Raw genomic sequence first — 58,400 nt, forward strand, 5'->3', positions numbered from 1 at the left:
ACACAACTCTCCGCCGTCTGTCGCCGTATTGGTATTGCTTTAGGCAACTTGGCATTTCTGTCAATGATGGTGAAAAGGTATCTGTACCTCTTAAGGCGAGGTAAAGGTCACACTATGTCGATGTGGATGTAGGCGAGTTGGAGGTGTTTTGTGTGGAAATCATCTATTCCGCTCTCTGCATGCCGTTATTTTTGACGTCTGACACGGAAGGCATTCTCTCATCCAGTTTTTTATGTCCTTTTTCATTCCCCACCAGATGTACTGCTCTGCTAAAATTCAGGCGGTTGCCCAGCCTGATGGGTGGGATAGGTTGTGGGCAAGAGGGTTTTCAAAGGAATGCAGAAAGTCTATCCTTAACTCCAGAAGGGGTCAACTAATGCATTGTCCTTAACTCCAGAAGGGGGTCGACTAATGAATTGTATCAAAGACGGTGGGGAGTATATATGGCTTGGTGCTTCACTAGAAGGCGTATCTGCACCCATACCCCTGTGAATAACATCATTAAATTCGTACTTTACTCATGCTACAATAGACATTTTTCAGTCCCAGCCAGAAAAGAGTATTGATCCATGTTAGCTGCTGTATTGAGGCATACTGCCTAGATATTTTGCCCAACATGGATATTAAGGGGGGCCATTGGCTCCCTCTAATTGATATTCTTTAGTATCCAAGTTAACCCTTGGACTGGAATTTGGGTGTGGTGCTTAGGTATTTATGCATGCCCCATTTGACCCCTTGAGCACAACCTCCCATAAGGATTTGACAGTGAAGACTGTTTTTGTTAGCCTTGGCTTTACTACCCAAGGAGCAGTCCTTTCTTTTCTACCCCTTTTCAGGGCCAAGAATATCCTCTGCCTTGCCCTTGTGTGATCCCCATTCTGTCCTCTTTGATACCAGATGGGGAAGAAACTTCCCTATGTCCAGTAAGAGCTCTCTATATATATTTGCAAAGGACTGGGGAAATCAGGCAGAATGGCAACAACTTTTTTTCAGCTCTGGGAAACCTGACCTACCCTTGTCAAAGAATGGCATGTCTTGTCTGTTCAAGGCTCTGGTCAGAGAAGTGCATGCAATCTAGACTCAACTTTTACCATCAGGTGAAAGTAAGATTCCATGGTGTGCGAGTGGTAGCAACCACTGTCTGCAAGATGTGGAAATCCAATATGAATTGTGCAGAGCTCTTTCAACCCTCATTACAGCAGGGGAACTCAAATCCTGAACAATTAGGGTAGCTGTGCTCTGCTCTTTCCTATTTAGTTAGGAATTGTTGAATTTTGGGGAGTATGAAGGTACCCATGTTGTATTATGTGAGAGCCTTTATTCTTTTACCGTCGTTGCCCTGCTGGCCTAGGCACAAGACCTTGTGTCCCACTTGCATCGGAGTGTAAGTGGTATCTCTAGCAAATAACCTCCAGCATTGTTCAGAGGTCGTGCTACCTAATGAATTAGTCCTTGCTTGGCGATAGTACCAATAGAAGGATGCTAACATTAGGTAAGTAGCATCTTATTCCTGCTGGAATTTTAGGGTTTTCTTGGAGGTTATTAAATTTGTCCTCCCACCTTTCCCACCTCCTTTGCTCAGTGTAGGAATCAGCTATCATAATAGAGAGAGGTAAGATTCATTTTAAAAATATAAATTTATTTTTGAAATGAACCTTACCTCTCCATTATTAGCTTTTACTTTCGCTCCAGCAGTAGTTCAACAGATTGAAATTTAAAAAATTAGAACACTCAGTTTTCTGTACATATTTCTTTCTATCCATCTACTTCCCCCACCTGCTGCCAGGGGAACAATAAGTACAAACACTGGTAGCCTGTCAATCTAAGCACTCTCGTTTTATTAATCCAGTTATGGTCTAGAAGATTCCTGTGATGTCTGTTAAGCTCTCAGGGGAGTTTTTCTGTTTAACTTGAACCGGCAGTGATGTTTCTCAGTTTTTCGCCTTAAATTTTCCACTTGAGATCCTCCAGCTAATGATAGAATGAGGACCTCTTCCAATTGTAGTAGTTTTGACCAATAATCAAGGGATTACGGTTTTGGCTGTAGTTTCACTGAGGCTCAGGATTGCCTCAGTGTGTGAAATGTTTCTGATCAGAACTTAAGATTTGTTCATTGTAATCTGAAATGTTCGTTGTCAGGTATGTGAATGTTGGTCAAATGTTTTATGGTAAAAGCTGGTGAAAGATCTGTAAATGAAGAGAGGATGATCATTTGAATCAACCAAAACTGCAACTTGTTAAATCTTTGCCCAGGCTAGCATTACGGCCCCTGTTGCGAAAGATTTTGTCACAGACTTTTGGTCAAGCTCCTTCTTCTTCTTCTCAACTAGCTCTTGTCTTGCACTTAAAATGCCTGCTAGAGTTTCAATATGTGGTATATTCAGGACATGGTACTTTAACAGTAGTTGTCTCAAAGAATGTATACTTCTGGGTTGACCTCAAGGGTTCAATAAATTCAGTCCTAGCCAGTTTAACAATTTTATTTATTTTATCATTGAAACTTTGCCATCCCTGCAATTTCTAACCTTTGGTTTATGAGTTATTTGGATTTAACAAAAGAACAAACTCCATCTATTCACACTCCCGTCGTCCCCCCTCACATATTTGTTATTTTTAAAACTGCCATGTATTTTACTCCCCACAGAATAGAAGGGCATGACTGACTGTAGCATTCAAACATTTTTTGTGTGTGTGTCCCCAAAAATTTGCGCTAAAAATATACTGAAGCATTGCATTTGTATCCATTCAAGTTTTGTTTTTATATTCTGATCCACTGTCTTCATCTTGTAGAACATAAATATTTTCAGCAAAGATAATCTGATAGGGTCCCTTTTTCAATTTTGTCGAATTTTTTGGGCCAGACATTAACTGTTTCATGAGCAACTGGCAAAAAATTTTGTTATGTAATGCCTCTTTTTTCTTGTCTTTCATAAAAATTATAAAAAATGATTGAACTTTGATGTACCTTTTAATGATCAAAATGTTAAAGATATTTTAGTACTAAAGATGTGTATGCAGAAATAAACTTTTTTCTCTGCCCTGTGTTTCTCAGAGTTATTCATCATCATTCATAGAAGTAAAAACTACTGCCTAAACAAAGTAAGATGAATTTTTCAAAACTAGCAGTTTAGTGCTCATCAAATATAGCTCCACTCAGCCTTTCATTACATTTTCTCTTCTGTTGAATAGATATTCCAAAGCTTTCTAAAAGGACAGACAAAAATAACTGAAGAATAAATAAAACCTGATCTAAATAATTAGATTTATTGCAACTTTTCAGTCTCATGCATTAATCATAAAACATATACAAATTTTCACAATATACTTATACTTCACCTATTATGTGCATATAAAACTAAGTACAATAATTGCTTTATACAGTTGGTAACAAGAATATCTTAAGGATAAATTTTATATACAGTCTGCAGGTGATAATAACTGGATAATTCCTTAAAGTCCCTACTTTGCATTGTTCTTGTTCTTATAAAATTTTAAATCTCGGTTACCATTTTTTTAAATGGTTGAAATGTATTTATCAGCATTGTAGACAATCTGTTAATGAGCAAAGCTAAAACCATAAATTAAAATTTTAGGTTCTCAGACTTGAACCATTGCAGTGATGTTTTCTCAGTTTTATATCTTTAAAGATTTAGAACCCTAGAGATCTTCCAGCTATGTCTCCTTGGTCATTTCAGTTCTTTTCCAATAGCAGGAGTTTTGAGTTCCATTGGCAATGAAGAGGGATTATGTCAAGTTTTGGCTGAATTTCAGAAGCCTGAAAAGAGAAAAATGGTATGAAACATAAGTGTTGCTCAAAAATTGTTTCCTAATTTTCTAAAAACTGTTACTACTTTGTTCACTTGAAATTTTTACCAGTAAAAATGTTCAACAAAGAGAAATGCCCATTTTGCAGTTGAAAAGAATGCTGTTTAACTGCAAGTGTATGTTTGCTAAAATTGTGAATGCTGCCAAGGGATATACATTCTGTTGTTAGAAAGTTACAGTTTACATTAACCAACTGCTACTTTCTTCCCTCTACTTTGCCCAATCCAGTTTCACATAATGAACTGCCACCATGCCCTGTTCAAAAAGATTTTGTCAGCACAGACTTGGTGGTTCATACAAAACAAAACTGAATACATCACCCCATCTTCTTACTCCAATGCTCAACTAGCTGCTTGTCACACAACACTGTATCCATTAAATGCCTTCTCGAAAAATAATACTATTAAGATCAATATGTGGTATAATCACTCTTTAGCCATGGTACTGGGGAGAAACAGTAAAGTTGTCTCAAAAACTTTGTATACTTCTGTTCAACTTGACCTCAGGTAGAAAAATTCAAATTTTGAACTTCAGTCCTTTTCACAATAACAAATTTTATTTATCAAGTAAAAATTCTCTAGCGCCAGCTAGTCCAGTGAAACTGTTGGTGGCATCCATGGCAGATGGAGGGACAGTAACCTTTCAAATATTTTCAAATATGAGTTATTTGGATTTAAAATAAGGTGAACAAACTCCATCTATTCACACTGCACAGAACGTTTGCACTATGTACAAATGATTTGTTTGTTTTGTTAAAACTGCCATGTATTTTCTTAACCCACAGAATAGAACTCTTGGAGTGACTGACTGTAGCATTCAAACATTTTTCTATACGTGTTATTCAAAAATTTGCACTAAAAATATACTGAAGGATTAGGATATTTGTATCCATTCAAGTTTTGTTTTTATATTCTGATCCACTGTCTTCTTCATCTTCTAGAACATAAATATTTTCAGCAAAGTCCCTTTTTCAATTTTGTCTGAATTTAAAAAGAGAGGCCAGACATTCCAAAAAAGTATTCCAAAATAGATATGAGCAACTGGCTAATGGAAAAAAATTTCTGTCTCTGACCAGTTCCAACTGTCTCTTCCTCTCATTTGTTGCATCATGTAATTAGGCATAAAATACTATAAAATATACATTGTGAACTTTGATGTACCTTTTAATGATCAAAATATATAATGAAATATTTTAGTACTGAATGATTAGGTGAAACCTATGCAGAAATAAACTTTTGATCATAACTGTCCTACATGACCGAGGAGTTACTGTATCATTCATATTTTCTAAAAACTACAGGTTCTTTTTAAACAATGTAAGATAACATCATTACTCTTGCAAACACTTAGTGCTCATCAAATTTGAAACAGTAGAATAAGCCGTTTTTTCATTACATTTTTCTCTTCTATGAATAGATATTCCAAAGCTATAGAAATATAAAAAGACAAAAGACAAAAATAACTGAACAATAAATAAAACCTGATCTAAATAATTAGATTTATTGCAACTTTTCAGTCCCTTACATGCATTAATCATAAAACATGCATACAAATTTGTTATAATATACTTATACTTAATACTATTATGTGCATATAAAACTTGAGAGGTGACATTACTTTATATACAGTTGGTAACTGAGAGTATCTTAAGGATAGTGTTTTTTATAGGAGGTTTAAGTCTGGGGAACAGGTGATAACTTAAAGGATAATTCCGAAGAAAAGGGTATTTGCATTGTTAAGTTGTACTTTCTTATAAAAATTTTAAATCAAATTACCATTTTTTTTAAATGGTTGAAAATGCTATTTATCAGCATTGTAAACATGACAATCTGTTAATGAGCAAAGCTAAAACCATAAATTAAAATTTTATTATTCACCCATGGTAAAATTGAGGAGTATGGGTTAACTATAAGATTCTTCTATCTTTAAAAGATTTAGAACCCTAGAGCTCTTTCAGTTACTATGTCTCCTTGGTCACACAGTTCTTTGGCAATAGCAGACAAATTCTTGAAGTTCTGATTGGCAACTGAAGACTTGATAGCTGGTCAGGATTTAGCTTTGTTTTCGATCAGAAGCCTGAAACAAGAAAAAATACTCCTGAAACATAATCTCTAGCTCAAAAATTTTACCTAATTTTCTAAAAACTGCTTACTACTGCTTGCCGTTCACTAGGAAATTTCTAGTTATCCAGTAAAAATGCTCTAAAGAGAATCGTAAAGAGAATACTAAGCCCATTTTGCATGAAAAGAACGAGTCATTCTCTCGTACCTTCAAGTGTATGTTTGTAAAATTGTGAATCTGTACTTGAAATTACAGAAACATTCTGTTCCTTACTATTTCATGAAATTATCAGTTTACATAAAGTGCCATTTGCCCATTATGGTCCTATCAACAGTGATACATACTTATTCCCTCTACAATTGCACAATCCAGTTTCACATAGGGAACCACTCACCATGGCCCTTTTCAAAGAAGTATAGATTAATCCATGTACCCATCCTCTTAGTTCCCATACATGAAAAAAACAATACTGAATATGTAGTTTTTCTTTCCCAATCTTCCATCATACATCCATTATTGAAGATAATTCTATGTAAGAGCTCCTTCACACAACATCCCTAGTATCCATTACAGTATTGTGAATAACCACATGAAAAATACTATTAAGGCCATGAAATATCTGGGCTGTCCAGCACTATTTCCAGCCATGCAATACAGATGGTGAGAATACTATAAATTAGCCTTCAGTTCCTGTGATTTAAAACTTTGTACCCTTTGAAAATTCAACTGGATGAAGACAAAATGCACAGTTAGAAAAATGACAAATTTTTAAATCAATTTGTATTTTTCATAACTAACAAATCTGTTCAAATCTCTTGAGAATTAGTAGCTTTCATCCAGTGAAATCTCTTGGGAAGAAGAGCATTTTTAATGTCTGATTTTCTAAAGAAAGGTTAATGTCTTTCATACATAGATCCAAGCCTAGGGCAGCCCTGTATCCCTTGATTACTTATACTAAAAGAAGTTTCTCCCTATGGAGGAAAATGAGGAAGTCTACTACTTGTTGAATAGTAGTTCCAAATGGAGAGAGACCTCGCTGACAACAGCAACCACAGTAGGCGGCCCACTCTCCCTGGTACATGGCTGTAGATGACGTCCTGAGGTAACTGACATTTCTGTTGCTGATCTGCGTGAAAAGCCTCTTGCTCGCAGGAGATACTGGGTTGACTCCAACCATGAAAAGATAGGGACCCTACTGTCTGGCAAAATTTCTCTGTGTGTGTGGTTGACACAGAAGGTTGTGCCAAGGAGGGATCTCTCTCAAGTGCTTTTGTCAGTAAGGCTAGAACACTGGGGTACCATTCTGTGTTCAGGGAGTGTACTGCAATATCTTTATTAGTTGTACTACTAATACATCTCAGATGGAGGTGAACAGGATAAATCTCACCTTTGTTTTCAGAAGTCACAGCCTTTGAATACAACCTAACTTATCCCTTAAATACTCCTGCAAAAGAATCCCACCTGGTCTGTCTGACAGTGTTCCCTTTTTTCTTCTGTGTGACAAGAAAAAATTACATTCCTTTTCAAGAAAACATGTTACAGTTACAATAAAGAATCTTATTTCTGTACTTGGTTAAATTGGACATATCCATACTATCTGTTCCACGAAAATTCTCTTGAGGGTGTACTTATTAATCTCATATAAAAAGCAAATGTACTGTACTGGCACCCATTCTTGTAGATTCAGCAGTAAGTTTAAGGTAAATGTGTGAAGTAAGACCCAGTGGCCATTTCACAACTGTTTATTCTTTTGAGGCTGTGAAATCTTTAGTCTGTTTGATAGGCATAGAACCTTGGAAATTATTTAGAAGAGGAAGAAAATTAAATTCCTATATCCTATTTCTTCATGATGGATTATCTGGTTCAATTGTGGTAGTATTTTCACTTCATGTATTATTATGTTCACCTACTTCTTGAAGGATGTTGTCTAATACTGATCATTTTTTTCTTCACACATTATTCAAAGAACATATAGGCTGATCCATGTACCCATACATATTTCATACATGAAAATTTTAATAAAATATTTCTTACTGATTTTTATGCAGTTTTTCTTTCCCAATAGCACAGGAATGTACACAACTTGTTACAAACCATTAGGTACCTGAGTTAAAATCTGAAATGAGAGAGAGAGAGAGAGCCTTGTTTTTGATTTGATGATACTCAAAATCTATACATACTCAAAAATAAACAAATTACAAAATTAAAATAACATGCAGAATGATAAAACCTTAGTATGTGTGTGTTGTGTGTGTGTACTTATATGATTGTGTGTGTGTGTGTGTCCAGAGCTGGGATGTCCCAAATGCACCATTTACCCTTATACCAAGATGGGACAAACACATATGCATTCATTGTACCACATCATACCTGCATCAAGTCTTAATTATGAGTACCTATAAAATGTAATAAACATTTCTTCAAGTTTGTTTCTTTAACATCTTGGTACCTTTTAACATCCTGGTAATGTGTATAACTTGTTATAAATGTTTAACTGGACTGATGCATAAGACCATAAAGATTACTCAGAAAACGATTTTGATAATAATCACTGTTTCTCTAATTAAGAGAGTTAAAATGCCATTCAGTTTCATTAAAACAAAATCAGATGGCTGTTTACATGCCAATTTGTTTTGTGTTCTAAAGCTTCTGACAAGACTTATCAAGCTGTGAGAATTAGTAGCTTTCATCCAGTGACAGGTCTTACTCTAGTGCTTGGGAAGACTGAGCATTTAATAGGAGCTTACAACTGATTATTCTAAAGAAAGCTGTGTAAATAATGCTTTTTTCACAAAAATTCATACACAACTATGATTTACATTTACGAACCATTCTGTACCTTCTCGTTTGTGTAAATTACTTTATTTACAGATTTCCTTCTCATAACATGAGCATTTTAAACTTTCACACCCATTCAACAAGTATTTGCTAATAATGTTAAAATAGAACAGCAATGCAGGTTAATTTGGTTAAAAATTCACTTCCACCCACTCTTATTAATCTCACAGCAAGTATGTAGCAGCTGACAACTTGCTGCAAATCTGTTTAGTTTTTACAATATTGGTTGTACCTTCTCCAACATGTATACTCTTTCTCAGTGTCATTAAGCTGCAAACGATTTGAGCCATCCCTTCATCTTAAACTTGGCTTCAAAACAAGGAAATACAAATGAACTGCAATACTTGTACAATACAAAAATCATTACTGTAATTAGTGACTGCTGAAATTTAAAGCAGTGAAACTCTACTCCAGCATGAAATAAATTTGATTCTATTCATAAAATAGTATAAAAATTTACTAAAATAAAAAATATTTTACTATTAATACTAAGCGTCATTAGTATAGCTATATTATGTGCTGTGGCCACTAACCTCACTTATCCAGACTTTTGTCATCTTTTCTTCGTGGGAAGCAGATGAATGACCCAAAGTCAAGGAACGAGATGCACGAGAGAGTATAACAGCGCTAGCATACAAATCAATAGCAGAATTTGCCAGTCTGTTCAAAAGGAATTGTTCCTCCACAACAGTCTTTCCATACTTCATCAACATCCCTTCAGCAGTATACCCGAAAGCTTTTATTGCCTGAAAATGAAAAATAAATGATCATAAAGAAGCAACTAAGAACAGTAGAAAAGAGCTTTACTAAAGAACAATTCTATTTTGCTATATAAATGACAACATATCATTAAGCACAAAAGCCACTCAGGAAGTTCTCTAGCTTATTCTTCTTCTGTGCAACTCGGTAACATCGTCAGTGTCTTTGTGTCACTCTCCCAGGGTTTAGCCACTTTGTCATTTAGGACATACAGTATGCTGATTTCATGCATTTTTGTCTTATTTATAATGTTTATTTTTGTGTTGTGTGTACATTTTAATGTGGAGACCAATTCAGAAATAAGTATCTCTAGTTTCTTTGTGTTATTGAGACTGTGGATTCTGTACAGAGGATGATTAAAAAGGGAGACATCCCAGTCCATTCACTGAATTTGTGAGGATAAGTGTTTCAGAGTGTTGTCTCTGTACAGGTACAAGGACTGGTTCAAGTCTCCTTCTCTAACATTACTGTTCTGAGACAACCTTAAGAAAAAATATGCTTTGAGGCATGTACATATCCATATCTTCTCGATGAGTGTTTGTTACTTTCCTCAACAAAACAGTTTTGTGCACCTTCCATCAACAGCCCAATTTTCCTATTTTACAGGTTTGCATCTCCATGTGTGGAGGTTTCTCAGGGGGCAGCCAGTTAGCAATTGCAATCCCCTACATAGTTTCTACTAATTACCTTTACCAAAGCATGTGGCGGCAGTTTGTTGCCAAGGGTGACAAAAGTTCACACGAAACCTCTATTTCTGTCTTAGAACTATTAACTAATTGTCTCTGCCATCTTTTACATGCCATAGGGCTGACAACTCAATGGTCTTCCTTCAGCATGGTGTTGACTGGAGTAATGACCAAGCTACTTCTAACTACTACTGCCATTTTAGTCAAGTCTATCCTTAGGGGTCCTGTTTGACCTAATTGGGATTTGGCTCTACAGTTGCAGATTGTCCAGGCCTCCTTAGGATTTGTTGTCCAAAGCCTATCTGTTCAACCTAACTCTTGTTTTTGTTGGATCTGGCCTCCTCAAAGTGGTGGAGAGGTGTCACATTCCATTCCAATAATGATCCACACTTAGTCTTTCTTTGGCCCCACAGTTTACTGCTCAGAGTCATTGCTCTGGGAGGAGTGAGTCATCTATCTTCCCTACCTTTTCCTGCTCTACTGCAAAGATGTGATCGGTAAGGAGGGTTGGGGTCAAAGCATACCTACATTGGCCTTGGGAAGTTAAGTCTTTGCTACTGCACCTCTTCCTTCAAACTGCAGGTCATCATTTTTTTGTGATTAGTCAGGTTATGTCTAGGTCTTACTATCACATCTCTCAAGACCATCTTTTGCAACCCAAGATCAAAGCACATGAAGTGTTTTCAGTTTGATTTAAATCCAATTTGGAGTTTATTGTATTCTTCATGGCAGCAGTTGCCAATGCAAAGAAAATCTCAGTTTTAACTATGTTATGTTACTCACAAATCCTTTGATAAATAATCATTGAGGCCTATTGATCATTTTTCAAGTTGGCAGACCATTTTTCTGTGTTAAGATTCTCATCAGTCATTTATTTGGTACTACCCAAAAGTGTGGCTATCCAGCATATCAAGCATTGCACCCTAAGTACCTGGGGAGTGGTGTACCTTCCGTTTGTCTTGAATTGTTTACTGCATCCTCCCTCCTAAATTTTGCTTAAGTAATATCATGAGCCTACCTAGCAGAGATTGAGCATTTTTTTCCATCCAATTCAATTTAGCATTTTAGATCAATGCTTCGCATGAACAAGAAATAATTTCACAAAATAAAACATTTTTATAAAACATAAAACTTAGTTTTAAGAGCCTTCCTCCATTCCTCACCCTAAATACCTTTTGGAGGGCACAGTAGAATGAGGCATAGCTAGACTCCTTGGAGGATGTCTGATCATGTACAGTTGGGTTCCATTCCTTGATCAGGACAAGTTGGTACAACTGGAATCCATTGTATGGATATAAGAAATTATATGAATAGCAAGTCTGTATGAAAAATAAGTTTGATGTAAAAATATTTCTTTTCATAAATGCAAAACTAAAGTAAAAGATTCTGAACAGCTGGAAGCAATTCTGTTCAGTACCATAGTCATAAACCTCATATGAATAATTTTTATATTCATATGACCACCTACCTTCATTACCAAAAATTTTCAAAACTACCATGTCCAGGTCAGTTTACTAAAACTGGATAGCTTTAATGCTGGAATTTATATCCTGGATAAGGCAGTGATTAATCGCAGGAATCTTATCCATTCAAAAGGTCCCAGTGACTAAGTATATCTTAGTTTAACCACACCACTGAGCTGATTAACAGCTCTCTCTAAGAATCTGACAAAATCTTAATTGCTTTTGCAGAAGAAACTGGACAGTCAAGTGGTGAAAGAACAATTGGAATACTGTATATGAAAAGTTTCAGATAAAACATAATGTAACTGAATGTCAAAAGAACACTCCAATAACATTACAATACTAGTGCAAATACCACTCATGGTAAACTACAGGCAGTGCCAACTATATTATCACTACTGTACAATGTTGTTTTCCCAGGCCACTAAATGATAGAATACTCTTAAGTTTGGCTTGAAGGACTATGACCCCAGAGAATAAACATACAAAAAAAAAAAAAAAAACAAGAGAGATTCAAACATACTCTTGACAGAATGCCAGCAGATTCGGAGAGATTTGGATGGATGCCTTCAATCTGGACTGCATCAACAAAACCTATGGCTCTCTTCGCTCTTTTAGCACCTTCATCAAAGATAAGCCCCATATTGGCAGCTGGGTTTTTCAAAGCCTGTTGAAGCTCACGCAAATGTGCTCCCGCAAACTGAAGTCCTGAAAATGCAATGTATAGGGATAAGTAATTTATCACATACTAATGTAAATTTTCAAATCACCAACCACAAAATGGGTGTGATAAATGTCACAAGTGAAAACATATTTTGAAGTCTGTGGGTCCTGCAGTTCAAGTACAACCCAAAATGAACAGCATTCAAATAGTGAATGAATGGTACTGATGTTACTTTCAAAATCAATGAACTCAAAACCCTAAGAAGTTAAGTCCAACTATAGAATATTCAGTTCTTGGATTTTATATTTCCTGCCATCAAAATGGCATTTTTTTTCTTGAAATTAGTTTAAGAAATTTACCATGAATCCTGAAGGCTAAAAGTTACATTTGTCAGAAGCCTATCCTAACCCCAGAAATTATCTTTGCTAGACAGCACAGGTAATCAGATATTCTTAATATGATCTCTGAATAAGGTGTAAATTATAATAGGCAATAAACATAAGTACAGTTGACTCTCTTAAAACCGGCATTCTGTGGTCCGGGAACTCCTGTGGTTCAGCTTGATTTTGAATTAGCTGCCATTAGTTTGTTGCGTGGCCACAAGGGAGGCGCCACATATTGTTTACAACTTTCTGACAGCAAAAATTTGCAATATCTCTTCTGTTTTTATGAAAATAATTGTTAGTAATGAAAATAAGTGAAGTCCAATATATTTTCAATATTAACTTTACATGAATAAATATACGTATTTAAAGATTCCGTTTGAGAAGGCTCTACCAAGTTAAAACTTTTAATCAAAACAATGAGACATTTGGCAACACACGAATTCCCTACTCTAGAGTGCTTGAAAGACTTACAGGTGATATGGTTTTGATAATTTCTTTTATATAGCTGTAAAAATATGCATTCGATATGCAACCCATGAGATCAGATGATGCTAGAGGTAAGAAGTGCAAGCATAAATCTTTATTTATGCTAGAAAATGTTTCTCCCATTAGCGAATGTTTAGCGTTCACTTTCCTCAATAGATGGCGTGTGCTTTGTTTATGTTTTGACAGCAACGTTCAAATGCACTGAGTGATTGCCGAAATTCATTCTTTATTTTTGTCATTTCATTACCCTCTACAATCAAAATAAATGCGAAGAAACTAATAGTGATAATTATGAAGACAATAAATTTAGGAGATGAAAGGTACAGAAAATATTCTGCAGATTTTGAGAAGAGTCAAGTATTGTACTGTAGTTGATTTATGGTTAGGCTAACTCAGGAATGTAGGCTAAACGTGTTAAATAGAGTACACTGATTTTAAAGAAAATTATACAGTATAAAGTTATAAAATGAAAATATATGAGGAATAAAATGATAAAAAGCAGTGTCAGAACTTAGCCAAGTAGTAGGCCAAGTCGACAACTAGGCTATTTGTATGTGGAATTAGCTTGCAAGACTATGTTCACATAGGGGCTTCATTTTTAGATATATTCTATATTCCAGGATTTTCTGTGGTCCGGCAGTGGCCTGGTCCCAAGGTTTCTGGATTTAAGAGGTTGGACTGTATCATAAAAACAAAAAAACATTTATAGTTATAAAGACTCACTCCAGCATCAGTAGATTAAAGTAGATGGATTAACAGGCAAGTAGTATTTGAATGAAGAAAAATACAGGCAGTCCCCAGGTTACGACGGGTCGGGCTTACGACGTTCTGAGGTTAAGATGCTTTTCAAAAATATTCATGAAATGATTTCCGTTCTGAGGTTAAGATGCTTTTCAAAAATATTCATCAGAAATGATTTCCCGGTTTACAATGCATGTTCCAGGGTTACAACATAAGAAATATGCCTCCAAAATGGCAGAATAATAAAAATTTTGAGTTTTTTTTTTAATGAAAAACTCAATAAAAATGTAGTTTACATAATTTTTAGTACACCCAAAGCATTAAAAGTAAGGTTTTCTTAGGATTTTTGACAATTTTCAACAATTTTTCGGCTTATGAAGCAGCGTAAGAACAGAACCCCCATCGTAAACCGGGGACTCCCTGTAAGAGCAATTTAAATATATATTAATATTACTGGTATTTTCACTCTTCTCAAATGACCCTAACTTTAAGGAAACATTATTTGCTAACAAGTAAAACAGTGGTTAACAGGATTTACTGGCAAATCTTACAACTGTATAGCAAGAATATCACAATCAAATGTTCACGTAGTAATTTTACAAATGGTAACGTGCGAAATGTTTTCAGGTTTTGAAAATGAAAATGTTTTTATTTACAATATTACTTTTTGCACATTAACCCTTTAACAGATTAACAAGTTTTCTATCTTTTGTCATTTTCAGAAAAGAACAAGCTAATACATTTTTTATAACTTTCAATTTTTGACAAACCAGACAATTTGAGCACTTTCATTCTAGAGCAAGTGTATTTACTACTTATATATGGCACTAATTTCACTTTGTACCTGGCATCATTTTTGCTGTTACCAGTATCCTGATTTTCAAGAGTTTTGGGCCAAATAAAAAGTTATTTCTGGCTAGGTATAAAGTTGTTCTACTGGATACTGACTATTTGAGGCCATACATTGTTCATTTGTGCATTTATATGCAACCACATTCTTATTTAAGAATGTGGAGGCTTGACCTGCAGCCTGATAGATTGTTTTATTATAGTGCAGGCTATACAGTAATAATGTATGTGCGTTATGTGCAAACTCAGCTGTGAAGGCTTACCATTGGCCATAATGTGCTGAAACTATTCACCTTTCTTTGAAGCAATTCCAATTCAGAATTTTCTGCAACTAATTGGGAATTATTTTTTCTACTACTGTAGTTTTGCATATACCATTTTTCATTATAAAGTTCCATTTCTATCAATTATATAGTAGGGGCCATCATTTAGAGGACTTTTACCAGTAAATAAAATTGCAAAACTTGAAGTAACCCGTTTTAATCCACAGGGGTATATTTAAGAGTTCATTTGAATTATACAAAATAAAACCAAAAATACATTCACAAGATGTTTACATTTAATATACCAAGTAAAAATAAATTCCATAAAATTAAACATTACAGAAATATTTTATCCATGCAGGGGTTAAGGAAAATAATCTATACTGTATATAAATCTTCCCTCAACCTGCATTGGGCCCTATCAGAATCAACACTTCACTTTTTGTGTACTACTTAATATGAAGATACTCTGTCAAGTTGATTGCATCTTATCAACCAACAGTCTGTCAACATCAGGACCAACACTGAACACTAAGTTCAACTTCTGCTTTCTCCTTATATGACAATAAAATGTGTGAACAGAAAGCCTTCAAATTATCAACCCTATCATGAGATAGTATATTCAGAGTTACAAAGTTGCAAAATTCATTTTGGCTCTATATGCCCAAACTACCACAAAAGACTGGAGAAGAAGAGTGGCTAAAAGATGAGTGTACTGTACTGTGATTATATCCCTTATATTTCATAAGATTTCTCAAGTTAATACAGTGAAATGAATAAATTCCAATCTGGTATTAAAAAATATGCTATAAAAGTTTATGGTAGAGTCCAGATTTCAAAAAGTTTGACATTTCACTCCTTAGTTATTAGCAATTTGTCATCTTTTATACATAAAATGGAACAATGGCATATCTAATCACTGATTAAAAACTATCTCAAGACCATGCCAGAATAAAAAAAAAAATACTACTGTAATAACACCAAACTTAAAAAACATTTGTCCTGCCTCTATTCAACTGACAGTGAGATGTATGCACACAAACATGTCAAGCCACCACTTACCTGTTAGAGCAACAAAGAGACGGAAGTATGTCGTTCGTTCCTTCAAAGATCCTGAAAATGCGGAGATCTCTCATAACTCTTTCAAGTCCAGTTTCCTTCATGAAGCCCATGCCACCCATGATCTGAATAGCCTCATCAGTTACTGTCCAAGCTGCCTCAGATGCAAAAACCTGCAACATCATCGTTCTTCTTTATTCAAAAGTCTGTTAAAATCATTTAATAATAAATTCAAAAGCATACCACTCACAAACAACTAGGCAATTAAGACTATAACTTAAAATCTGTATAGTGTGTAAAAAGTCATGTGTTAGTGCAAGCAAAAGAATTTTTAATAAGCAATTTTCCTTCATATCTTCTTTTATTCTGTCTTTTGGGTTTTGTCAATATCTGGAATAGTTAGAAGTATCAGTATATGCTGCTTGAGTTTTGAGTCCAGCAGGTTATCTTGCAAAAGCAGATTTTCTTCATGAATTTTGTCAACTGGGGAAGTTAAATTTAAAATTTGAGCTACCACTTAAAGCCAACTTTAGTCCAAATCTTGGATTTCGTAATTGGCAACCTTTTACATCTGTTCTCAAAATATAAAGATCTACTGACTTCTTTAAGTGCTTATTGAGAGAAAACTCGATTTTTTTGTGCCTTTCAGGGAAGTCACTTTCACAAATCTGTCTGAATAATCTCACCCCCAAAAAATAAACGTTAAATCTCACCACTCTGGTAACTGGTTTATTTTTTCAAATGGATCTGCAAAGGTTAAATCATCATAGACACCAAACTGGAATTTCCTGTTACCAGACAGCCACACTGGAAAGGGACAAAGCTAGGAGCATATTTTGTAAGTTGGGTATACGATACAAAATGTGACAAATGCAATTTGGCATATGTTGGGGAGACCAGAAGAAATCTCGAAAAATGCATCAGAGCAGATCCACAGTTATCCCTTGGGCTGAAAGAAAACCAAACAGACAGTCTTGATTCACACCCAGTATTATTGACCCCTACTGGGCAACAGATGTCACCTCATGAATTCTAGATGTTTCAGAAATGCCACTGTTGTTGTCATCAGACATGACTCACAATTTAGCTTTTTATCTGCTAAGTGAAGGTTCTCTGGCCTAGACAGATGCCTTCAATCCTTGACAGCTTATGCAGCAATTTTTCTCCTGTGACCACATACCACATTTCCTACTGACTAGAAGTTCAGAGGGTTAACTCCCCACCCTCTTGTAAATACATCTCTAAATAGAACCTCTGGAGCAAGGGAGAGTTGAGCTACTTGCATCTCCTGGTTCTAATCTTTCTGCCTCCAAAGTGATCCACTGGAATGGTTCCTTCACTGATCTTGCCTTCAGTCTATCAAACTGTCCTCACTATAAAAATAACTATCTTCTCAAAATCTCTGAGCCAGATGGGCAAAAGCATTCTTTAACAGTGTCATGGAGAAGTTCTGAACCACAACCCTGGCATGGATCTCTGCCTGAATCACCCTTTACACCTGTTCTTTCTTGAGAAAGAAACCATCTTCTCCTTAGTTTTGGCAATGGTTTATCTCACCTCAAAAGTAAAGTGTAATGGTTTCTTGACAGCTAAGCACTGCCACTGTTTCTAAACAGTCTCCTGCATACATGAAAACATATATTATTTGAACTGCTCTGCATCAGAGTGGAGGCAGCCGCTAAAGTAGGCACTGTAGCAGCAGGAGTGGCAGTGAGAGACCTGCCTGATTGAACTAATCCCTTGCAGGAAGAACAGGTGAGATCTAGTGAGCATTCCTGGTAACCATTTCCTACAAATGAAACAAATCAACTAAATCCATGTTAACACAAGCATTTTCAGCATTGTATAACTTACATTTTAAAGCAAGACATCTACACTTTGAAAGCTTTGTAAGAGACAAGATTAAATTTCCAATTATCACATAACAAATACAGGCAAACAATCCAAAATTAATGCTCAAATTCAGGGCATGAACTAAATTACATAAGAAAAGATGGTGAACCAGCAAAGCTTTCTTAAGTTCCACAGAAAAATCCACGAAAATGTGAAGCCACGAATCCTGAGCCGCAAATAGACGGGGATCGACTGTTTTCAGTTTGCTAGGTGTTTTACCTTGGCTACAATTAATGTTGAATAGTTTACCTAGTGCAGTTGTGGAGCCTTCTGATCTACAAATGTGTTTAAATAAGGAGCAAAATCATTCCTGTTTTCTGCTGATGTCTCCTGAATTCTTGTGTACTGTACTGGCTTTATTTTCTATTCCCCCTGTTTATTTATTATCACCTTTTCCTATAACTTGTCTCTCTACCAGCTGATTTCCCCATAAGTCCTCTTGGGTTGATTCTGTACATACAGTTTTTCAGCTCAAGATTTAAAGAAAGAAAGTAAGGGAAAAATGCAGTGAGAAGTAAAGGAAGAACTAAATAACCTATACTGTAAATCCAGAACTTAAATTCATACAAGAATGAGAATAAACTATTCAAAAAAGAAAGCAAAATAGCTATCTTGATGACCAAACACTCCCAAACATAAAAAAAACAACAAAAATCACCAAGAAACCCTCCCTCAACACAAAAGAAACTGGTGCAGCTGACCTTCTCTCAGTGCAGTCATTATTTAATGTGAAGTGCAAAAGATATTAATATGTGAATGAATATGATAAAGTAAAATGGATAAGGAAAGATGAGGAAGGAGAATGGCATGAAAAGACAATTTCTCAATATTTGCAAAAGTAAAGGGAACGACAAATGAACATCAAAGCAGACAAATGAAATTAAACAATGTGTCAGCCAGAAAGTGATAGAGCTACATTTGAGGGGACAGTACCCATCTGCTGCCAATCTTTTGGAGGGCTATCATCTGAAACATTCTGTGGCAAACAAAATGCACAATATAAGTAGTGGGTTTTCTGTAAAACAAAGATAAAATATTGTAAATGGGTTTATTATTAATGCCTCTAAACACCTAATGTGAGGTAAGGATTGCTAAAGATACTGCTGAAGAATTAACACTCTGGTTTGGAGAGACTGTCAAAAATGCAAGATAGTTCTGCGAAAAGAAATATTTGCTACTGGACAAACACAGTCTTCTTCTTCTTCTTTTAACGTGCTTTATTCCCATTTTTGTGTGGGGTAAGCACGATGCCTTCTTTTGAAGGACTTTTGATTTGGCTTTGGGGTAGACCGAAGTCTCGATCGGCTGCCCTGCCTGACATCGCTTAGACCCCGTAGCGTATGTTACATGTATCATACCAGACCCAACGCCCTTTCTCCCAGCAGCGAGAGGTTGTTGCGCGGGTAGGTCGAGAGTTCGAGACGTGTGAGATATTTGTTATGTTTTTAGATGATGTTGTAGTGGCTTTGTTTTGTGTGTGTATTTAGTCTGTTACACCCATTTGCTTTTTAAGCAAACCTATCCGTATTGTACAGTAATATTTAACAGGACCAAATCTCCCTGAGAAAACTCGGTTAAGAGCAAATATGCCTTTTATTATTTTTTACATTATATGATTCCTAATTATTTACAAGAAAAGGCTAAAAACTACACCTTTAAAGTGAACAAATTTTCAGAATACTACTTGTCATTTACAACCTCATCTTTGCAATTTAATTCTTTCAAATAACATCCATGGTAAACTTGTTCCTTGTACCGTACAGTTTGAAATCAACTTAATTGGTTAAATACAAATTTACCTTTGTTTTGGTCTGTGCATAATTTTTAACTTTAAAGTGTGCTCACCTTGCTAATTGCAGCTTCCAAGTGATAATCCTTAGATCCTGAATCCATATTCGACGAGATCATGAATGCCATAGATTCTGTGACATAATGATACATAGCCATTCGAGCCAACTTTTCCTGAGAACATACAGAAAGGCATTTGCATGATCATAAGAAATACCATGGAGTTTAAAAAGCAATTTAAAACTTCACAAAAAATACAGCAATACCCCACATAAATAACATGAGCTAGGACAAGCACTAAAATTACACGCCTCTCATAAATTCATCTTCTTTGATTTTGCAATGAACTGTGACTTGCAAATTTACTGTGCTCATGAGATAAGACCATATCATATACATACTTTTATTAGTACAAGTACTTCACTGAACAGAGCTCCCCAACTTTATCCCGGGGATAGGTTCCAGAACCCACTGCAAAAATGCAAAATCTGCGGAAATGCAAAATCCCCTCTGAAAATACTTTAGTGCTTGTAACTGCCAAATACCCTGTACCCCTTAAACTAAAATGCTTATAACTGCCTTTTTAATATTTCACTGCCAAATTTAATAGTTCAAACAAAAATATCCCTTAAATTATCATACTAAAACAATTTAATATTTCAAACAAAAATACACCCCAAAACATCCAAAGTTATCTTAGATTACCTCCATGCAACTGTTAATCTTAAGTATATACACTCTCCTAAAATGCTTATAACAATGGCATACTAATTTTCAAATAATATTAATTAATGTAAATACAGCAGAATATCTATAAAATGTTTAATATGAATTAAATCTTTAATACAAATTAAATAGGTTTGTCTTACAGAAAGTTTGACCACTAATCAAGGTAAGCACACCCGTTTTCTCTCATAGTACTGAAGTTTCCCCATTTTCCTTTTACACTGGTAAAAACAATTACTGTCACTAGTGCATAAATATTTTTAATATGCATATGTCTCTCTCTCTCTCTCTCTCTCTCTCTCTCTCTCTCTCTCTCTCTCTCTCTCTCTCTCTCTCTCTCTCTCTCTCTCTCTCTCTCTCACACTGAGGTAAGAGTGTGATTTTTTTATGCATGTATGCTTATTTGTTTTGTACAGTATAGTTTTATAGATTAACATGATGTTACTTTGTCATTCATTTTTTCATATTTTCCATGCAATAATTATACAACTTTTTGCATTTCATTAAAAGCAGACTGGCAAATAAAATTAAAATAATTAGCGAATCATCATACATAAACCTGTTGAGCCCATTCAGGGGTAGGGAGCCCCACAATGAGCTTAACAGATTTTACCTGTTAAGCTCATTCTGGGGCTCCCCACCCCGGAATGAGCTTAACAAGTTTACTTACGATGACTCGCTAATTATTTTTATCTTATTTTCCAGTTTGCTCATGTTTATATAAAGCTATACCGTATAAAACAAATAAACATACATGCATAAAAAAATCAATCTCTCTCTTATCTCAGTGAGAGAGAGCGACATTTGTGGTCAAACATTCTGTACGACAGATTTATTTAATTTGTATTAAAAATTTTATAGATATTTTACTGTGTTTACACTGATACTAATATTTGAAAATTAGTATATAATTTTTTATCATATGTATGTATAGCTTAGTTTTACCAGACCACTGAGCTGATTAACAGCTTCCTAGGGCTGGCCCGAAGGATTACACTTATTTTTAGCAACGGGACCTACAAATTTAGAAATGAATTTCTATCACCAGAAATAAATTCCTCTAACTCTTCATCAGCCGGCAGCGGGAATCGAACTAAAAATATATTTAGTCATGAAAATAAAATGAAAATACAGTAATTAACGAATATTGCTCTATGAAAAGATTCACGAATTGGTGAAAGTTCCCACATAAAATTGAAAGATATGTTCCACAAAAATCCACGACAAAGTGAAGCATGTTAAAGTGGGGGTCCAATGTAATGTGACATTTTTATAATAAAATGGAGTTTTATATATACTTACCTAGTAATTACTTAGCTAAGAGTTTCCACTTGCACGACAGCTTAAATTTTGAAATTCACAGTAGTGATACCTTTTGACTAGCCCCACCCACTTTCGGGGTAAGAGAGGAACAACTCAGCAAAGATCTTCAATTTGTTTATGTTAAATGTTGATGCGAGGGGAGCAGAGTGGGCTCCATCCGTAATTACTGGGTAAGTATATATATATAACACACGATTATAAAAATCGTCATTTTTATGTAAGTAACTTACCCAATAATTACTCGGCTAAATCCACGTTGGTAGGTGGTGGGGATTCAAAAAAATTAAAAAGTTAATGAATTTGAGAACATAGAACAGGCTCGCATTGATACAATGCTTGTTGTTTCCTTACCTGGTGAGAGAGCTGCAGCAGGTGGATACTGCCTCTGGTCAGTGCTCATCTCAACCTTGTAGTGGCGTGGCAGTATAGCCGGGATCGCCTCTACTCAAGTGGGAACTTGGCAGCGGAGGAGTAATCCAAATGCTGACTCAGTAGGAGCCTTGTGGTGAGGAAGTTTTCCGAAGACCAACAAAGCAACAATATTTGCCCCTGCCCAGGGTGCAGTACCACAAATAAGAATAACCAGACAATGCTGTCACCTACACCACATTAAAAACAATATAACCACCACCCAACACTAAAAAAACTTGTGGGCACTCCAGGTACACAGTAGGACTTGACACCCTAGGCTCCTGTAGGACTTGACACCCTATGTCAAGGCGAAGAGATAGGATGGAAGGAACGCTTCATATGCTTCCTCACACAAGACTTCACCAGTCACGGACAAAGGTCCTAAAGTACTACAATTCTTGTAGACTGTTCTACGTCCCGCAAATAATGCATCGTGAACACTGATTTGCACTTCCAGTATGTAGCTTGTAAAATCACAGAGAGGGAGAGATTGTGATTAAAAGCTGCCGAGGTAGCAAAAGCCCTAACACTGTGAGCTCTAACCTTCAGTACAAGTAAGACGTCGTCTCCAATCTGGGCGTGCGCCTCCAAAATGAGCTCTCTTAAAAAGAGTGAAAGGATATACCTTGAAAGGGGTCTACATGGGTTTTTTGCCGAGCACAAAAGATTACTTGACGGTCCTCTAATCTTCTCAGTCCTTTGGAGACTCTTTGCTCTTACAGGGCAAAGAGTCCTCTCCTCTTCCTCTGTGCCAAGCAAATCCACCAAACTCTTTATGGCAAACGAATGAGGCCAGGGTTGAGATGGATTTTTGTTTTTTGCTAATAAACCCAAGGTAAAAGAACAAGCTGCGTCCCCCTGGGAGAATACAAGTCTTTTATCCAAAGCATGTAGCTCACTCACTCTCTTTGGTGCGGCTAGAGCCACGAGAAGAATGGTATTCCTGGAAAGATCTCTCAGCATGGAGGAGCGAAGGGGTTCAAAGCATGGACTTGAGAGCCATTTAAGGGCAATGTCCAGGTTCCAGGAAAATGTCTCTTCCTTCCTAATCTTGGAGGTATTACATGATTTAATGAGGTCAGACAGATCTTGATTCGAAATGTCCAAACCTCTGTGCTGAAAGACAGAGTTAAGCATCGACTTGTATCCTCTAATGGTCAAAGAAAACAGACCTCTAGAAGTTCTCAAGTATAGAAGGAAATCCACTATCTGCTCTATAGTTGTTTTAGAAGATGAAACATTATGTCTTCTACACTAGTCTAAAAATTGTCCACTTTGCCTGGTAGACTATGCTGGAAGATTTGCATCTACATTTAGCAATAGCTTCCGTCGTGCCTCTTGAAAACCCTTTCAAGCAAACGAGTTTGATGACAGTCAAAATTTTCTCAGGACCAGAGCGGATGTATCTAGGTGAAACCTCCTGAAATGGGGTTGTCTGAGCAGACTTGGAATCGAAGGAAGGAGCCTTGGAAAGTCCACAAGAAGATCGAGAAGTTCTGGTAACCATTCTTTCCAAGACCAAAACGGTGCCATTAGTGTCATTCTGACATTCTGGTATGCCTGAAATTTGTTCAAGACTTCCCTTATTATCCCAAACAGCGGGAAGGTGCAGAGGTCCAGATTGGACCAACCCTGAATCATGGCATCTGTTGCCCCTGCTAGAGGACCCAGAAAAGGGGAGCAGAACAAAGGAAGACGATGGTTCCCCCCAGTTTCCTTAGGTTGACACAAACCCGATGGACCAGGGTCCACTCTGTAGGGAGGATCTGACTGCGACAGCTCAGTTCGTCTGCCACCACACTGGACTTCCCCTGAATGAAGCATGTTTTTAATCTGGTATTATTCTGATCTGCCCAGAGAAGCAGAGCCTTCACTGTCTTGAGAGAGAGAACGAGTGAGTCCCCCCTTGAAGTCTGATGTACACTAATGCTGTGGTGATGTCCGCATGGACCATTACCATCTTGTTGTGGACTTCATTCGAGAAATGCTGCTTCTGGCGCTGGGTGCTCTGACACTGGAAACTCAGACACCAGACTTTCAGTGGATGGTGTAACAGGCCCAACAAATTACTAGAAGTTGGTGCTGAATGGTCTCCAATGAAGCATAGGAGTGGACGAAACCAACATAGAAAAGCAAAGAGGTAGTGTCTGTAGTCGCGAGTGTGGTGTTGGATAATTGACAGCTGGCTTGAAACGGACAGGAGGATGACTGGACATAGGACACAGGTGGACACGCAAACGTGAGCTTGGACACTGGGCACTCGGACACAGACACTGGATGCTCGGATAGTAGTTGCTCAACCACTGTGCACTCGGACACCGAACCTCGGAGGCTACTGCGCACTCAGACACTAGGATACATACGGACACTCAGAACTTGGGCTCTCAGAAGTTGGGAGCTTGGAATTCAGGCGTTCGGAACCTGGGAGCTCAGAACTCGGGAGCTCGGAACTCGGGAGCTCAGAACTCGGGAGCTCAGAACTCGGGAGCTCAGAACTTGGGAACTCAGAACCTGGGAGCTCGGAACTTGGGAGCCCGGAACTTGGGAACTCGGAATTTGGGTGCTCAGAAGTTAGGAGCTCGGAATTTGGGTGCTAGGAAGAGGAAGCTCGGAACTAGGTAGCTTGGAACTTGGGCACTCTCTGACTCTGTCTAGGTTCGGAGAGTGATGACAACAACCACCAATGTACCAAAACTGGGAAATAAAAACTTTACAGTGGCTGAGATAAATCTGAAAAAAAAATCTGAAAAAACACCATTGGTGTCACTAATTTACACTGTGATCCATAACTAAACACACTGGGATCCCTAAAGTGTCAGTGGAACCTCTTGTCCACACTAGGATCCTTATCTTGTTCACATTAGGATCAGTAAACTGAAAAAATGTCATCGGCGCCACTACAGCCAAGGGAAACACATCTTTATGGATGCCTTTCCAATGGCAGTCTGTTGAGACCTGCGGACAACAGGCTCGACTGAGGGTAACTATCCAGGGCAAAACCCTTTCGGAATCACATGGACCGACAGTATGCCTCCTCCCAGGTTTAGGGGAGGCTGACAGGGACTGGGTTTATGAGATCCGAGAAGGCTGGAAAGTTACCTCCTCCACTACACATCCAACAAGACGCCTTTCCAGAGGCTGTCTGCCGATACCTGGAAACGCAACTGGCTCGACTGAGGGGGCAACAACCCATGTGGAACCTCCCAACCTCCCTTGGCTTCCAGTTTGCTTCCTCCCAGGAGCAGGGGAATTTGACAAGGACCTTCTGTCTAGGAGCATTGGGGGACGAGTAGTCGCCTCCTCCACTGCACTACACTTCACTATAACAAATTTACATCCGTTAACCAAGACACAAGACTGGCAAAGGTATGGAAAGGGAAGCAAGGGGGCCAGGTGTGAGAGCATGTGGTAAAACGGCTAGTAGGAGAGAATCCACGCCAGGCCGCTGGTGCTGGCGCCGGCGCCGAGCGCTTGGGAGAGGGTGCTGGAGGCGAAGCTGGCACCCGAGATCAGTGCCAGCAAGATTCGTAGCGTGAGCTGGTTCTCGGCTATCGAGAACATCAAATCGTAGCTGCCACCAAAACCCCCCAATTTTCTCCTTACTACTTTCTGCAAAGTTCTGCAAGGAAGGTGTGACAGTTATGTCAAAAATTTATTTGCTGGAGGCTTTCAGGAAGCATAGGTCTGATAAATAAACCATAATTGCAAATGTTACAGGCTTAATGAAATGGCAAAATACCCAAGAACTACTTTCAAGGCAATTATCAGCGGCTTGCGCGAAGTATATGGCCGATAAACAAATCATAAATTGCCAAAATTATGGCCCAATGAAATACAGTATTGCAATGTCGTAACCATCTGAAAGTTACTTTAAAACAAAGACATTATCGGCGTCTCATCAGTAGCCTATGGTTGGTAAACAGTTCATGTATTGCAAAAGCTAATGCCTAATGAAAAGGTGTAAAATACGCTGAGTACTTTATAATGGAATGCCATAACTTCCGAGAATTACTTTTAAGGCAAAACTATTATCTACGGCTTGCTAGTATATGAAGCCGTAAAACAATTCATAAATTGCAAAGGTTATGGCCTACTGAAAAGCCTAACGCACACCAATTATTTTGTAATAGTATGTCTAGAGCAATTACTTTATAATGGAGTGTCGTAACACTCAAGAATTACTTTTTAAAAACAAAACTATTATCGGCAGCTCACTAGTAGTTTATAGCTGGAAAACAATTTATAAATTGCCAAAGTTATGGCCTAATGAAAATACATAACATACAATTTACTTTTGTAATGGAATGTGGTAACTTCCAAGAATTACTTTTAATGCGAAACTATTATTGGCACCACCAGAAGCTTAACCGGTAAACAAATCATCAATGCAAATGGCATTGTTTACCAGCGGCTCGATGATGACTGAATCAAAGTAAAACAAAATAAGAAAAAACTCATCCTGAAAGATTTCAGCTCGAAGGCTAATACGCATTCTGATGGTTGATTTAAAGAATCCTCAATCGGAATCCAATAAAATAACTAAAATAACTAGAAAATAATGGAAAAAACTACCGCCAGACCAGGTGTTGCCACCACGGACGGCAGGAAATGAATGAGAATTGTTTGCAAGGTTATTCCAATATTCCATTAGTGGGACGGGCTGATCACCTACACAAACTATATTTAAGCGCTACCTGCGAAATTTGAATCTAAGTTGCCGTTAAAGTGGAAACTATGGCTATGTAATTACTTGGTAAGTTACTTATATAAAATTAATTAGTTCAATTCACATGAATGACTACAATTCACGCAAGATACAAAAAGTTGGCAAACATTTTGTCAGCGAGGTCAATTTTGATTCTTTTGTATTTGTATTCTATCATTGCTTTACTTTTTTCCCACAATCTTGCTAGGTTAGTATCCCTTCATCTGAATCAGGACCGCAACCTGCCTTCTGAGGAGCTGACTGCCATTACCTTACTTCTCTGGATCCAAACACTCCAAAGTCCTTTTCTGCATCTAACCTAGTTCCATGCTTGTACATTCAGACCTCTCCAGTCTTCTCCGGTCACCTTGAATTACTCCTAGTGTTCCTAAGATGGTAGGTAGCAATTCCACTTCAGCTTGCCATAGTTTTATTTTTTTCCATACCTAGATCTTGGTACTTTCCTAACTTTTCTTGCCTTTGTCCTTGGCATTTTTACTATGGTATGGCTAAATCTATCACAGAGATACTTTTTTTTGTTTCTTTATTTACTGGGATTAAGCCTGGTCTTTGAGCCTGCAACAGAGTCAGTCCTTCCATCATACCCCAAAGTACCAGGAGTTTTTGTTTTCAAGCACTTTTTTTTTTTTTTACCATTTGTCTGTACCTGTTTCCCCATCTTCATAGAGCTTCTGTGTAATGCTACGCAATTATTTCATGACTTCTCCTGTATTCATTCTGAGCTAATGTTAGATATTCATTTATGATGTGGTTGATGGTCTCCATATTCAGTTCAAACTTGCAGCACACATGTGATGTCAATTTTTGGCAATCTATATTGGCATAACTAAATCAGGACTTCAATGATCTAGACCTATTTTCACTATTTCTTAATTGCGTCATCTTGGAGAGAAGCATCATCCCAACTTCAGGAAACCTGAAACCCCTTTACAACAGTATTTGTTCGAGTCAATTACTGGCCATTGGGGGTTCTCTCTTCTAGTTGGGAATCATTTACTGTAAAGCAGTTTGGTTTCCTTACTATGTTTTCAGTGGTATTCACTATTTAACCATCAGTTTCACCATATTAGTGTTTCCTACTAAAGTAAAAGGAATTGTTTCTACTTTTCTCTTGAAGTCAGCATGTTTACAAAGTAATAAGTTTTTGGTCTGGCAGATTGATACTTGAGTCTTTCTTTCATAAATGCAGAGTTAATATGCCTAGGCCAACAGTTTACTCTCCTATAAAGATTAATACACACGACATATTAATAATCTATCACATTCTAAGTTTCCTGCAGTTGAACACACCTCATAAGGATCAAAATCAACAGGTGACATGAAATTACAATATGCACATTCTCTTATCCCAAGAAATTCTTTGTGTTGAGAAACGAAGACGTCAGTACCTCCTGCCCAGTAAGTCATATTATTATTCTTATCAATCCCAAATTATAACATGTTTAGACCTCTGACCAAAAGAAAGCTAATAAATGTTTGTATGATATGAGTAGTTTACCAAGACCACAAAGTAAAATAACTCTCATATGACTGACCCTGTCATGAACTGTGATACTATTGACTTAAATTAGTCCAATCCAGCCACAATTCAGTTACAAACAAATTCTCTGTACTCTCACAAGGCTGACCTAAAAGACTCACTCTTTAAATGAGAGGTGAAATAACAGAATAAATAACAATGCCCTCCTAACCTGGATTGTTCCAAAACTGTCAATTCTACGTCCAAATTGAGTTCGAGAGGTTGCAAAGTCTAAAGCCTTCTTTATTGAGTAGCGCATAGTTCCTGAGAGTGCAGCTGCCATACCAAACCTTCCATTGTTCAGGACTTCCATAGCAACCTAAAAAGAAAATGTATAGACTGCAGTTAAAAATACATTATGAAGACCTACCAAAAATCAATACCAAGAATTTAACATTGCGGCAAAGCATTCACCTCCTTTGTTTAGTACTCACTGAGCCAGCCACTGACACTTCAAAAGAACTAAAAATGCCCAGGAAAGGAATTAACTACAAACCTACAGCACAACTCCTTTCACTGTAGGTATTGATACCCACCAAAAAAGTCCCTTAACACTTTTATTAAAGCATCAGATACATAATAATGCATCTCATTAGCCTAACCTTTCAACAAATCACAAATAAATTTTTGAAAAAATCTAGTACTAAATGCATGAAATTACAACTATCTATATACTGTACATTGCATGAATCTAAACAAACCTTTTACATAATGGTTTTGACAGGTGTTTAATAATTAAACATTTAGTTGCATGCAGTGGCTGGCTATCAACAATGAGATCGTGCTAGGTGGGTCTAAGAGTAAAATGTTTGCTTATGCATTTTTTATTAGTGCTGTCCATAGCACTGTAAACCCCACCGAGAAGGGTGACTGAACACCAATTGATATACAGTAATACTTCGATCTTACACGATTCGAGTTGCGTGAATTCACAAACACAAGAACTTTTCACTGGAACCTAACTAATGGGCATACGAGATTTTTTTCACAGACACACGAAATTCTCGAGAAACCCTGGAGACGTGGGTGTTTAATTTTTGAAGTAATTTACAAGTTTTCATGCTTTTATGTGTAAAATCTGTATGAAAAATGCATTTCATTCTTTTATGTGTAAAATCTGTATGAAAAATGCATTTCTTTTATGTGTAAAATCTTTGAAAAATGCATTTCATGTTTTAATGTGCAAAATCTCTATGAAAAATGCATTTCATGGTTTCATGTGTAGAATCTCTATGAAAAATGCATTTCATGCTTTCATGTGTAAAATCTGTATCTAAAATGTATTATTTTTATTTTTGTACATGCATAAATATGATGCAAAGGCAATTTCAGCACATTCAGTTAGTGTACTTTTACAAGATGTGATACCCATTTGCAAAGTTACTGCACTTTTCAAAGATGATACCCCTGCAGAAAATGCTTGTTTAATGTTTGAAGTACATTTATAAGTTTTCATGCTTTTAACTGTAAAATCGATATGGAAAATTTATATTTAAATTTCTGTACATAAATATCATACAAGTATTATGTCCGTTTGCAAAGTCTTTGTCACAAGGACTTTACATGACCTTGAGATGAGGTTGTTCAGTCGCGCTCATTTGATAAAATGAATTCGTTACTGTAATATCAGAGATGTAACTAAGAGTTGTATAAATGTGTCCTTCTTTGAAAATTACTCTGTTCACCTCGGCGAAAAGTGCTGGTGCAATCTGTATGTGCATGTAATTACAGCACGTTCAGTTGGTGTACTTTTACAAGATGTGATACCCTTAGTTACTGCATTTTTCAAAGATGATACCCCTGTAGAAAGTGTGTTTAATTTTTAAGTTTTCGTGTTTTTAGGTGTAAAATCAGAATGGAAAATTTGTATTTATATATTTGAGCATAAATACGATACAAAAGCAGTACAGTTACTTTATTACAGTATCTCTCTCTCTCTCTCTCATTTGTAGTTAGCACTCAAACATACTTTTACAACTTATTATTTCTCTGTACGTCATTACCTGTACAGTATATAATTTTAAATTGATTGAATTTTACCTGTACTGTACTACCTTCTACGAACATTATGTATGTTTTCGATATTTTATGGAATTGTACTTTTGTTGACTGACACATGACGTTTTGCCTAGTGATGCAAAGAAAACAGCTTTTACTCTAAGTGACAAAGAAAATGGCATCCCATGAATTAGGGGTAACATTAGTATACGTACACACCTACTGTAAATGCGCCATTATGAAACTGCAGTACTCAATTTTTATGTCAACCATTTACTGTATTCCTTTTTTAAGGGTAATAAGCTAAATTTTAAATAAAATTACACTAACTTTAGTTCATTTAAAAGTTAGCTTAATACTTTGGGAGCATGATTTGGGTCATATTTAGTACTTAAACTCTGGAAATAAACATTTATTAGCATTTTTAAAGACCATGCCAAACTTGCGCGAAAAGTCACCTTGCACGAGGGGCTCCGGAACCTAACCTCGCGTAATTTCGAGGTATGACTGTACTTAGCAAATATATGATTTCTACAGGTAGTTCTTCAGTAATGTATACAGTAGTGGAATAAGCACACAAAGACTACATAATTGACTGACTGCTTGATTTATACAGACTGGTGTCACTAGTACTATGGTCACTTATGATGATAGCATAAATTTAAGAAAAAGTATATACTTTCACACATTTTCAACTATATAGCCATACTTTACAAAATGAATCAAAGGCAACAGAAGTTTTATACCAAGATGAAAATATATAAAATACTAAAATTTCACAAAGAGCAGGGTCTTCAATAAAGTTAAATATGCAACTAGACTTGTGTGTGACCTTCCCTCCAAAAACCCTAGAAAGAAGAGTTGCCATCCCTGTCCCACCAACCTAAAACAAACAGTACACTTAATTCCCCATGACTTCAACTAGTGTAAGACTACAATCTCCAAAGCACCTGGAAAAGACTACAATCTCCAAAGCACCTGGAAAAGATACATCTGAAAAGCTATCTAATACAGACAAGACAGAGTTGGAAATGAATCACTGGATACACCCTAAAGAACAACTTCGAATTAAAATGAAGAGAGACTATGAACTGACTTTTAATTAACCAAAGAGCGTTGTAGACACAACACCTCAATCTTGAGTATCTTTGCCAGTGCCATAAAAAATTCTCTTCATTCATTAATACTGGAATACTTCAGATCTGAAAACCAGCTTTGAAATTATTCAAGGGCTTTCAGCATACCTTCCAGTTAGATTCAAATCATGCAGCATTTGTCATAATTGTGTGTTATATTAACAAAATAAAGTCAAAGAAAAAAAAACATGCACATAAATTTTAGGTATCTGCACACCAAAAGTACTTAACCTGATCTAGAAGTTTCGAAAATGTACAACACTCATCAATGACTAAACCTGATCTGAAGCCAGTTTGTATCTGTGTAGCATTCAAAGTAAATGATCAAAATTAATAAAAGACTTTAATTAGAATATATGATGGAAAACAATAAAAATATTACTAGCAAAATATAACAGGACTAACCTTAAAACCTGAGCCAACGTCACCTAAAACATTCTTAATGGGAATTTTAACATCTTCGAAATAAACCTCAGCTGTATTTGAGGCTTTAATGCCCATTTTCTTCTCTGGCGAGCCGTGAGAAACTCCACCAAAAGCACGTTCCACAATAAATGCCGATACCTTGTCTCTCTTCTTACCTGGTGCAAAAGGAAAGATATTTTCACACTATCAGAAAAATGAATTAAAATGCAAATACAGATTACTGAAGATTTGTGCAAATTAACAGTTTACATTTTGACATTACACAGCTGAATATAAAATACCTTTGAGTTATTTTTTCAAAATGTAAGAGATGTTATACATATCTACATTTCACAATGTATTTCTGGTTTCAATAGGATTTTGCTTTCACACATTTTCAAAATCCCAGCATGCCTTGTTTGGTATAATATAGAGTACTAAAGGTTCTTTGTAAAATACACTTGGCTTTCAGATGCTTTACTTTCTGCCTTTTATTTCTTTACTGTTCCATTTGGTATCATCCCACTTCTTTGACTGCAACTTGCTACACTTTTCTCTCTCTCTCTCTGGAGAATATATACTTTGGGCAACCCTGTGGTCTAGTTTTATACCTTACAATTATTCTACTGGCATTGCTATGGTAATGCATGTCCTCTAGCTACCCCTTGCCAACTTCTAAAGGCATTCCAACTGATGGGTTGTAAGAGGCATCAAGAACACAATTCTTGCAGGGGTAGATGACATCAAAATTTTCTCGACAAGACGGGTTTGAAAAGCACGAATGCCCATGATGACTGCTATTTTTAGAATAGGTCACTACCTCTGGTGTCATCTGAAAAGGTTTCAGAAGTGGAGCATACAAGTCTCTTGGCAAAGTCCTTATGTAATAAGTACACATTAACAGACAGATGTGCAGAGCAGACAAAAACTCTCCTTCATGTATACCTGTGTATGATGGTCAACTTATGTACCAAGTCTGACTGAAATCCTTTAACCTAAGTAGGAGCTGTGATACCAACAAAATCATAGACACTGATGTACAGTCAGACACTTGCACAGCAAGAAAATACTATAGCTCTCTTGACTTTGTTACTAAGAGACTGCTAATATCACCAGCATCATCATCATTATTGTCATATTATGTAGTTTAACCAGACCACTGAGCTAATTTATTTACCTTTCACGGGGCTGGCCCAAAGTATTTGAATTTATCAATAATACAGTTTACATTTTATTTACTAAATTTGAGCTTTTTAAAAATTCTATAAGTGAATTAACTGAAAATGATAAGAAGCTCTCACTTAATTTCTTCAACTAGTTTGTTCCCATTCCCAAAACTTTTATACCCATTGTCAATTATATTTTGGACAAACACACACAAAAAATGTTAACTGTTAATGTATTCTACACATACAGGAACTGGATCATAATGGCTACTCATCAAATCTCCTTCAGTCAAATGGCAGTTGCCAATTCCAAGACATTAAAATTGATTGTGTGTGTCATTCATTCTGATACAATGAATTCCATATTGCAACATTAATGATCTATTTTAATGTTACTGTCAGGGTAACTTCCATATTTTCTAACATTTATTGATAATAATAAGCTTCTCCTTTGCCTTTGATGCCTACATGGGCAAGGAATCAAACATATTTCTAAATTTTAATCTCAATATAATTTGTGGAATGAATACCCAATTTGTGGCACAAAGGTATATTTTGCATCATATTTCTCAAGGGTTTCTATAACACTTACAGTATAGTGTCACTGAAAATTACAAATTTCTGCCATGGGAGATCTTTGATTATTTTAATAGCTGATCCTACTGCACATAACTGCAGAGAATTGTTGTTAAGTAAGGAAAATTCTTATGCTTTGTTAGATAGTATGGCTGCAAGATCCATATTTGATAAAGATTTGGACTCATCTGTGCACATTACAGAGAATGAGTGAGTTAGTTATAAATGATTTGTTTAACCAGACCTCTGAACTCTTTTAGGGTTCTTCTCGGGCTGGAATACAGAGCATGAAACTTTACATCTTTGTTCTATTGCATGTTGATTATGATGTTCTGGGGCGTATGTGTAATCTTCGGGTATATAGATATTTTAAATGTATACAAGTTGCCATCTTATGCCTGGTCCAAGGATGTAGTTCTATACCAAAAGCAAATTTTATATCTAAAGTTGTTGACTCCAACAGTCTACCGGCTCAACTGAGAATATGGTGAGTAGTAATTTACAATTGTATCTCTTTGATAAAAAATTTGTTGCTTGTGAATCACTTGCCTGTATGTTTAGTGCACTATGCATTATTACCAAGTCACAATGAAAAGTTGGAGGTGGGTCACCACTTTCAACTTGAATAAAAGAATTTGGGGAAGATCTAAAAGTTCCAGGACATATTCCACATCCTTCATCATGAAGTGGATCCAGACTTTTCAAAATTGTATCAAAAGCTGAGCAGTATACTTGAAATCCATAGTCTAGAACAGACATGACAGGTACTCTATGCACTGATGTCAAGGTTGGTCTGTCAGCTCCCCAATTTACATTTTCATAAAATATAATTGGTGTGGGCTGAACTGGAAACACAATGATCATGTTCATGTACCTAATTTTATTACAGAATTTTTTTTTATGAAACACTCAGCACATCTTGTTTGATGCTGTCTAATATATAGCAAAACTGTTAAAGTACACATTTATGGTTCCATCTGGTAGCTGACTAGTGATGCCATTTACTGCTAGTACAGTATACAGAGGGTGCTACTAAGAATACTATTAATGATCATCAATTCACACCTCAAATGTAGAGTCTGTCAAAAAGTAACCACATACACTATTTTGTGTTTCGAATATTATCTCTGTGGTGTCAAAGACTTCTTGTATAACAAAGAAAATGGCTTTTAATATTTGTTTGCATTCAACTCTTCAATGGATATGATCTGCCATGAGTTAGTAATCTACAGTAGATTTACTGTTCTGTGTTGCAAACTGAATGGACACCAACATCTTAATTTTATCTGAATGGGCACCAACATCTTAATTTTATATGTATGCCATATGAGTCATTCATTTACTTTTTTCTCTAACAATTTACAGAAGCGACATACTAGGAAAGCTGGTTTGCCACTGTTTACATAACCTGGGTCTCTTTCTGGTTTGGAGATGGAAATGATTATAGCTTCAAGCCATTCTTCTGGAGACAAATTTATAAGCCAAAAATTATTATAAAATTGTAAAATGCAAAATTTAGCTGACAATGCTAGATATAAAATCTTTATCTTTAAAAATCTGTCACTTCATTCACTTTTATTGTTTACAATTTCAAGATACTGCAGCTATGAAGCTAACTGAACAATAAATGAAAGTTGCTGTTTCTCCATACTTTGCAAAAGCTACAAGGTTTAAGTGTTATTACAACATATTCTAGTAAAATTTTTTTAAAAACTGTATAGTACAATTCTCTCCTTACCTGTCTTTTTGTCGACAACTTCAGTCTGAGCAAACACGGTGAAAATCTCTGCCATTCCACCATTACTTATCCAGATCTTTGATCCATTCAATATATAATGAGAACCATCTTCAGAAAGTACAGCTCTACTTCTAATTGATCCTGCATCTGATCCACTAGTAGGTTCTGTGAGGCAAAAACATGCAATTTTTTCTCCCGAGGCAACTGATGGCAAATATCTTGCCTTCTGTTCATCATTACCACAGATCAAGATTGCCTGCAACAAAAGATAAAATACTTTCAATACTTGCCCAATGATTCTAGAAATCCACCATTTAAAGGTGTGCAATGGAAGGCCAATAATAAAGATTATTCATTAAAAATACCATCCCAGAAGCATTCATTCCATAGTTTCCTCAGTTCTCATCATATTCTCATCAGATCATAAAAAGTATAGAATCTAGCCAAAGCACATTTAAGGCAGTTTTATGAAATATATAATTTTCTTTTTACTTAAACGTTTTCATACAAACCCATCACTATTAATTAGACATTTTTGGGTGCTATGAAGTCACTGAAGACCACTTCAGTCTCTCTAAAAATTTAAAGAAAACAGCAGTCACCCAGTAACACACACGTGCATGGGTATAACCAAGGGTTTCAAGCAGCTATAAACACCTGTCATCTGATCAATGAGATGGAAAAAATTCATGAGGTTGGGTGGCACAAACTGGCCTTATCATTAACAGGTTTTTGTATATAAAATCTATTGTGCTTTCAAAAAATTCAGTGTCCCCACACACCCTTCATCTGTAATTTTCCTGAACCCCAAAGTTAGACATGAAGGACTGTGCTACTAAGATCTCAAAATAGACTAACTAAATCTAGTATGGTCCACATGACAATTGCTTGTCAATGACACTTAGCATATAAATTGATTCCCCCCTTCTGCTTCTGATCCATCTGCTAATGCAGCTGGTTGAAGACCTGTACTGTACTATGGGGTACTGCCAGGAGCGACTGACATAGGAAAGGACAGCACTTATCCAAAAGTGAGGCACAATTTACATAGCAAAGAATGCCATAATGGGTAAATGAAACGATGATTAATGTGATAAGAGTCCGCATAGTCAGAAACCACACCCATACAAACATGCTGTCCCACTGTCACCACATGACACAACAGTTTAAGTCTAACCCTTTGTGTCACAATCATGACATAAAAGCTGGCAAACTTTCTTTGGTGCCTCCACATGTCTGGCATTATCAGCATCAATATCATGATTATCCTTTCAACAGTATATATGTTGAAAGAGCTCTGAACTCATGGACTAGCACCTTAACTCATGCTGCTCTGACATTCAGCTCTTAGTCTCAAACAGTTCCACTGGACAATATTAGTGAACTTTTTTGTTTTGGAATCTGTTATATTGCATTTGCTCTTCTAACTGAAGAAACTGGAAGTGTTACCAATGATACTGATTGTTTATTTTACGGTTTCTAAATTTTCCAAAACTCATAAAGGATTTCTTGAAGTACTGAAAACTGTTGAAATAGTTTCTCCATCAACCTACTTTTGCTAGTGAATGACCAGCTACTAACAACAGTTGGTACAGGCAATATCTACCACGCTAACCTCTGACGTAGGTGCACACCAACAACTACTGATGCCATTACTTTCAGCTGACAGGACGATATTTCCATACTTATTGGTTCTTCTACTGATAATTTGTCATGCATTGTCTTACTCTCTGTGAATTAAACTCTGGCCAAACCAATCTGTTGTTAGTGGATTCACATGTTATTTCTGACACTAGCCTCTTTGGACTAGGCTGTTACCTTCAGCTGCAGCATAAAGTCTAGTATGTGACTGATGGGTTTGGTATTAACAAATCCTAAACTCAAATCATGTACGTATCTCAGATAAGAATGAATACTGCAGTTTTTTTAAACATCTGATGCACCATGGAACCTTTTGTTTGCTGTACTGTATTTGGAAATCTATTACTCTATTTAAAATTATTTGCACCTATACATTACTGTACCTACATTCAAACTTTTAGGAAATGGGAATCAATAAAAAGTTGGGTACAGCCATTTGAATGTAACAATCACTCTATTTTGGGAAATTAATCCAAGAACACTTCAAAATCTCTCAAACACACTGACACTGGAATGAGTAGAAGGCTATCTTTATCATAATCATCTGTATTTATTCTAATGTAAAAAGAATCAAAACTGCCATTACTGAAAATAAGTGAAACTTCTTATAATTTGAATTAGGTGTAAAAACTCCAGCAGGAAAAAGCTGAGGAATAGTAGTTAGACAGCCAGGCGGAAAGAAAGCAAACAAAATGGATGAAAAGTCAAAGACAGAAAGAAATGTAGCTAAAATTCAAATAACTCTTGAAAATGATTTTCTTTGTCGCCTTCAGCACCATACCTTACCTTAAATCCGATCGACTGATGAGCTCCAAGAGTAATACCAACTCCAAGGTCGTGGCTTCCGACAATTTCCACCATCCGTGCATACTGAGTATTGGAGAGACCTACACCACCCAGTTCAGTAGGAACCTGACAAAAATGCATTTATAATTAAATGAATGTTTTACAAAGCAGTGGTCGAGTCTGTACATTTCTTGATACATGTTGTAGTGGAGTTGGACAAGAGTGAGAATGAATTGTTGACAGCGGAGGACATTGAAGAGATACAGCGGAAGTGTTTCGTGGTGAGTGAGTTGAGGTGGTGTATTAGAGAAGGAGTACCTGGAAGAAGATGGCCTTTGTTGATGAGTAAATGGATGCGGTTTGCTGAGCGATTTGTGCCGTGTGAAGGAGTGATGTATTTTTTGAGAGAGAAGATGGGAGAGTTGATGTACTGTATGTTCCAGTGTTCTCAATGACTAGAGCAGTGGGGATGTGCATTTTTGTCCATGAGAAATATGGACATATGGGGAATTGCTGTGTATATGAAAGAGCGGATATTTTCCTAGTATTTTCGCAGTATTTGAGGAAGATTTGTATGGATGTGGCAGTCACATGTGAGGAATGTCAGAAGGGAAAGTATCAGAGAGTGTATGCTAGCCCACCTGTTTTGAAGCTGAGCATGAAAGAACCGTTTGAGTTTGTGGCGACTGATTGTGTGGCTTTGCCAGTAACTGCGAGAGGAAATGTAGGAGTGGTTGTTATGGTAGATCATAAGAGTAAGTTTGTAAACTGTGCAGCTGTGAAGAATAAAACTAGTGAGAATGTTGCAAGAGTGGTCAGTATGGTCTTGTTGCCTGCGTGTGTGAGAAAGCCGGTAAGAATGCTGAGTGATAATGGGCCAGAGTTTGTTGGTAGACCATTTGAGCATGTAGTAACAACCCCATACATGTCGAGTGCGAACAGGTTGGCGGAACGAACCATAAGGACTCTGAGTGAGATGTTATGAATGTCGACTGATAGAGAGAATGAATGGGATTTGTTGTTAGGAAGAGTGGCAGTGATGTATAATGGGTCAGTACATAAAAGCACTGGCATACCTCTGAGTGAGTATGTAATGAATTATGAGAGGTATGTGAGAGCGAGGTTGGATATGAATGAAGACAAGCAGGATGTGTGGAGGCAGGCAAATGAAAGGTTTGAGAGTTTCAGAGTGGGTGATAGGGTGTTGAAGGAAGTTGTTGAGAAGGGAAGGTTGACAGCGAGCAAGATGTGTGAGAAGTATGAAGGTCCGTATGTAGTGAAAACAGTTTGGTCTAATGGATTGAGTTATGTGCTAAAAGACAGAAATGAGGAGGGAAATGTAAGGGTAATAGTGCATTATAATCAGCTGAGGAGATGGAGAAAACCACCTAAATACATAATAGAGCATCCCATTAGGAAGTTAAGGGAGGAAAGGGAAAAGGAAAATGAAGAAATAGAAGAAGATATAAATTGGGGAGATAAACAGCTAGTGTTGGTGGAATATAAGAGAAAGCCTAAAAGGAAGTGTAGAAAGAGTAAGGGTACAGTTACTGAGCTGTCTGCAGAGAGTACCCGAGATGGGTTGTTTGATTCTGAGGGGTTCGAGAAGCCAGTAGGCATGAGAAGTGACAATATCCTGGCGGTGTTGTTTGGTGCTAGTGAGAATGAGGGTGTAGTTGATTTTGAAGGATTTGAGTGGGATGTGGAAGGAGTGAACTTGGTGAGTATAAGGAATATGGATGAGGATATGCATGAGTTGGGTGAATTGGAAACAACACCAAGTTGTGAGGAAGACAGTACATATAGTGTGTGTGAGTTTCCTTTGAGTGAAAGTGTTGAAAGAGTGAGTGTGGGAGTGAGTGTGAGTGAGAGACAGTTAGCAGTGCTGGAGAGTGTAAGTGGAGGAGTCTTGGATAGTTTCAGGCAGTGTGTGGAAGAAATAAATGAGAGTATGGAAGAGATGGGTGTGAGCGAGGTTGGAGCCGATATAAGTCTCCAGAGTTTGAATGAGCTTGATGTAAGTAGTCTGAAACCAAGGCCAGGGGAGTCTAGTGTAGTTGGAGTGAAAGTGAGTGAAGAAGTGGTGGTGCATGAGAGGCCATGGACCCAAAGTCAAGGTCCAGTTCTGGAGTATGAATGGGTGGTAAGAATGGGATTTTGAAGAAAAAGGAAATGAGATTTCCTTTATTTTAGTAAGGGGGAGAGTGGTAGGCTAAGTTTGGGTTTGTATGATGAAAGACGGTTTGTGTAAATTGATTCTTCCGTTTTTGTTGTTGTGATGTTTTTTTATTATGTTTATTTTGTGTTTTGTTATGAATTTCTGATGTATGTTTTCATGTTTTTTTTTTTTTTACTTGCAGTTTGCTTGCGAGTGGTAGGGTAGAGTGGACTCCCCTTCAACTTAATGCCCATAGTGCTTGGACTGAAAGAACCTGGTTGAGAAACAGTGAAGGAAACAAGGACTCTACTTCCTTCTGAATGCTTGCCATGCTTCACAGCAAGTACTATTTACAAATTAGTTGTGTGAACCAGAGGCTGATTTATTCAAGTTTGCAGTAAAAAATGATAATACAAGACACTATAAATTGATTGTTATAGATTTGTTCCAAGGAAATCAAAAACATTGAGAGAGGAATCAGTGTGAATCAGGTTACAATGAAGTTGTGTACAGAATTCTATTTAAAGAAAAACATGTTTGGTTCTCAAATAATCTTTGCTGGACAATCCCAAGTAGACTTTGAAGATTGATCATTCAAGCATTGGATGTGTTCCCATTTTAGCTCCTCCAAGTAATCACTAACTGCAATTTCACTATGGACCAAGATTTCTTGTTTTATCATAAAATATGCGAATGGAAGACCACTGAATATTCAGTTAGTAAAAAAATCAGTGGTCTGAAACTTTTACTGAGGATAATAAATTCTCATTTTCTACAGAATGCCAAGTCTAGCTTTGATTTTTTTTTTTTTTTAGGTTTTCCAGATGAAATTTTCACCAAAAGCAAGAAATCAAAATTTGTAATAAAAATTTCATACTGAATAACGAAAATGACATTACTTTACCCAATATTTTGAGAGGTATCACACTGAAATGGATTGCCAATGAAAGCTACATAATTCAATATTTGAATAATTACCTACATGTCATTTGCATATTTTATCACTCTAATATAATAAACATTATTATAACATAATGGTGGTGTAACATTATAACAGCAGTGAAAATAACAAGAATCTAAATACAAATACAGTAGTGTCTCGGACTTCAAACTTAATCTGTTCAGCAGGCTGGTCGAAATGTGATTTGTTTGAAAGATGAAACAAATTTCCCCATAAGAAATAAAGAGAATCAGGATCATTCATTCCAGCCCACCCAAAAAGTCCCTTTTAAATTTTTTCTAACACGTTCAAAAGTACAATTATGAGTGTAAAGTAATAAAAAAGTATATTATATAAAGTAAAATTTTCAAAACTTTGTTTCCATGTACAAGCTAAGTATTCGATTTACAAACTGTTTGACGAAAATGGCATGTGGCCAGCCGGGATTGAGTGAGGAGAGACAGGATCTCCTCAAGGAAACTGAAATGGTCGCAATAAGCAAAATTGACAACAAAATCAATTTTATTCACATTTTGCAAAGATAATCAAAGGAATCGATAGTGTGTGTGTCCGAAATGTGCGTCTGTGTGCGAGTATGTTAGAGAGAGAGAAAGAGAATAATCAGCATCCGGCAGATGTGAAAACAATCCCTCACACGTATGATTGTAAACGTTTTTTACAATTGGATCTAGAGTGAAGGAGATTAATTATGCCACATCACATCAACTTACTGTTGGAAAACGGCAGAATTTAAAATTATAATCCAATAAACATGAGGATTTTGCAAACAAACAAGTAACAAGAATGCAAGTAAGAAAAAGAAAGAGATCAAATAACTTTTCACAAGGAAGTCGTCTAGACAAACAATCCAAGGCGCGCAGAAGCTCAAAGCAGCGCCAGTGTGTTTCATGATGTGGGGACAAGTTACTTTTACAGTGCTAAAAAATCGTAAAAAGCAAGTGTCACTCGATAGGTATTTTACAGTAACAAAAAGAAGTGATTCAGGCGAATCGAGTGTAAGTGAAATAAAATGGGCAAAACATAGTTTAAGAGAAAAATCATCCAACTTACATTAACTATTACTGGGACAGTGTGTAAATTGTACCAAAATGTTTTGATGCAGTCCATGTGTTGGTATAAAATACATAGAAGTACCATCCGACTTACAACCTACTCGACATACGACTACTCGTACTTACAACCATACTCCTGGCAGCAGGTCTGGGCAAGCTGATGCATAACAGCTCATGCCGTGTGACAGGTGACCACTGAGTTAAGCAATGCACCACCTCGGGGAGCTCTCTCATCACTCAGGAGGCATCAGTTTGCGATACCTTGCCCTATCAGCAGCATCATACAGTATTAATTTTATTGTAGACTTAATTGCAAACCAGTTTACGTTAAAATCGACTTCCAACATGCCTGCAAGAACCTAACCCATTGTAACTCAATGCCTACCTGTACATAATATACGTTACATAAATGGAGTACATTATGGTAAAAAGATTGAAATAATGATCGTACATAACATTACACCACTATGTAGGTACTTTATACAGCAAAGGCTTGAAATATGTCCTATGCAGTATGTCAGCCACTTTGTAAGGTTCGACTTACATCAATTTTGACTTACGACCAGTTGGTCGGAACCAAGCTTGGTCACAAGTAGGATGGTACTTGTATTTATTAACCATTTACTGTTCATCATTATAGTACATATGTTTCATTTTATATTTATTACAATTCTAATTTATTTCCTAATACCCTATCACAGGTTTCATGTTAAAGCATAAGCTACACATCTCACTGTTTTGATGTGGTTCATCCAAAGGTAATAAAATGACTATTTCCTCCTTGCTCATGATCACACAACCTCTTCTATTTCTCAAATTACTGATTTGTAAGTTATAAAAAATAGCCAATAAAAGTATTTATGGTAATCCTTACTTTGATGTTTGAAGTGTAGCCTAATGTTCTGACATACAAAAAAGCCTAGATTAACTTTCAGACTGCCTAGAAAGCATACAAAAAAAAACCTAGATTAACTATCTGACTGCCTAGAAAATCAGGTTTGCCATTAACATGGAGAACTATCATAAATAAATATTTTAGGGGAAGAAATTAAGGTCAAACATTACTCAATGTCGAATATTTTAAAATGAAAAATTTCCTATTTTAAAGGGTTAAAAGAAAACCCTAGAGTGGAATGTAAATCCCAGACAATTCAGCATTCCTCACTTTGAAACTTCACTCTTTAATGTTCAAATGCTCAATGTAATGTACATAAGGAACATTTATATCTACAGAACACAAAAATACTGTTTTTGCAAAGTACTAAATATAACATTACTCAAGGCAAATATCTGTAGCGTGATTATAAAATATCCATTTCCACATAGTACTTGTGTATTGTATAATCCTGTAATAGCAAAATATGTCTCCTTACTATTCACGAGTTGTGCTTTACATTAAAACCCTCATACAATAAACCCCCCATATTCACGATCTCACGATTTGTGGACTCACGTATTCACGGATTTCTCTGAGGAGTATATCTACCCATTATTCGCGGAAAATTCACCCAATCGTGAATATTTCTGTGAAATATTCACTAATTACTGTATTTTCATCTCACTTTCATGACTAAATGCACTTTTTGTGATAAAACTAAAATACTACGTAATGCTCGAGTTACGATAATTCACCTTACGATAATTCGATTTTGCAATGGGGTAAGCAATTAACACCAATAGACAATATTATTTATAAAATATTCTTAAATTTCGCACAGGTGCAGGAAGCAGCATAATCAGGCTGTGAGAGAGACCAAATTACAATAGACAACTTTTCCTCCATCTCTTTATCCCATCTTCTAGTTAAAAAAGTAAAAGAGAATGATAAAAGTATTGTTAGTAACATTATACTCTTGCATAAATGCGTGCAGCCATAAACAACCGACCAAGAAACTGTTGTTTTGCTTATAACCGAATGGATAACAACAGCCGTTTACCTGGTTTTTCAACCATCATACGGTAACAAACAATTACCGTAGCTTATAGCACAGATGACATTAAGTAGAATAGGACCGATATATTTTTACATTATACCCTTATTCGGTATGGATAAAAGACCAGCAAGGAAATATACTGTTAAATTTAAGCTGCAAGTTGTTGCTGAAGCTGAGAAAACAATGTTCAAGCTGCTAATGACTATACTGTAAATTATCATGCATCAGCAACATGGATGAAACTCAACCGTAATTAAAATTGGAGAGAAATCATTTTAATCAAAACTACTGGGCATGAAAGAACACATTACTGTTATTTTCACGCCGATAAACGATAAATATGTAAAGCTGGTATTATGATGAAATCAAGTGAAAATAACAAACGGAATCTTGAATTTTTTTTACACAAAACAAACATCCCCAAACAGCCATCGTCATCTATTAACGAAAAAATAGATAAATTAATTTCACAAAGGCGTATTTTAGTTATATTTCGACTTAAAAACACTTCGTATAACGAAAAATAACCTTGCCCCATACAAATAAAGTATCTAGAGATTCATTTACACTGACTAGAAGCAAGAAAAGTGCTCTAAACTGAATTAAAGACAGCGAAATAAACAACGCATAAATGATTTCCAAACCAAAACATTGATCGCTATGACCGCAATTTATAATACAAAAGCAATATAAGAATATGTACAATATTATTGGATACAATGAATCACGGCATAACATTTTAAAAGATGCATATTCGTTATGTTGACGTTTGTATAATACGATATGTCAATACAGTACAGTATAATGTAGGCTACGCTACCATATATTTATACAATGTACCATAGTGTAGGCTAAGCTAATTCTTCTTACTGTATTCAGTTTCTCTTTGCACTGAATTATATAAGTCACTTTGCATGAACCTCCAGAATTAGCTGATATTAATAATAACTATACCGTGTATGTATAGAGTATACTTTATAGTGTAGGTTAGGCTACCATTTATGTATACAGTACATGGTACCGAATACCGTAGTGCAGGCTAGGCTATGTTCGAGATACGTTTTGCTATTTCTTATGTTTTTTCCAACAAACGATAATTTTTATTGGAACCTAAACCCATCGTAAGTAGGAAAATACCTGTATCAGTATTTTTAGTTTGTTTTGTGTCTGTTTGAACTATCAAAATATGCAGTTCTAAAGTGTTTTAGAAAGGTTCTAAGTATTCATGGGTTTTAGCTATTCATGGGGGGGGTACGCATCCCCCACGAATACGGGGGTTTACTGTACTGTGTTCTTTCCACAGGCCTCTTCCTCTATCTTATTTTGCAACACACAATTCAACTTATCAACCTCAAGTCCCAGCTTTATATTTTCTCAATGGAAATGTATTCTGCTTATTTACTTCATCAAGTTGGATTAGTAAACCAAGGAAGAAAGAACTCTTCAACTCACTGAACCTAGTGTAGCCTACACAATCATCATCATCTCCCTTCGCCTCACACCACACATTAGACAAACCACTATCCCTGCACATGGTGATCCCTGCATAATATTAAGGTTTTTGAAGCAAATAAGAGTTCCTTCATTAGTTTGATAATTGGGTAAATCCTGATCTTAATTCAATCCAACTTAAGAATTAAGATCACTCAGAATTCAGGTTGTTAGTCACTCTGACTGAATTTATACATATTCAACGTAGTGAACTACAGTACAAGGTTTTCAGCATATGTAGGCACAAGTGTAGTGTGGCTGCCATACGAAAGGTGTTAAAATCAAGGCCCTTGAAATGAATTTGGACACTGGGTAGTAAAGTAAAGAACCGGAGACCTAATAGTGCTAGTGACTGATCTAGGATAAAAGATCTAAGTAAATCAAGAATAATCATTATCAAACATCCTAAAAACGTTAATTTGAATTAAGGTAATTAAATAAGATACAGCACTAAAAGCACTTACTCGCCAGACAACTGAATTATTCTAGACCAAAAGGTTAGACAACTAAATATTACCCAGACATTATTTTGTACAATGCTATAAACAATATCTCATAAAATGATAAAAAAAATATTTGGGTGATTTTTTACTTAAATTATCTTAAGATAAAAGATAAGGAAATCATAAACATGCGTAACAATAACAAAACCACGTGTAACAATGTACAGTACCTGTAGACCAAATGCCCCCATTCCTTTTAGACCTTCCAGGGTATCATCAGCCACTTTTTCAAGGCTGTCATTTAACACTGCATCATTGCACTCCTGAAAGGGAAAGAATTGTATTATATAGAGAACTTGACTGGAGTCACTGGAGTGAAATAATCCAGATTCAATTACTAATAAAAAGAAAATCTTCATATCTTACCTGAAAGGATAAAACAGCATCAACATATAGTTTTTATGCAGAATTTTAAAAGCATAATCCCAATTTTAAAGGCCATTCATAAACAAACTGCCCCATGATCTCGCCATCTAAAAGCTTTAAACAAAATTTAACTGTATCGTTATATATACTGTAGACATTTATCCTAAATAAGCCTGATAGTATGGGTAACCTACACAATATTGGGAGCAATTCTCACTGATTATTGTGGTGAATAGTCGTGCTTCTTTCAAATACAATGTTCCACTAGAGAGGTAAATATTACATTTAAATTATAGGTATTTCAATTCAAGATGAAGCGACTTACTTGTTTACATATTGAAATTAAATATTTCATATCAAAATATACAAAATATAAAACTATACTTGGTAAAAATGACTAGTACTGTAGATTCTATACAAATACTTCAGTCTGCAAGCAATAACTACTATACCTCTAATGATACGATGCAAGTGACAAGCCCTTTTCAGCTTTAGTAAAACATATCTAAATTTACCAGATGTGCAATGGGATAAAACAGGTCTTTATCCTTTTATGTTGCACAATGAACATTTATTGAGTTGTTGATGTAACCTCGCTAGAATGTGTTTAATGGGGATCTTCTGAGGGCTACCGAGATGATGGTTTTCATTTATTATATTTAATGGATTGTTGTTTACACTTTGTAGTGGTTAGACTTCCATGCTGTATGTAATTATTGTTTTGTCTTTGCACGTTGCATTTCTATGCTCAAACAAGCATCATGTCAGGAAACACTACATATGTACTGCATTAAATAAATGTAAAAAAAAACTCTGAGAGAAAGAGAGAGAGAGAGGGGGGGTGAGAGGCTGGCAATGTTAAGTGCCACATATTCTCTAAATTATTAAAATAAATGCCACGTGTTCTGTAAATTGTAAAAAAAATATAAAAAATAAATACCGGTAAAAATAAAAAATTCAACAAATAAAAAATAAAAAAATACAAAACAAATCCATTTTAAAAATTAATAGAAAATTAAATTAAAAAATAAAAAACTACAAAAATAAATACATATACCATGTAACTTAGCAAAAAAGCAAAAAATAAAACCATAAAACAAATACAATAAAACAATAAACCATACAAAAAGAAATACATAATGAGAGAGAGAGAGAGAGAGAGAGAGAGAGAGAGAGAGAGAGAGAGAGAGAGAGAGAGAGAGAGAGAGAGAGACGCATAGTAATTGGAAAGTGTTCTTTAAGTTACGTAAAAAATAAAATAAAAGTAAATTCAATTAAAAATATAAATATATAAAAACTCTTAAAAAATAACAAAAAGCATAAAAATAAAAACAAATAAACAAGAATACATAAATATAATTGTAGAAATAAATAAAAAATAAATAAAAATTTTGAACAGAAAATAAACAGCAAAAATCTTGTAAAAATCATAAAAGCACATTTAAAAATTAAAAAATTAAAAAATATCAAAAAGAAAATTTAAATATTAAGAAAAATAAAAAAACAAAAACAAACATTTTAAAAAATTAGGGTGCAAATAAACAAATTAAAATCAAATTATAAAGACATATATAACTATATATAAATATATACATATACATATACTGTATATATATTTATATAAAGTATCATGATTGTGGGTAAGTACTGTACATATATGTACATTATTATGAACAAATAACCCAAAAGAGTAAAAAACACTCACGGCAAAGAATTTCTCTGTAGGATCAACGAGCATCTCAAGGGTCTCCTTCTGCTCTTCATCAAGTACATAAGGATAGGGAATCACTTGGTCAACCATGGTTGCTCCTTTGAATATATTCATCACAAAAGACCGATTGGTCTCGTGAGCAGCAGCTTTTTCCTTATGGGCATGCTTCTCTACCGTCTTGGATTGGGCAGCTGTTGACTGCAACCTAAGAGAACATACAAACATAATTTACAGCGTACATAAAAGTCTCATGCTATCTCATCTGTTCAAGTATTTCCACTTTACAGCTAGACTTAAAACTAAAGCACTTTTTGGTTAACAAGTGAACATTTATATCTTTAACCAAACTAAAGGATGATACAATAGGCTTGTTTACAAAATATATATATAAAAAAAATCAAATGCAACCCACAAAACACCTTTCTTAATTAAAGGAAAGCCCTCTAACTCTAAAAAACATTCCTACAAATAGAAAAATAACAAAAAAATAATTCTGGAGCCAAAAACAGCCCTGTACCCCAAAATATTGGGACTACTTTTTCTAAAGAATTAGTGTGTTACTCATTTAGTGAAGCATTTGCAATCTTATTTTTCCCCCATTCTGTCCCTACAATCTTCCAGCTTACCCACCGTGTGTGTACCCAGCAACTGGAGAAAGATTAATACCCAAATAAATATTTTTTCAAATTTTCACTTTTTGAAGCACACAGAGTATTATCAAGATTCTTACGTACCAGCTACAATGTTGAAACCCATCAACCACTTACCATTTAATGATCTGTGGGGCACTTTGTTAGTCTAAAGTCAAGTTAGCTCTGGTGCTTTCTATGGTTTCCAGGCATGCTAACATACTGAGCTTTCTCTTTGATTTTTCAAGTGAGATCGTGCTTTTATACCCAAAACCACAAGCTTGCATCATGTCAATCATATATTTCTGGGTATTATTTTAAAGGCAGCACATAGCTATTTACTGCATGTTTGCGTTGGTTTGTGTTATCATTTTTGTAATCATTTTTGTAACAAATTTTCTTTATTCTTTCTTTCCTTAAATCTTCAGCTGTACACCCTTATGGACAAAGCTTACAAGTAAATCCTTTCAAGCAATGTTATTGTAGTAATTGCATATTAGTAGTAATTGCATATTATTTTTTAATACATTACTACTATTTTAAAGATATGACCCACTGACTACGTTGCCTTACATCATACTATGGACACGTACTTGTGGCCGTGTCAGCTTGTTTTAACTTGAAGTGTCTGCTGCCTATACAGTGATATAGGTAGCTACCACAAGTAGCTTTCAAGAAACAATTGTTCCTTTTATTACTACTAGGCTGGTATTACACAGCACCCACACATTACTGCACCACAGCAAATTGCTCTATCTGCTTTTCACCTGTGGGTCATGAGCCAGACCCTGAAGGAATAAAGGAGAACTTGGCTGGTGTGAAATATGCAACATGGTCCTGGCAGCAAGTTTAAATGATGAAAGAGCTCATTTTTAAGCTGTCTCTACAAAAGTTAAGTATACCTTAGTTTAACCCAACCACTGAGCTGATTAACAGTTCTCCTAGGGCTAGCCCGAAGGATTAGATTTATTTTTCGGGGCTAAGAACCAACTGGTGGAGTTCAAAAGGACTTTTGGTCACAGTGGTCTTCTACAGCATCCCATACAGTGGAAGTGGGACACCGTATAGTTTCCTATGGGCTAGGGTAAAGATGGTCTCACCCTCCCCCTCCTCTAAAAGAGATTTTCCCAAAACCAACCCTTCTTAAAAGGGGGGCCTTAGAGAAAAATGGGTTTACTTGCCATCACTCTTCAGTGTCCCCAAGAAGGATTCTTTCGAACAGAGGTCGAACCTTGACCTGTGAAGTTTGAACAAACACATTGTTTGTGTGAACTTTTCTATATACCGTACTTATTTATTTTATGGTGACCTACCTATTGTAGATGATTGGCTAATCTGGGGAGCCACCAGAGAAGAGTGCTGATGAAATCTGAGAGTGGTAGTTTACAGACCCCAGTCAAAAGGTGTCCTAATAAATAGGAACAAGTTCTGCCTTACATCCAGCTGACATTTTCTAAGGCTGACACTTTGTTGGGATACTCTTCATGGCTGGCTGTGTCTTCCCAACTGCACTAAAACCAGAATAAGGAAGAACCTGAGAAGATTCCCTGCACAGCCCAGCTTTTCCAGACAACAATTGGAATGAAGTCTGGGCCTGTTACAGTCTGCATCTGTGGTAGACCTAATCCTGAGACTGAGACTGTAGAATGTAAACAAAGTCTGGCTCTCACATGCCAGGAAAAGGCTTTGCGATCGCCTTCATCTGACATTGGGAAGATACTCCGTTCACGGACCTGGAAGGGGCCTCTGGCAAACAGGTCAACCTCACTCTGCTGTCTGTATAAGTGATAATACATACAGATGCCCCTTTACAGGTTGGGAAGGCCATTGGGAGGATCATCAGGTAGTAGGAAGATGATCACCTGTTCTGAGGGAGTGTCATATCAGCTTTCTTAAGCTGTCTTTCCATCTCAAAAACTGAAACTTCCGAAAGGGACCCACATTTCGTTGGTCCTAAACAATATGACTGCAGTGTTATACCAAAAGGTTGGGCTCATCCTCAGCCCCTCTCTAGTCAGCTAGTGCCAACATGCTTCTACATCCAGAAGTAGACCTGTTAGCCACATGCACAAACCATCAATTTCCAGTGTGTCTCTATGAACTTGGACATTCAGGCAATAGCATGAGATGCATTTCTAAATGACAGGAATGAATAGATGATGTACCTCTTTCCTCCACAGTCTTAGATTTTGAAAGCTTTGAACATTCTACTTGCTTTCAACATAACTGCTTACCTAGAGGCCCTGGATTAGCCAAACAGTCATCGATTCCTTATTTCTTCAACAACTGTCTGCTGTTCCATCCCAGAGAGAAGGAGGAAAAGTCGTCTACGCATCCTCCTTTCTGAGCCATGACCTTCACGTGTGGATTTTTAAAAATCTAATCTATTGTGAAGATTATTTACTGAACACTGCTAAGTACCTAGTGCAAAAATTATGGAATTCATCTATCTGACATACTAGTCCATATGGAAAATGTGGTTAGGTTACCTCCACATCGAGAGCCCACTTGAAATCTGTTGAAACAGTTTTACATTTTATTACATATCATTCAAACGATATGTAATAAAATGTAAAACAATCATTGCTTACAAGGCAGCATTGTCAGAACCTTGCTTTACAGTTTTGAGATTGACTCTTATATAGAAATTGTTAATTCCCCTCTCCCGTCTTTTGCACTGCAGAGGCCAGCTCCTGCAAGGCTACTCATTCCTTCGTTCCCGAATAAGGTTCTCACACTCCTGTCATCTCCTCAATTCAGTGGGCTCAGTACAACTACAACTCATATGCTCCAAAAGGCAGTCTTCTTTACTGTTTTAGCATCAGGAGCTCGGATTATTGTACTGGGTCCTCTTAGATAGGGACATCGTTTCATTACTCATACACCTAGTTGTCATTTACTGTTGTCTCCTGAGCTACCACTCCTGGCTAAGAATGGGGAACTTTTAAAGGGAAAATCCCCTTTTCTGATGAGGAAACTTAGTACAGTATTTAGGATAAAATATGCCTGGTTCAAGCAATCATGGTTCACGTAGACTTCATGGCAAACATCCCAGAGGGTCCTATTTTTCCTACACCCTAGCAGAAACCACTCTCTCTACATTAGCTGAGAATTATTTTAGCTTCCCTCATTAAAAATGCAGACCCTCACTCCTTTCCTAAGTCACATGACATCCCAAAGGTGACTACATCATCAGCTTTCTTTGGAAATGTTCCTTCAAAGAAGTCTCAGAGTGTATGGGGTGGTTATTAGAGGTCGTATTCCTGAACCAGGGAAGGTGACCCTAGTGGGCATTCAGAATAAAGAAAACTGCCATGAGACTGGCGGTCTTGCTGAGATATTGCTGGGGAAGGCATAATAATCACACACCCAGACCTGACATAATTAGGTAAGTTACCTTAGAACCACAAAGAATAATACATATATAGGTTCGTCTGTTGTTTACTGTTCTTTAATGTCAAACCCTAATGAGTACCAGGAATAAAGAAAATGGTTAACAACCTGTGATTATACTGTATTTTGGACCAAAAATTCATCTGGGTTGTTGAGATTTATTTATATTAGGAGCTAAACAATTTTGTCACCTTTCAATTTCTTTTGTAAGCTCCTTTGAGATGAACAGAGCTACTTGATCAAAAAACATCTGTATAAGCCTGAGTGGTAGTTTGAAGCATTCAGCAAACTTTATTGATGTCATCTGTGAATGTGTCCTCATTTTGTGTTCAGAAATTGCTTCAAAAGGTGCTAAGACTAGCCAAAGAGTGTAAATAGCACTGACATAATCTGCTGCCAATCCATAGCACTAACAATAAAATGATAAAAAATTATATGTTCTTGGACTAAGAAAATAAAATTATTAAATAATTTAGTTTAACAAGAAAAATTACAAGATGAGCTTCCTCACAATATGATGTGAAATGCCCGAGAGAAAATCTTTTAAGCATTAATGGCTCAATGAATTTCACTGACAAGGTAGAAAGTTTCAAGGAAAAGAATGTTAAATTAGCTGGGTCAAGTGTTGTATATAATTGTTCTACTGCACAGTATGCGCAAGGGAGGTACCTCTTAGACCAACTTTTCATTGAATGGGCCAAGTTATATTATTTTCAAAATATGGAAATTGCAGAGCCATGTGCCCTCTCAAATTGGTGCAAGAAAAACCTTACAGGCTTGTCATATAATTAGATGCCAGTGGTGAATCTGCCAAGTTATATTATTTTCAAAATATGGAAATTGCAGAGCCATGTGCCCTCTCAAATTGGTGGAAGAAAAATCTTAAAGGCTTGTCATATAATTGGATACCAGTGGTGAATCTAGGTCTGCTGATGCTGACACTGCTGAACACTATTGCAAGACTAATGCAACTAGGCTGTGAAACTTCTGCATGTTTACCCTCGCCTGGAATAATACCAAGACCACTTTACAAAAGGAATGGCAAAAATTGTGGCCTGGAGCTATATTCCATGAGGATAAGGGCAGCCTAGAATCTGAGGACTTTGGGGGCAAGAGGGTAAATGATCAGAAGAATATCTTGCAGATTGTTAATGGTACACCAGCCAATAATGTCCTGAAGGATTGAGTACAACAAAGATGATAGCTGGAGAAATCTTGAGTTTTTCTAGCCCTTGAGTATCACATACAAGAAGACTGTGATAAAGATCAATTAAAGGTAAATCAATCTTCCTTCCCGAAAATCTATAATTAGCCCCGAACCTCCTTCATGAACCCATAAAGCCTAGTACTAAGCAGATTGATGTTTATGAAATAATTCAGGATGGGCTACAATTTTGTTAATATGAAAAGTGCAATCAATCCAATTCAATAAAAAAAAATTGTGTAAATTTTTAGAAACAGTCCTTCGTATCTGGGTTTCTCATCTGATCCTAACCTTCATTACAGTAAGGAAACAGTAGGTTCAGGAATAAAGGCTGGGTAGCCACCCAGTCTAAAAATAATTAATGGCCAGTATGAACTGGATAGGACATCTGGATATTCATAATTACACTGAGGTCACGCTTGCAAGTATTGCCTAGCCCTAGCAGTCTACATAACCGATGGTTTGGTCATGTTCTTCACACTGACACATTATGAAAGGTTGGATTTGGTTAGATTTGGATCCTTGTATTTCCATGTGAGATTCACAGTGCCCAAGGTTAGTTAGGTGGGAGGTCCAAACTGTTATGAAGGATCTGGTGCCCAAGGTCAGGTTAGGTTGAATCCCTGTATTTCACTCTAATTTTGGTATTACCCTACCCAAAACCCCAGTAGGTTTCATTTTGCAATGACAGTTGCCACTACTGCTAGACTTGGAGCAGACTCAAGATACTGCTAAAACTACTAATTTAAAAAAAAAAAAAAAAAAAACACTTAATGAACATCAAAATTGTTTCACATACACACAGAAAAACCATGGACCAATCTTTAACTCCACACATCAGTGTGACCTTCCTCAACCTGATAATTTATCTCAGAAAATAATTTGGGTTTCAAACACTCCTGAAGTCAGGGAGGATGCAATATTTCAAGTCAGATGAGAAAGTATCCTTTAGCCTACATTTCAATGCTGTGGATTAGTTTCAAGTGGGAAGGACAGGCCTAAAACTCTACATTAAATCATAGCAAAGTATCTGCTTAATTTCCGTGCTAAAAAATGCAGCAAGTGACTGCAGACATGGGTGTATAGCCTATAGACTAGTAATGAATGTAATTAGCTGAGAATTGCCAAAAAGCATAACACATTCCAAAGTAACCTAACCCCACACATTGTGCTCTCATTTTTTAAGTGTTGGGCTTTTCCCCCCCTCCCCTTAAATACACATTTTCAATATTCTCTCCCACTACTGCAATAGCTTGTAACCCAAGCCAGGACTGCGGTAATTCTAAGTACTAGCTCCGTGCCTGTTTTGACCTTGGAAACTGTTTTTTTCTGCACTTTTAGGGCTTCTGATACTGGCGTTGAGTTTGTTTGTCATCGGCCAACTGTTATTTGCCCCCTAATTCTACTCAACAGTAAAGGGGGTCAGTGGGAATTTGGGGTTTTGGGTGGGGGAGAACACAGAAATGGAGAAGACATTTACACTGGGGAGGCGCCCTCTGGAGGGGAAAAATGAGAGGGAGCCATTCGTCAACAGGAGAGAGTTAAATGCATTTCGCATTCTATCAGGGGGATGGAACGTCCCTTCGCCGTGTTTAGTACCGGCCTGGGGGGGGTACCCATACGTTAACAAGTTATTGCACTTGCCGGACGGGATATGAACCCTTCCAAACAGACGTATATACCCGTGCTCTGTCCTGTGAAGATCGCGTATGGAAACCCCTTGTTGGATGGACTTCAGGGGTTAATTACAGGTTAATTACACTAGACAAAAATTGAAGATAAACCCATAATTAGCAACCAAAAAACTGTAGAAAAATTCAAGTTAGAAGGAAATCGCCTCCGCGGAGCTGCTACTTAGATCTACCAAAATTTCGCAAAACGAAAATAAAAACGGCCGTAAGGGTAAATGTAATATGAAGGCCCTACGAAGATGTCGATCAGGACTGGGCTAAATACGGGCTTAATTAGAGAAGACTCGAGAAATTAACCGAGATAACGGAAATTTACCCAAAATATGACGAGGGCCAGCTATTAAATACACGAAAGGGAACCGAAATAGGTTTCTGGGTCAGTTGTAAAAGTGCCAATCCTGATCAGCTGATTACGAAACCCCGAGGTTGGGGACCCTCGGTTCCCCCGGGGAGAGGAAGAAGGGGGTCATTTATATTTGGGGGGGAAAACCCGAGTTTAAAGAGCACGTTCACCTCACCTGGAAACGATGGGCAAATTCTCACTGATCAACACAGACTTAGGAAAAGCCCTGGCGACGAGCTTGCTGGTGGCAAACATCTTGCGTAATTTGTTTTGGACGGAGTCGTCTGCAGCGGCTGTGAGTCGGACACCGAGTGGCTCTGTTCTGCGTATCGGGACTGACTCTCTGACGTCACCGTTGCCGAGCAGTGCTGCCAACTCGATTTGACTGTAAAGGGCTAAAAGTGGATCGCAGAGGCACTTAAAAGGCGTTAGACTTTCTAATCAATGCCCTTAAAAAAGCGCCAAATGAAAAATAAACAGTAATTAATAAAGCTTATGCTGTACTTACGTGTACTGATCATCATTAAAGATTGTATAAAGGCACTAAAAAGGCGCTAGACTTTCCAATCAATGCCCTTAAAAAAGCGCCAAATAAGAAATAAACAGTAATTAATAAAGCTTATGCTGTACTTACGTGTATTGATCATCATTAAAGATTGTATAAAGGCACTAAAAAGGCGCTAGACTTTCCAATCAATGCCCTTAAAAAAGCGCCAAATGAAAAATAAACAGTAATTAATAAAGCTTATGCTGTACTTACGTGTATTGATCATCATTAAAGATTATATAAAGGCACTAAAAAGGCGTTAGACTTTCTAATCAATGCCCTTAAAAAAGCGCCAAATAAAAAATAAACAGTAATTAATAAAGCTTATGCTGTACTTACGTGTACTGATCATCATTAAAGATTGTATAAAGGCACTAAAAAGGCGTTAGACTTTCTAATCAATGCCCTTAAAAAAGCGCCAAATAAAAAATAAACAGTAATTAATAAAGCTTATGCTGTACTTACGTGCATTGATCATCATTAAAGATTATATCAATGCCCTTAAAAAGGCAAATAAAAAATAAACTAAAACGTGTAGGCGCTAGACTTTCTAATCAATGCCCTAAAAAAGCGCCAAATAAAAATAAACAGTAATTAATAAAGCTTATGCTGTACTTACGTGCACTGATCATCATTAAAGATTAAACGTGGTTCTGCTAAATTTAGGAGTCTTCTAACATTCCAGCAAAGTCCTCATCTGCATCTTCATTTTCGTATGTTTCGAGACTTCAATTGTCTTGACGTCATCAATTGGTAGCTCACATTGATAGCAACATTGCCCGCACCTCTTCAACTCATATTTAATGGCAAGAATACCATTTAATGTAGACATCCTCTTTCCTTAAAAAAGGCTAAAAAAAAAAAAAAAAAGGCGCCAGCGCCAAACGAAAATTTTTGGGAGCCGAAATAACTGAAAGCGCGCCAAATCTAGAGCGAAAAGCGCTAAATTGGCAATACTGTTACTGAGTGAGATACCGTGAACTGTGACTCAGTGATTCGAATAAGGACCGGATTCTTTTATCAAACCAAATTACTCGAGAGACCTCCGTATATAAATTTGCAATGTTCAATGATTCATTTACGAGATAAAATTAAACATAAAAAATATTGTGATGATTAAGAGTTAAGAATATGGACAGTTTGGTCTTTCGAAACGGTTTCATTTATTGTTCGAGATCAACTTGATGTTTCGAGCCATTATTCAACTCTGCTTCATGGTCCTAATTCATCTACGTAAACTATTACCTACTTTGGCCCTGATCCAATTCCGCATCCTCTCATAAGCAGTATCTGACTGCTGCCAATGTTAGACTACGACTGAGACATCATGAAGAATAAGGTGGTCAATGTAGGCCTACAATACAATTCGTAAACTATTTTAAGGAGAATTTAATGCAGGGCATTAAAAAAGAATAAAAGACATCAATGAAGATTTTTAATGAGTTTTGGCGGAACTTTGGATAGTATTGCTTGTGCAACAGCAACAAAGAATTACAAAAAAATTTTAAAAACTACTGCAATGAAAGGATTCAAACAACTTCAGCTGCATACAAATTTAATTACATTTGAGGTCATATTTTCACATAAGGAACAGCAGTCTTGATTCATTACAGGTACTGCATTAACTAAAGTAGTGGAAACCATAAAGAACTGCTGATTATGTTTTATTCTTTATGAAATATCCTTCCAGGATCTTTTATACAATAAGGTCAAGAGTATATAGACGCGGACTCCGATTATTGCAGTATTAGTTTCATTAGTTACCTGCCTGTTGTGAAATTTAACCACAACGCAATGTTTCTTGCTGGTGTTATCAGCTATATGATTGCGAAGGATGATGAGAACGTCTACAGTTTAGGGAAGGCTCAATGAAACTACAGTTTTTTTAAATATTGACTTAAAAAACTACTTTATTTACACAATTATTTACATAAAAGTACTCATCACTAATGGATGCATGATCACAATGGAATTCTCCCAGCCAAATAATATCACAATAGCTAAACGAACCACACAGCACACGTTACTCAAAATATCAATTACCACACTCGAATAGAAAGGAAATTCACTTTAAATATTTACTACCGGTTTGAAATAACTTACACTTAAACCTTGGTGGACACATTTACAGAATTCAATTGCTTACCCTACCTTAGTTGCTGTACCATAGGACGGGTGATATAACGAGAACCTCGTAGTGCTTACGCTTTTGCAAGTTATCTCCATGATGTCCTGGATCGGAGAGCCAGCTTTCTGAACCGGCTGCCCCTTTATAGAAGCTCACGGAGGGCCAATTTGTGTATTAGAATGCTTTATCCAACAAGGCTCAAATTTCACATACTACTAATGGCATTGACTTTAAAAAATGAGATTCGCCCTCACAGGTGCTTCGTTAATTAAGCATTTAATGATGCATAATTGAGACGTTCCTCAATATCCTATAATGAAGCACTACCTTACCTTACTAAATCACGCAACACCTGACATGGCCATCATTTCAATTGC

General features: G+C 36.5%; 1 protein-coding gene across 1 annotated transcript; it reads right to left on the reverse strand.

Annotated features, from left to right (window-relative positions):
- Window positions 1–5,677: 5,677 nt before the first annotated feature.
- Window positions 5,678–55,681, reverse strand: LOC136837371 (very long-chain specific acyl-CoA dehydrogenase, mitochondrial-like). The gene is given in 14 exon segments (XM_067102134.1): window positions 5,678–5,869; window positions 8,371–8,385; window positions 9,245–9,470; window positions 12,156–12,340; window positions 16,084–16,105; window positions 16,107–16,253; window positions 19,819–19,935; window positions 28,639–28,785; window positions 32,006–32,181; window positions 35,486–35,741; window positions 37,913–38,038; window positions 46,182–46,274; window positions 48,083–48,293; window positions 55,524–55,681. Coding segments are annotated over 14 exon segments (1,911 nt in total). The 5' UTR covers window positions 55,604–55,681; the 3' UTR covers window positions 5,678–5,759.
- Between the last annotated feature and the right edge of the window lie 2,719 nt (window positions 55,682–58,400).

This window comes from Macrobrachium rosenbergii, chromosome 59, assembly GCF_040412425.1.
Source record: "Macrobrachium rosenbergii isolate ZJJX-2024 chromosome 59, ASM4041242v1, whole genome shotgun sequence".
Classification (NCBI taxonomy): Eukaryota; Metazoa; Arthropoda; class Malacostraca; order Decapoda; family Palaemonidae; genus Macrobrachium; species Macrobrachium rosenbergii.